General features: G+C 31.7%; 2 protein-coding genes across 3 annotated transcripts; one reads left to right on the top strand and one right to left on the bottom strand.

Annotated features, from left to right (window-relative positions):
* Positions 1–281: 281 nt before the first annotated feature.
* LOC139517579 (cyclin-dependent kinase-like 1) lies at positions 282–25915 on the top strand. 2 transcript variants are annotated; one of them, XM_071308797.1, is made up of 9 exons: positions 282–860; positions 6487–6608; positions 7164–7236; positions 11552–11642; positions 14469–14669; positions 15165–15247; positions 15757–15813; positions 18236–18388; positions 19894–25915. In XM_071308797.1, the coding sequence occupies exons 1-9, from the start codon at positions 693–695 to the stop codon at positions 20056–20058; spliced, it is 1113 nt and encodes a 370-aa protein (XP_071164898.1). In that variant the 5' UTR covers positions 282–692; the 3' UTR covers positions 20059–25915. The 2 variants fall into 2 exon arrangements, with proteins under 2 accessions (XP_071164898.1, XP_071164899.1); XM_071308798.1 differs by having other exon boundaries at positions 293–860; positions 18236–18376.
* A 4477-nt stretch (positions 25916–30392) lies between these two features.
* Positions 30393–50936, bottom strand: LOC139514507 (BRO1 domain-containing protein BROX-like). Its single transcript, XM_071303859.1, has 11 exons — positions 50771–50936; positions 44637–44834; positions 43836–43931; positions 43189–43261; positions 42690–42798; positions 41846–41935; positions 38615–38700; positions 37351–37432; positions 33534–33684; positions 32717–32879; positions 30393–32446 (listed from the first exon to the last, which is right to left on the bottom strand). Exons 1-11 carry the CDS (start codon positions 50869–50871, stop codon positions 32336–32338), a joined length of 1260 nt encoding a protein of 419 aa, XP_071159960.1. The 5' UTR covers positions 50872–50936; the 3' UTR covers positions 30393–32335.
* Positions 50937–58466: the final 7530 nt, after the last annotated feature.

Below are 58466 nucleotides of genomic sequence, written 5' to 3'. Positions count from 1 at the left end.
CTAATTTAGCGGATATTTCTAAGGGAATTGTAAATGTACTAGCAGGTGCTTTTAGCATGTTTGATCACGTGGTTTAGTTACTATGGTCATAACCTCTGCTCCAAAACAATGACTGTTTACATCAGGGATACACAAAATGTAGTTCTAATGAACATGCTGTAAAATGTCATCAATGGAGAAAATACTGAAAGTATTAAGTTTTTTTTAACTCTTTAACACTGCATTCTATCCGTTTTAGTTAATATTTAAATTTCTAGCAATATTAATCGCTAAACTTGTGCATTCGGCGGAAGAATTTTACATAAAAAAGAAAACCATCATGGCGACGTCTTTTTCTACACTTCATAATGGATAATGAAAAACGAAGAAAAAAGTCAAAGAGAAAATTATTACAATGTTATAACCATATGTAGAATAAGATGGCAGACAAGGAACAATTCAGTGAACTAATTTGTTTGGTAACATAGCAAATTGTATTGAAGTAAGACGTAAAAAACTTGACGTGCCAGTGCGATTTTGCAGTGTTGTTAGTTTATTTCATTCACCCGATCGCACATGCATTTACCTCCATCGCACATTATTGTTTTATACTATTAAGCATAACAGCCGTATGCTAAAAAGTGTCCCCTCTTATCTAGTCACACCAAAAAAGCCAGTGATAACAGCTTGCATTAACTATTCTCTATGACAATATGGAGAAATACGAGAAAATTAGCAAAATTGGAGAAGGATCCTACGGTGTTGTGTTCAAATGTCGGAACAGAGAAACAGGAGCACTTGTTGCTATCAAAAAGTTCATGGAATCAGAGGACGATATGCTTATCAAAAAGATAGCAATGAGGGAAATAAGAATGCTAAAGGTTTGTATCATGGAAATAAAATTATCTTGGTGTCGATTCAAAAGGGAAAATTGAACGACTATTACTAATATTATATACACACATACGCTTGATTCTTCTACTTCAGTTTCTAATATTTCAATTGTTATCTTACTGTCAAAGTGTTTGTGTTTTTGGTGACCTCATTTGTGCACTTGTTTGGAACAACTTTCCTTTCCCAACTTAATTTTCGTCAGAACATTGAACAAAGGGATGAATATATTAAGTGTAACGGGAGTGGAAGATTCCACTGGCTTCGTTTTCCCGTTGTCTACCCAAGTTCTGGGATATTGGACAAACTACTCAGTAAAATCATGTAAACATAAAGATGTTGATTTTAAAGACATATATATGGTTGAACATAAGTTTACATAAATAAATATACGGTGGTGGCTAGTCTACTTGTATAAATAAAGGTTCCATATTTGCAAGCCAAAGTATGAGCGTCTGCTCGTTTCAACTCCTTAGTGTAGACTGCCCCGAACCCGGTGAGTGACGTCATACTTATAGTTCCTATGGACAACGAGCCCGGCCGGGCACGTGCCAGAACAGGAAGTCCAGACAAGGATAATTTCATGGCCGGTCTCTGAAGAAAGAGTTACGGAACTACAAGTAATACTAAAGTTAACCAATTTCCCAAAATAGATAGCATAAACAAATAAACAAAGTGACCACCATTACATAAGTTTAAACATATTTATGTATATATAGGCAGGGTGTCGCCTTTATTTTTTACTGTATAAAGCTTAAAGTGATCCTGTCCACTTCTTATTTGTTTTTTATTTACTTTTATTTTCCAATCCGTAAACTTTGGATTTCTGAGCCTTCCATTGTATAAAGCACCCTATATTTTTTAGATTTTAGTTGTGTACAGTAAATCTTAAAAAAATAAATATTGTTCAGGCCTAGATACTTTTACCTTTTAATTGCGTAAATTATTTTATCAGTCCTTAAATAGTTTAAATTTTATCCGTGTACAGTGAATCTAAATTCTAAATTTTTTTTTTGATTTTGATTTTATTTGTTGAAAACTTTTAGTGCATACAATATAAGTTTTAATTAACTCCCGTCTGGAAAATTCTGTTGCGGAGGTGTTCCATAATTGGAAGTATATACGTACATGTACAGAAGAAGAAGAATAGTGGATTGGGAAACAAGTTATGACAACAAATATAAATCCTTTTCCAGCATTAGCTTGCTCTTTTTCGGACATCTACAAGGGTGTCATTTACATGCTACAGATATTGCTCTCTCTTAACCAAGGTCAGCCATTTATCGTCCCCTCCCGACAGACTCCTGGTTTCTTAAGACCATACGTACTCGCAAATGGTGTCAAGGAAGAGCTAAAAAATTAATCCCTGAATTTTTCTCAGGGGAAGGGGTCTGAACTAGAAAACCATTGTGTAAGTTATTCCGATGCACTAACCATTTCACCATGGCTCTTCATGAACATATCAATGAACAGTGGCGGATCCAGCAATTTTAAAAAGGGGGGGTTTCCAACCAAGAGTAAAGGGTTCCAACTATATGCTCCCATTTAAATGCATTGATCGTCCAAACAAAAGGGGGGTTCCAACCCCAGACCCCCCCTTGGATCCGCCACTGATGAACATGACTCTCTGATGACTGCTTTAATATACATTGTAAGTTATAAACACTTCAAATAATAGAATTTTGATAAATTTCTAAAGGGAGGGTTGGATTTTGTACATAAGAATGAATATGAATGTTTCTTCTTCTTCCAAGTAAAGAACCAAATTCATATTGCTTGTGTAGGATCTCGCAAAAACTTTGAATTGTGCAGTGTTGCAACACACCAATTCTTCTCATTTATTTATATTTAAAACAGTTTCTAATTTACATTTCAAACTATACAGGCTGTGCTGTCAAGCAGTCATTATGGCTGTAAATTTGTCAACTCAAAGATGCAGGAATCTAATTATCACATGAAACATTTAAATGAAGAAAGAATTCAGAATATACATGGTAAAAGAGTTCTTCTGGTAATGTAAATGAATCCTATATATTGTCCATCACAAAAAAGCCTTTCGTTAAATATTTTGATGTCTCAAAGAAAAAGAGATTATTGATTTACAACATTAGCTGAAGTGGTGTTTAATAGTGATAATTCTATTATGATAATATCATAGTGTTCTTTTTTTGGGTCTTGGAGGCTAAGTGGTCTTAATCCATCTTCTTAGCCTGTAAACACAGAGATCTTGAGTTCAAACTGTAAATGTGACAGGTGCACTGTGACACCTCATTAATCCTGCTAATCTCAATTAATTAGGTTTGTCAGTTTTTCTACCAAAGGTCAGTGGTTCTCTCAGGGCACTCCAGCTTCTTTCACCAATAAAAACTTGCTGCTACAAAATAAAACAAAAGTGCTGAAAGTTACATTTGACACCAATTTATAATTAGAATTAATCATACTAGGGGCAGGACATCAGAATTAATTAGAATCAATCATACTAGGGCAGGACATCAGAATTAATTAGAATCAATCATACTAGGGCAGGACATCAGAATTAATTTGAATCAATCATACTAGGGCAGGACATCACAATTAATTAGAATCAATCATACTAGGGCAGGACATCAGAATTAATTAGAATCAATCATACTAGGGCAGGACATCAGAATTAATTTGAATCAATCATACTAGGGCAGGACATCAGAATTTTTTTATAAAACTGTTGTTTTGTCGTTACCAACATATTTATTAACATCTCTTCCAGTTTCCAGTCTTGGAATACATGGTGACGTGTATTACCTCAATGGAGCATGCATGAAAACCCTTTTTCAAAGTTGACATTTCTACAAAATCTTTCAACAAGACTCCCATGTGCATGTCTAATTAACTATTTATTCTATTACTCACTACAAACTGTTCAATCTCATGGGAGCAGGTCATGGTTCACACTTAGGATTTTTCCTTTTGATGAGTCCAAGGAGTTCTTTGTTGCCTGCCATTATGAGTACAAAAAAGACACAAAGCACAAATCTGAGACTACTTGAAGGATTTGACAGCGAGCTAGTTCAAAGCCAATATCAACTTATATAAAAAAATCTGTTTCTAAGACTAGAATATCAATAAGTACATTACACATCCAACATACATGTACAATGCAGGGTTCTCGCTAAGGCAAGTCCATGAGTCCTAGACTCATCAAAATCTGTCTGGACTCACCATTTTCAAAACTGGTGAGTCCACAGATGCATCAATATTGAAATATTTTGTATAAAGTGAACACAGTAAAACACAAATATCATCATTTTATAGCAAAAGTTTAAAAAGTAATCTGAATTTAATGTTATTTCATTGCTCTGTTATATAGGCCATGGAGGATAAAATATTACATTATATTGCAATAAAATATATTCTTCTTGCTGTTGCTGTTGCCACTTGGACTCTCCATGGCCAAAAATGACGAGTCCCTGGACTCGCCTTCAAAAATCCTTAGCAAGAACCCTGCAATAGATTTAGTGTAAAGGCGTCATGAATCTCAAAGTGAAGCAATTTTATAATCTATATAGAGACTTATAAAAAAATACTCTGTTTTAATAAAGGTCACAATTATATCTTATTTTAAAATACATTTCATGAAAGAAAACAATTTAGTTTTCAGTAAATTTGAATAACTGTACAGTTAAAAGACTGGTCTATTCTTTAAAAAAAAATTAAGTGAAACATTCTTTGAATTATAATTTATTAAAAACAGTCACACTTGTTATTCTTATGAAATATATGAAAACAGATAATTTGAATAGAATTATTTTCTGGATGTCATGAATTTAATAGAAAAAGTTCACAAAGTAGACACATTATAAAATATTGTTTTTCTTTCCAATAATACATTGATAAAAGATTTAAACTCAGTAGACATTTGATCAATGAAAAAAATAAGTTCATGTAAATCACAGCCTGATAAATTTCCATATAGACCTTGTATGATTTGACTGAACTGAAATTTGTGATGAGCAAGACAGTAGTACTGTACCTAAACATTTGATACATGAAGATGTTGGTTATGTGTCTATTGTAAGCTTTTGCACAATGAATACAAAAGAAGTTACAGAACAGAGTTATAAGGGAAAAAAATGAATATTTGGGTATAGATGCGCATTAGTTTTAGTTTAAACATATTTTATTTGCGTAAATGTGCAAAAGGGATGAGACACAAGTTAATCAAACTTATAAAGTTTCTCCATAGGCGGTAATGGTAACGTTTTCTTCTGTTGCTCAGTCCATATCGTTAACTTGGATATGTGTGATGGCTCGTTTCGAAGCTGAGACATTTTGACATATGTGGTTAAATTTTCGGGGTACGAAGTGAGATTACTTTTTCTGTAAATTAGCAAACCCCGAGTATCCTTTTGTGATGCGGCTTCTCATGGTAAATAATCCCATTTTTAACACAATTAGTTCTTTGAAAATTTAATACTTTGAACACATTTAATAGCTCCATAGATTTAACACATTTATTCTGTGTTCCCCTACTTTCTAAATTAACTCAAATGGTTAAGCTCAGTCACTTGTTTATCATAGAAAAGTGTCAAATATCACTACACAGAGAATTTTTGTTTAAACGTGACTTTTGAGTTCCTCATTTCAAGGCGCATTAGGGATGTTGTCCCAATTATTATTTCTATTATGTACGTCTGTCTTTGATGGAATGCTGTTATTATTAACCTTTCTTCTATTAATAATTTTTCAAATTTGAAAAAAAAGTACTTTCTTTATTGTCGATGAATCTTATTATATATATATATATCCTATAAGCTGTACTTGCTTTTGGAATAAAGTATTATTATTATATAACCTCCTTCTGTAATCTCTTGGAAAATTTCTTACCATGATATAACCATCTAACATATACATGTAAAAGATCAGGGGAATTTCTCGCTACATTGAAGACCTGTTGGTGACCTCGCTACATTGAAGACCTGTTGGTGACCTTCTGCTGTTGTTTTTTTCTATGGTCGGGTTGTTGTCTCTGTGGCACATTCCCCATTTCCATTCTCAATTTTAATTTTACATGTACCGGTAATTTTATTTATTTTACGAAGCTCATATTTTTCAAACTTTCTAAAGCCAGCCATGAAGATAACTACATGTACTTGTCAAAGTTGTCAAACACCATCCTATTGGTGCTGATGTCAAATTTCTTCCGCACACATTACCAAATTGTAATTTTGAGAGTTTTATGTACCGGTATGATAGATATATTTATATACACTAAGCTGTTTTAATTTTTGTGGAATTTTAGATTTCTATTTTGTTTGAAATTTGTCTTATGAAGTTATAGTTCTGTAATTATTTGTCATCTTTTTAGTATAAAAATGGTCATCTAAAAAAATCCCTGTTTCTAGCCAATTGTTGTGGACTGATTCTTCAACATGACCTTTAACCCTCTGTATCCTCCAGTCCAATGTATCATAAAAGATCAGGGAAATATAGTGTATCAAGCTTACAGATTTGATTTGATTTTACCTTTTTAATTCCTGTGAATTTATGAACCAGGCTTGCCAGTTTGATTTATTTGGGGATGTACATGTACAGTTCCTTTGATTTAAGGAAAACTGAAATGTTTCTTCTTTTTTTCAGCAATTGAAGCATCAGAATTTGGTAAATTTAATAGAAGTATTCCGACGGAAGAAAAAGCTTCATTTAGTGTTTGAATATGTAGATCATACGGTGCTAACAGAGCTTGATAGAAATCCACGAGGGTAAGTTGGAAAGAAAATAATTTCATTCCATAAAAATAGATACTCATGAAAAATAAATAAATCAACAGTATTTTACAAAAGCATTGCAAATTAAAGAGAAAAGGAAATTGTGTCCAAGCATTAATCATTTTAAAAAAGAGTTATTACTTATTACAAAATGACATAAATGATAAACCACAGTAAGAAATTAAAAGGTACAAATGTATCATAAAATTTTAATTTGAATTGTTAAAACATGTCTGGTACCTATTATATGCTTTAATTTGACTGGCAATTGGGGAACACAGTTTCCCCATAGATGTTTAAAACAATGGATGCAAGATTTTTTCACTGTGTTGAACACCCATTGGTGTGCTTGGGCTGTTTCTGCTCTTTGGTCATGTGGTTTTCTTTTTGACACATTCCCCATTTCCATTCTCAATTTTATTTTTCGGACCACTGAATTGTTTTGCACTAAATGGTTGTCAGTGTACTGCATAGATAACTTGTTAGAGTAACACACTCTTTACACCCTCTTGAGATAATTCATAATTCATATGATGATTTATTTTTCAGAGTTCCGGAACATTTTACCAAAAAGATAATATACCAAACAATACAAGCTATAAAGTTTTGTCATCAACATAATGTAAGTATGACATTTGAATGTTGAGATATAATGTTTTATGGTGATTAAGAAAAAAAGGATTGTAACCAAGGAAAATTAGTGAAAGTAAAGTAGTTTGTAGACATATGTAATTTATAAATTAATTTATAGGCTAAAACTCAAATCATCACTGTATAGTCATAAAACTGTTAAAATTGTAAAAAATATCAATTGGAATCCATGGGCAATATATCTCTGCATTCTTCAGGAACAATTGCCCCTTCATAACTAGTTCTGTCTTTCATACTTGACAAAGAAATGTGACTTTTTATGACTACAAACCATAATTTATGGAATAAAGCTTTTGTAAGCTCTTTTGTGGTTGTTAAGTTTCTCAACACTAAATGTAAATTGTAATGAAATAACAGAAATTGATTGTGAAGAGGTGTAATTGGTTGTCTCCAGGAAATGTGTGACTCTTAATGACACAGATTAGACTTGGTAATGCTGTACTTATGGTGTTATAGCTACAATGTTTACTCAAATCTTATCACCACAAATGTTCTCTTTAAAAGTTCTCATTTTATTGGATGATTTATCAACAACTTGTGAAATCATTTCATTGATAATATATATGTTGAAAAATTAAAGAATCCATGATATTCTATTAGTATGTAATATCTAGACAGGTTGACACAAGTCTAGTATACTGAAAATTCTGAAATTTTTGCTGCATTTATTATTTAAAATTACTCATTTTAGACTGAAATGTGGTTTTAATTTTTACGATATTGAGAAAAACCCTGTTTTATTCATATAAAATATTTCAAATCAAATTACAAGTATTGCTATTTTAACCCTGTCACAATTTTTGCAATAATAAAAACATCGCAATAATAAAACATCATCGCAATTATAAAAACATCGCAATTATTTCCAAATTTTCAGTATTCTGATTCTTACTGAGAAATGCATCTTGATCTACACAGAAATGGGTCCATGACGTTTGTAATACAGATAGAAAGACCAGTCATTCTATTACCATAAATGATCTCCTAAAATCAAGTCAAAATGAAACATACACAATTTGTATTAATATATACATTTCAAATCAGTTATTTATTATGGCTACACAGATTTTGAAGAGATGTGTTTTATGATTAAATAAACATCAATCTGAATAATAAATTTTAATATTATTAAATAGAGTTTTTACACACAAGTATTGTTAAAAAATGATTTTTTCTAAATCTCCATTTAATTATTTCATCTGTTTACTGTGTAATGTTATCTGTTGTGTACAAGTTATCATTTTGGACAAATTATAATTTGTACAAAAATATTGTACAAATTATAATTTGTATTTTGACTTTGTACAAATTGTAATTTGTACAAAAAGTGCTTGTACAAATTACAATTTGTACAAAAATTGACAAAAATTCACTTATAACTTGTACAATAATTTATCATATGGATTTTGGTGAAAAAATAATTGATACACATTATTGAACTGCTATTAAATGACCACACAGTACAAACAAGTTACAACGAAAAGTTAGACTTTTAGACAAATAAATATCTCAGAAAGAAAGGGAGATTAAACACCACATTTGGTTAGGAATATGACTATGCCAAAGTCAGGAATATGTCAGTTGTTTTTCTGCCGCTTTTTTTTTTTTTTTTTTTTTATCAATGTCTTTTTTCAACAAGGATCTTTGTTTTATAAATATCTATGACTGTGCATAAAACTCAACGGAAATCGGTTGAGAAAATCTAAACTTTAAAAACAACATAAAACTTATGCAGAACAGACAGACGGACTTTTATTTTATAAGAAAACTAGTTGGTGTAGTATTAAAACATCATCAGACCCAATGGCATTGAACCATCAATCTTTTCACAAACAAAAGTGAAGCGGAATAAGTTATGTAAGTCCAATCTTTTGATGTACCAATTACAAATATAAATTATCACTTGTTTAAAGAAAGATTTGACCATTCATGGACTTTTTAAAATAACGAATAAGTGGAAACAAATCTTTTGAGATCCTTTTCACGATCATCAAAATGCTGTACACGATCTTTTACGATACAAAATATCAAATTTTTGAAAATTAATCGTTTTTGCAAAGTTTCTGAATTAAAAAAAATCCTCAAATAACGATAAGAACTAGTGAAGCAGTACTATTGAATGATATTTTGTTAAGAAAAAGTAGTCAATGTATTTACGATGGAAGATCAATCTGCCTTTTGTAGTTGTGTAAAAACGGTGTATTTTGTTAATAAGGTTTAGTGTGTGGTCAGTTAATTACAATTCTATCATGTGAATCAATGCAATTTTCACCAAAATTCACATCTAAAACTGTTGTACAAGTTATAAGTGAATTTTGGTCAAGTTTTGTACAAATTGTAATTTGTACAGGCACGTTTTGTACAAATTATTATTTGTACAAAGTCAAAATACAAATTATAATTTGTACAATATTTTTGTACAAATTATAATTTGTACAAAATGATAACTTGTACACAACATATAGATTGATAGCAAACAGAATAACAATTTTATTGTGTGTTAAACAGGACCTTACTTGTTATAGGACTGAATTAGAAATATCATGTCATAGCCATATTAAGTGTATAATTTGATTATGATAGTGGATATAATTTGAAATTGATAGTAATTTATTTGTTGTTCAACATTTCTTTGATATTATCAAATATAGTGAACAAATTTCAACCCAATTTTAACTTCAAATTACCAAGAAGTTGATAGGTGGTTTAACAATACGAAAATATGATGTTGCTAAAATATGATACATGTGCATTTTATCATTAAAGATAAAATGCTTTGACGTTTTTTTTAAAAACCTTGTTTTTATGAATTTTCTCGTGAGAAATTCAAATTTAAAGGTGTGTTACATAATAACATTCATTAAAAATATATGAAACCTCTTTAACAGTCATAAACGAATACAAATTAAATTAAAAGTAGTTCATCAGACTATAAAAGTTACCAGAGCAAACTTTAAATTTTGTGCATAGCTAACTAACAAGCATACTCAAATGATACTCACAAAAGGATAAACATCATGTAATATTTATTGATATTGACACAATGGAATATATTGTAGTTTACATATCATAGCGTTAAAAGTTTTGTGGTTTAATTAGAAAAAATAAAACCATTATTTAAGTTGTTATAATAATCTTTATGTAATGATGGCTCTTTTAGAACTATTAAGTTATATACTTTAATATTGCACTGGAGTCTCAACAATTATCAACTCACTATTGTAGGTTAGGGTCCTGTCAACACTGAGGTTGTGAGCTCGCCTCCAATCTTTCTTGACTAGGATTGTCAGTTTTCCTTGCCGAAGCCTGTTTGTTCTTGCCTGATACTTAGGCTACATTTGTCAATTAAAACTCAACACCATGATATATATGTGCCTAATTGTACTGAAAATGGCATTAGACCAATAATCAAGCATCAACTCACAAATTGCAATACTAAGCGACTTTTTCAATTGATTAAACTCAACAAAAATTTCAAAAATGGTTATTGGAGGTACCTTGTTAATGATGACTGCAAATACAGGTTATAAAGTTGATTGTTTGGCATCTGTTGTATAGTGGTTTAAGTAGTAGAACTTCTGTATCTGTTGTATAGTGGTTTAAGTAGTAGAACTTCTATATCTGTTGTACAGTGGTTTAAGTAGTAGAACTTCTGTATCTGTTGTATAGTGGTTTAAGTAGTAGAATTTCTGTATCTGTTGTACAGTGGTTTAAGTAGTAGAACTTCTGTATCTGTTGTACAGTGGTTTAAGTAGTAGAACTTCTGTATCTGTTGTACAGTGGTTTAAGTAGTAGAACTTCTGTATCTGTTGTACAGTGGTTTAAGTAGTAGAACTTCTATATCTGTTGTACAGTGGTTTAAGTAGTAGAACTTCTGTATCTGTTGTATAGTGGTTTAAGTAATAGAACTTCTGTATCTGTTGTATAGTGGTTTAAGTAGTAGAACTTCTGTATCTGTTGTATAGTGGTTTAAGTAGTAGAACTTCTGTATCACTAGCCTGTTAACATTGAAGTTTGTCAGTTGGAATCCAGCATGTAACAGGTGCGCTCCATTTTTTAATTGACTATGATCACAGTTTTAAGGTGAATGGTTCTCTCTGACATCCATCAGTACAAACTGAACACCTATCACAAAAGTTGCAGATTAGACAAAAATGAAACAAAACAAAATAAAACAGAACACAATGACCATTTTTTTCCATCAAAGAAACCAAAGGGAAAGCAATAAAAGTTGTTTACTAATCAATAATGTTCTATGTTACTATGGTATAATTTCTTTATTTCAGTGTATCCATAGAGATGTGAAGCCAGAAAATATACTGATATCTAGACAAGGCACAGTTAAATTATGTGATTTTGGATTTGCAAGAGTCTTGAGTATGTATATATTTATTGACTAGGAAGAGTATAGGACTGACAATCTCTTTTCTGGATATATTCATCAAACAAATTTGAGTAATCTTGATCTCAAAAGACTAGTGTATCCTTGTCATATTTTCATGTTCCAGGTTAGAATCTAGTTTATGGTTTGTTTTTTCTTTGAAAAAATGTTTGCTTAGGATATAATGTGTCAAAGGCAGATATTGCTATGCCCCACTTAGGTGCATTATGTTTTAAGTTCGTCCATCTGTTGGTTAGTTAGTCACTTCGTTCGTGAGTCTGTTCCACTTCTGTTTTAAGTTTTTGGTCAAGGTAGTTTTTGATGAAGTTGAAGTCCAATTAACTTGAAACTTAGTACACATGTTTCTTACGATATCATCTATCAAATTTGCTAAATTAGAATTTTGACTGGACATAGGAAACGATAGTGTGAGTGGGGCATCCGTGTACTATGGACACATCTTGTTATAGTTTTATTTACAACTTATTTAGACTAGCTTAACAAGGTGCATTGACATCTGTCTAAGTTGATATCTTAATGTCTTTTAGTAGGGTTGCTGTCTACAAAGTATACTTTACATTTTAAAGTTATATAGATATGATATTACAATGCAATGAGAATCTTAGTCTGTTTTACAGGGGTCCTGACCCAACTGATTTAGGAGATAAGTTTAGAACTGAGACTGATTTAGATGTTGAAACTTGCATAATCAAGAATATCAAGTCCTTACATAAAACATTTTTTTCTTTATTTTTTTTTTTTCTAATTAAATATTTATTTTAATATTTACTGGTGATCATTACTCAGATATTTTTCATTTCAAATTTGTTCTCCCTCTTATCTTCCTCTTAATAAAATGACTTAAAAATGCAGGAATTTAGAAGGTGAGATAGGATCAAAGAGATACTTTTCCTTTTGATCTTGATTACAAATAAATTGTGTAAAAGGACCATAAAATGTGTTTAGATAAAAAAAAAAAAGGAGACGACTTTCATTGTAGAGACATTATTTCATAATTATATATTGATTGAGTGGCTTATCAGAAATTAAAACCTGTATGTATAGTTGTTAATTGTGCATAAAATGCTTTGGTGAGCAAGGTCTAATACAGAAATAAACAAAAATGTGTCCTTGATATTTTTTCTTTGATAAAAAATAACATACATCACTGGAGGTGCACTGAGTCAACAAAGAAAGACTGTCATTTTTAAACTTCTCCTCTTTGATGTTATTGTTTTCTCTCTATTGTGTGAAAGAACAGAATTTTATAACAACGTCCATTTAAAAAAACTTGTTTTATCTGTCATGTCTATGATATTTATTTAAACTTGGGTAAACAAAACGACAGATTGTTATAGATCTTATTTTATCTTATGACAACAATCTTTGTTCAAAGAATTTTGTACGAAATTGTTTAGAATTTTTTTGGACAACATAATGTACATTGAAGTGACCTTTAAAAGTTGGTTTATATATATATTGTGTAATGAGAAAGAAGGAAAGACTATATTAGTTACACACAAAATTCCTACAGGCATTTGACAAATGGTGCGTTTATTTATGCTCTACGTCTTGAAAATACAAGCAAGCCTTTAACATTTCGAAGTGGCATCAACAATGTAAAAGTTTTGATAAGATCAGTTTTAGGGGAACCACTTATGACAGGTCAAGGATATTTGGTATGCAGTTGTTATAGCATTGACACATCTTATTACCATATTTGGTCTCCTCCCCCCCTCCCCTCTCAGTCATGGTCTGTTATTTAAAGATTTTCCATTTTTAAATTCAAAGTTTGCTGTATACTATCAAAACTGCATACATATCTCTGTGTCAAGAGTTTATGTGTGTGAGATATGCAATAAGAATTTTTGGTAGACCATTAAAACAATTTTTGCATATTTTTTTTCATGATAATAATTATTATAATTTATTATTTTTTTTTGTGAGTCTTAAAAAACAATAAGTTGAATAAGTTTAAAATAGTTGTAAACTTCAGTAGATAATTATTTTTTTTAAAGTGCTGTAGATGAATGTACATGTAGAAGGAAAAGGAGGGGTTTGGATCTTATTTATGTTTTAGAAGAACAGGGGTCATTTGAACATCAAGTTGGATTAAAAGTCTTCTATTAATCATATAATTTAAGAGAAACTTTTCATCTGTGATTTACAGACATGTCAAAATTACAAATTACTCAAACACTTGTAACAGTAAAAAGTGAAGTATGCCAAAATAAATAAAGTTTGAAATTGATTTTTGAACCATCATATATAATAAAATTATAAAGATAAAGTTCTTTAAAAAGTGCACTTCCAAAGGATATAAATTCTACCACTGTACTGAGTTTTTTTCTCACTGAAAACAGTACAAATTTCTAAATTGGCCAAGCAGTGAAAATATTCAAAATTAGACTCATATATATATATCCATATATTCTCACAGGAAAACATTCAATCTGAATGAAAGAAAGATGTCCCACTCTGTTTTATGTTAATTGTGCTGTTATATGTTTGTTGGGGTGAAAATCTGAACTCTATATATTGTGGCCGAGTATATCATCTGACTTTTTTATTTGGACAATTTAAAAAAATATACAGTGAAACCTGTTTAAACCGATCGTCTTAGGGACTAAAAATTTTGTTCAGTATTGACTGATGTTCGGTTTTATCGGGTTCACAATGCATACAAATTGATATGACGGTGCTTATGTTCATGTTTGGTTTATACAGGTTTTCGGTTTATACAGGATTCGGTTTAGCCAGGTTTCACTGTATTATATTATCCTATAGAATTTGTGTATACAACAGTCTGATATTTTTTGCAGCTGGTCCTGGTGATGAATACACAGATTATGTAGCTACGAGATGGTACAGGGCACCAGAACTATTAGTAGGAGACACACAGTATGGACCTCCTGTAGATATTTGGGCCATTGGCTGTGTTTTTGCCGAATGTCTAACAGGCCAGGCGTTATGGCCTGGTAAATCAGATGTTGATCAGTTGTATCTGATCAGGAAAACCTTAGGTAATGCTTTATAATTTATATGCAGTTTGATCAAGTGATTTATAATATAATCTTTTCATAAGAATTTGAAGAGCCATCCAAAAAAAAAAATGATTTGTCATTTAGTATTGCAAATATTTAAAACTAAAACGATCAAAATCAAAGAAATAGTTTCCACTGCTAAAGGTGCTTCAAGAAGTCATTTATTTCCCTTACCTTTCTTATCATAGAGTAAGTATCCTTCTTCTATTCATTTGGATATCGATTTGCTTCTAGACCATTTTTTTTTTTTTTAATTTAACAGAAATACATATAATTATGTATAAGTGTAATCCTCATTTATAATTCTTTAAGTTAGATATTCTGGTAATAATACTGTCTTTATGTATTCAATTTGTCCATGAAAAGGACCCGATAAATTTTAGCGGTGTTTGATAAGTATCTGCATTAATATAGTGACGGTGACCACCAGTGCTATGAGAGAGACAGGTTTTCAATACAATGTTTATTTTTTAGGTGACCTGTTACCTCGACACCAAGAGATTTTCTCAAGTAATAGTTTCTTCAGAGGTCTAACCATACCTGAACCAGACAGAGTGGTATGTATAGGTGGCTTAGTTATAATGCTTGTGCCTATGTTATTGTTCTACGAAATTTCTATTATCAATATATTACATGGCAGGCAGGCTATATGCATTCATTCCTATATAAGTGTAAAGTTTGGGCACACATTGGATTTTTGTTGTTGTCTGAGTTGAAAATTTTACAATATTTTAATTCCTTGATAACTTGTTCTTTATACTATATTAAATTCAAAATAAAGTACATACAGTGGTAGTAAATGTGATGAATTATAATTTCCTATCCTGTTTACAATGTTTTGGTATAAAGTTGTAGATAATGTCTTGGAAAATTATTGTTGTATGACATCAGAGAAATGAAATTACAGGATTTTTATATCAAGTCAGATTATTGGATTTTATTTCACTAATATCAGTTTTTTAATGTAATCAATGTGTTAATTTATAAGCCAGATCTTTTTAGAGGAAACTCTTATGTGTACAAATCTTGCCACTTTCATATATATATATATATCTATATTTTATAGGTTCCTCTGGAAGAACGATTCCCTAACATATCATCAAATGCCTTGCATTTTATGAAGGTAATTTACATTCACAATGATTTTATCACAGGAATGTTTGAATGAACTGTATACTGTACATGTGAAGCAACTTTTAATAAAGTCCATGTTGGAAAAATCTTGAAATAATTGAAATAAATAGAATTTTTAACCATTTATATTTTTGATTGGATGATGAGAAAAAATACATCTGTGTAAGTGATTATTTGAATGTTTACCAGGTTGTGTAAATTTATTGATTAATGCATAAGATTATCAGTTCATATATCATTTCATTATTTTGATATTTTACTTCAGATTTTTAGTGACATATTACTCGATTTAATTCACTTGACTGGGTGGAGTTTAACCGGTTCGCTCATAATAAACCAGTCCATCTATTGATAGGTGTTTTAGGACAAACTCATCAATGAAATGTACAGTCATTCTTTTGTCAATTCATTTGATGACACTGATGGGTTATTAGAAATCAGTAATAATCATAACAGCAATCCTCCTTATCACACACATCTTCAAATAGACTGTCCTTAGCAAATTAAAACGTTAGCTCCGCCCGATCAGTTGAAATAACATTGGTAATACCACGGGTTCATAAATATGAAAAATGAACCAAATTGTTTTTTTTAAGTATTTTACATCAAGTTCCAACTTCATGTAATTTATATATCCTGAATTGTACATATATCACCTTTCTTTGTGCAAATTTTCAATCCATGTTTAAAACCTAGTATTGACAGACAACTCTTATGGAGTAACCTACTTCTCATAAAACACAGGTTGAAAACCTCTAATAGATTAACTAAGGAGCACATCTCCCCATCAATTTAAATTCAAAATAATGGTCATGTAAATTTGTGCTAAAAATATTTCAAAAGTTCTATTAATGTAAAGGAGTAGGTCCGGTAAGGGCCGATTTTGGCCTCAATTTTCAAGTTCATTCAACGAAATATTTTAGACACTTTTTAAACACTTTATTGTCTATTTCAATTGATTTAATTAGTTTTTGTGAAAGATTTTAACTGATTAAGTTATCAAAAAACGCTCCGATTCAAGCTTAAATATGAAAAATCTATCAAATTTGCCAACAATCGTCACTTTTCAGATGGTTTTTGTCAAAAATGAAAGTGGCCCCATCCGTGTTCATCCTCAACCTTTATAGTTGTGCCAGACCGTATGAGTATTTGGACCGTATGCGTACGGTCTGGACCGTATGCGTATATTTTCAAAATATGCATACGGTCGGACCGTACGTGACGGTCTGACTAATATTAAGAAGTTGGTCACGTTTATCAGATACAAATGTATATAACAGATCAACATAGCTTACATTTCAAATTAATGTAAAAAGTTCAAAAGTAATTGAAATAAAACAAAATAATGTTATAACTATTTTTAAAAATCATGTTTATTTAATCTGTTAATCTCCTGTATTTAGCATGTCAGTAATTCATATATTGAAGCCAAGTATGCTAATTAAAATTGAAGTTATCGGAAGTAAACTTAGAGTCGGAGGACAATCGTTTTAGAATATTAAGGAACTTTACAAAAAAAATGCAAAGCAACGTGCATGAACAAATCATGTTACTGTAATAAAAATATGACGTTCTTTGTGGAAGTCAGTGTCACCTTGAGTACCAAAATAGGAATCACGGATATAAAAATAAACACATATTTAATTTCAAATGTTCGCTTAATCATTTCATCCATATACATGTAATAAAATCAATTTGTATAACTAGAAATAATGATTTTGATAAATATTTGTTTAAATTTAACAAATATGATCCCTAAACATCAGCTGGACCGTACGCGTATACTCATACGGTCCGACCGTACGCTTATGGTCAGACCGTACATGTATACGGTCCAAATATTCATATGGTCTGGAACATATATATTATGTATTATCGTTAAATACAAATTGCATTTCAATATTATGAATGAACACGAATGCGGCCACTTTCATTTTAGACAGAAACCGTCTAAAATTTTATTAAAATGCTAATTTTGTGAAGATTTCAGTAATTTAGCATGACTTTATGATGCTAGTACCCGATATATGTGCATTGTATTGTCAAAAACAGCCCATATTTATGTAGTAGAATCATTTTACTTTCAAATAAATAGCTTCATGATTACATTATCACAATTTTGTAAAACGGCTATATTTTGGGCCCAAAAAGGGGTCTTACTGAACCTACTCCTTTATTTGTTAGTTTTATCAAACAATATCACATTCACTTTGTTTTCTCAGTGTAGGGATATTATTCTAAATGTAGATCAGTTGAAATGGTGTTTTGACACCTGAATTTTTATGATATCTAAAATGAAAATTTTATTTTATGCTACTATTGCATATCATCATATATATCATATTATCATATAGATACAAGACTTGAAATATTTGTTTGTGCTATTTAAAATACATTTATTTTTATCTTAGTGCTGTTTACAAATGGATCCAAATCAACGTTGGAATTGTCAACAGTTACTGGAACATCCATATATGGATGCCAACAGGGATGCCCTTGATCCACCCAATAGACCAAATCGTAAGAAGAACCCATCACGCACGAGTACACACGTAAGTGAAACGGTAAGATGCCACGCCCATGCGGTAAGATTGTGTGCTGATGCTTGGTTTTAACAGCATTGCACTGAGTGGCATTACCATTATTTTATATTTTTCACATACAATTTTGCATTATATATTCTCTATATATATCACACTTTACTTTTAAATAGACAACGGAACCTACTTACCATTTATAAGCTAATGAAAAAATGATGATGAAATTATTTTGTACTTTAAATTTCTCTGCCATTGATTTCAACTGCATGGAAATATGACAACATGTATCAGTTAAATTCTTTCATGAAGATTATTGATACATTTTTGGGGATATTTTAATGTAGTAGAATAGGATCTCTGAATAAGATCTACTTTTCTACCCATTGTGCACAGATGTAATGTTGTCTAGATAAAAGATTGCCATATTTGATGATGTATGACACTGTGTTTATTTGGTTTTGGTTTTTTTCTGTACAACAACACAGTATTCTGTGAGAAAAATCTGCTCTTCTTTTAAAACTGTATCTTGGCAAGAATGAAACATGTCCATTGGAAAGTAGGCAAATAATTCGAAAATAAATGAACAATTTTTTTACTTCAACTGACAATGAATCTGGAATTTCGTAGTCAATTAATTAACTTCTATGAAATGGAAGGCTAGTTATTAATCTTGAAATAAAAAAAAGAAATAGAAGAGGATCTACCATTAAGAAAAACATAGACCTCAGCAATAAGCCATTGTTTAATTATAATTCAGTGAGATGATAAGTTTGTCTAAGCTTTGCAAAAAAAAATAACTTTCATGAAATCTCTGTTGTAATAAAATAGAGATGGAAATATTATTGAAATAGTACAATGATTTCTTACTTTATTCTGACCATAAATATAAAAAAGAAGATGCGGTTTGATTGACTATGAGACAACTCTTCACAAGAGACCAAATGACACAGAAAGTAACAACTATAGTTCACTGTATGGCCTTCAACAATGAGCAAAACCAATACTACATTGCCAAGATTTTGCTTTGTTTTGTCACATATGGAACACTTCACTTTTCACAACTAAGTGTGCAGTGTGTTTATACTATATTGATATATATTTTGTGCTCAATTAATTATTTTCGCTGAATCTGAAATTAAACTATTGATTTCTGTAGAAAATATATATTTGCAATAAGTGTTAATGTAAGAAAAATTAAACTGATTTATATGTTCATATTTTTCAACTTGGAGAGAATAAGGATCAAAAATGCAGAAATCATGCAAGTTCATGAAGAGAAACATGTTAAAGAGAGAGGAAAAACATATTCAACGTGTTTAACTCATATTAACAGCTTACAAATGCTAAAAATAAAGTATATTTGTATCTTTACAGAAAAGAATCTTAACTGATATTATGTAACATTGATCATGGTTTAGTTTACAAGATGAAACAAAATTGTTACAAAAAATTTAGAAAGTCCAATTATGCCTTTATAACCAGTTTAGATATTGTATGTTTACATGTATTTTTCTTCTTCTATTTTTCAGACAAACTATCATCATTTATATCAACAACTGCCTCAGCTGCACCATAACACAATGAACTCTACCTCATCACCCACACCTACATTGAACCCTCCCAATAAGTCGTACTTTCAGGGGTCAAAGAAACCAAAGCCACATTATAATGACCATCACCTCCCGAACATCTGACTCCTCGGTCAAGGGGTTAGGAGGTTTGATGGTAATTGACCACTATCATCACTTGACTGACCCTGGAGGCCATTTTCTACATGGGAGCATCAGACGACTGGTGTGCTGCACGCCAGTTTGTTACTGCTTGGTTTTATGACTGTCCTGGAGCGTTACATTGTGACAAAACATTTATTGACATTATGTTGTAATTAAATGGGAGATTTTGTTGTGATTTGGTGGTTTCTCATGGTTTCTTTATTATAAGGAAAAAAAGTGTTGATTTAAATTTTAGAAATAAGAAAAAATTCAAAAATGTCTTTTAATCAAAGGAATTTGTTAGGTAAAAAAGTTATTATTTTTTTTAAGAATGAGAGTTTAATTTGAATTTTTTCAATTTTCAATTTTAATTATACATTAAATGTAGAGATATTATTCAGTATCTGATAATATTGACTTTTTATTAAAATGGATTTATTTCTAAGAAGAAAGAAACATAAAAGCATGAGATTCCACCAAAAATATGGTAATGTAAAATTTCAGGACTAGTCCTTATTGCTAGGCAACCACCATATATGTCAACAATTAATTGTAGTAATTAGGTATGTAATAATTGGTTTAGATGGTAGTTATTTTAGAGCAGAAATTGTAATAGATTGTGTAAAAGGGAAGGTGTATATGATATCTTATGTTGTGAAAGGTCTTAACACTCTAACTACTACTATTATCAAACAAAAAAGAAGAAATGGAATATCCCATGTAAAATTTGGAACTAGGTTATTTGTCAAGTCATTTACCTTATTAAGAGGATCATTAAGGGGTTTGTCTGGAGACATGTCATACCAAAAAAATACTACTTACATATAAGATGTGTGTATAGTTATTACTTTCATTTGGATTCATGAATCATGTGAAGATGTAAAAATATTTACTTAGAAACAAATGAAAATATATATGATGTGCTTAAGTGACCAGAAAACCCTTAAATCATTCTCTTTTTCCCTCATTGAAATTATATCAGAAATGTGTTTTGTAAAATATAAACGTGTGATAAAAAAGCATTCATCCCCCACCCCCACCCCAATTCACACAATTGTTACTTGGGCACACAAATATATTCAGGAATTTGAAAATACAATGTATTTCTTTTTAAGGTTTTATTTTGGAATTTGTAATAAAGAAGTTTTTAATGAAATCAGTGCTAGGCTTACCTTTTTTCATTGTCAGTACTAATTATGTATGTTTGTGATTGTGAAATTGTTTGTTTGTTGTTCTGTTTTGTTGATGTACCATGAAAGACAAGAGATTTGGGTAAGATTTTTCATTTGGGCAAGTAAATTGGACGAAACCATTTACATTTTCAAAACTTAACAAGATTGATAAAACTGCAATGACAGAGAAACAAAACCGAAATGCATGGGTTTTGGACTTAGACAATACAATCTGTTTACACTTATAAGGTAAACTCGCACATAACATGGTGGTACATATGATCTTTCCTGTGGACCAAATTTGTTTTCTTAGTAAAATTATGTACAACATTCCTGAACATTTAATTATTTTTTAAAACTTTGATCTTTTGTATTTCATGATGCTGTATTTTGTTATTTTTTTTAATCCCTGTGTGTTTCAAGGTATCTTTGGGGATTATCTCACCTAAAATTTTGTGTTTCATGATACTTTTGTGAGTTATCTCCCATGATCTTTTGTGTTTCATGATACCATTGTGAGTTATCTCCCATTATCTTTTGTATTTCATGGTACCTTTGTATTTCCCTTATAGTCCTATGACATATATGTTAACATGTGGTTGCCTATAGTGTGTTATCTTTACCTTATAATTTAGTTCTAGTTATGCACCATAGCCAAAATTTAGAAATTTTAGATTTTTAATATTTTCCAAAATATGCTAGATTTAGGAAATAAACTTTACAACTTGGTATGAATGAGGATAATATAAAAGTTATTTAAAGAGATATGACAATATATTAACTTATAGTATTTTGCCATTACTTCTATTACTTACCCATCAGTTTAGATATTTTTTAGATATAGGGACTCATTTCCCAAGTTGATCTTTTGTTAATAGATACAAGTAGATGTACAAATTGTATAATTGATGAAAGTGATCTGAAGATCAAATATGATTTGTTATAAATGAGACTTTTCGAACATTTCAGAACAAATTTTACTAGAAAATTATGCTTGTACATTTCAGAACAACTTGAATAAGAAAATATAGTTTTATACTTGTAACTACTTATACAAAAATAACATATACTTGTAACTACCTAAACATAGTCAGCTTTTATCAGTCTCTGATCATCTTATAGCTGTAATTACAGTCAAAATAGTTGTGGTATAAAATATCCAATTTAATATATTAGTCATTTGATTAAATTAACAATGTGCCATCTTCAGTAATAGTTATAAATATATTTATCTTGTCATTGTAAAATTAATATTATTTAGTTTATAAGTGATGTGCAGAAATCAAATTTTAAAGACAAAATAGTAGGACCTGTTTCTTGGTATTCCTTCATTTCCTATTTTTGGAAGGTTTTAAATAATTTAAACTTTAATTTCTAATTAAAGTTAATTATATCAATTAATTGTAACATATTTTTTTAGTGTTTTTGGAGATCATACAGTCTAGGGTTTTAAAGATTTTAAAGCTTCAATCCTTCTTGAAATTTCAGGAAACTTTTACAGAAGTTCCTTCAAAATAAAGAGTTACCTGCTCGATTCTAGAGTTAAATTTTTGTTAATTTCCCCATTTTTCTGTAATTTACAACTGGACTTATTTTATTTTTGCCGTCTTCATTCAGGAACAGTCCATGGTTTAATGTTTTAATGTATGGATTACTATGTCAAACCCTTCAAGGAATATTATAAACCTATCATAGAAGCTTTTTCACGAACAAAAATGGCACCTTGAGCAAAATGATTTTTCTCTTTTTTATTTTGCTGAAGGATGTTTAATTATCAACATTACACTTTACACAGACTACAGCAGTCACGTTTAGAAGCAGAAATCTTTTTTGAATTATTTTTATATATTGAAACCAAAAACTGTTCAGGGGAAAATCTGTTAAACCTCAATTAAATTGGTTTCAATAAGAAGTTTTTTCGATTGGCTCTTGCTAATTTTTATAGTCAGAAATAATCAACACTTTTATTGCTTATGCTGTTGATATGCTGAATTTTGGAAAAACTTTATACTTTTTACTTTTAATGTGTCTTGATTCACACATTATTGTAGATCAAATTTACAGTATTTTGGACATTTTATTAAAATTGATGCAAGAGAAAAACTGATTGTATCTGAAAGGGTAGCAGAACCTTCCATGGCTTCAAATATCAATTCAGAATTTTTTGTTTCAAATGATTTTTTTTGTCTTCATTTTTGTTTGCCTTTAATAACCAATCCAAATTAAGGATGTAAATTTATCTAAAAACGTTAAATGAAATTCAGATTTATTTGAAACCGGTGAAAATGGACACGTTTAGAAATTTTCACAGGCAATTTGTCTAACTACATGTTTGTTTATTTTCTTGCATTTTTTTTTTCACAAGTGTGTTTTTCTTAATTTTCTGAGCACAATTCTAAAACCAACTAATTTCTGTTGGCACTAATTGTTTTGCTTTCTGTTGCTTCCAGTATTTGCCTCCCATGAAATATGGCCTGCTTGCTTCTAGTTTGAATAGTATATTTTAGTATATACTTCCAACTATGAGTACGTTGAGAGTGGTATATTCATCTGTTTATAAATTCATTTTGTCATTGCCATCCTGACACTGATTTTTTGTCTATATAAAATTCATATACATATCACTTATTTGGCACCAAATGCTCTCTGTACAGTTTCAGTTTTAAAAGAGTTAATAAATAATTCTGTAATTGCACATTCAGAAACCTCAGGAAATTAATTTCAAAGACATTACCCTAGATGTACATTTCTTGAATTTTCTGTCAGTGAAAAAGTTGTAATTTTGAATCAACATTACGCTAGCAACCATTTCAAGTTGCATATATTGGTTTTTGATGTTTTATTACAGAATCAAACATTTTATAACTCATAAACTGGAATTGGGTCTCATAGTTTGTTTATTTAAACATATATATTTATAGATCGTTTTACTATACCATTTGTGTATTTTGCAAGGTCTTTGTTTAGTGACAAAATATATTAATTGTAGTGAATGAATGTGTTGTTTTTTTTATTTAATTGATAATGGTAAACTTCATATTGTACAAATATGATGTATGTTGAAATGTATGTAGTTATTGTATATTTTATCAATGTTATCAGGAAAAATCTTTTATGGAGTTTTGCATAGGCTTTAATGAATTTCTGAGATTTATAATAGATAAAAAAAATTGAACATTGAATTATACAAGAAGCATTTTGAATAATTTTTTTTATAGAAAAGTTGGCTTTAATAATTTTTGAAAAGTACATAGCCAAGTATTTATGTAGTCCCTTGTTCTATATTCCAAACAACCCCTCAAAACTTGTCAACATTATACAATGCTGACTTTTTGCCCGTCTCATAATTCCAACTTAGGCACCAAAACAGTGTTTATCAGTTGGAACAAAATAAAGATGATGATTGTTTGTAAAAAATAGCTGGGGCATTTCAAAATAACCACTTAATATTATTGCACATATCTACTGCGTAAATATGGAGCAATAACATTTTTAAGCTGAAATTGCCTTTTGAAGAAAAACTTTTTAAAAGATTTTTTTTATAATTCATGCAATTGCTTTAATGATTGTCAAAATATTTTGTTTTTAGTTTTAGTGAGCAATAAGTCTAACATAGAAGAATATTAAGATATAATTGCTGGATTGGTGAATCATGTATATGTTATTCCTTCTTCACCAGATATTGTATCAGATGTTTCAAGTCTGTTTGACTTGTTTGTGTCTTGTATTTGTTTATAAATCATACAATTTGATTACAGTGATATTTAATTTTTGATTTGTTGTTATTAACATAAATTTTTCATAATATAATTACATAATGTGTCTCTCTGTTTTTTGGAAAAATAAATGTTTTTATAGAAAAAAAAACATTGAAAAATGCAGTTGTCCAACAATCATGTAATTGATTCAACTGACAGTGTTATTTTATAAAAAGTACAACTATGACATTGTGAAAATGAAAATTGTAATTTCACAGATAAAAAATTAAATTTTATATTCTCTAAATAATCATTTGAAATCATGTTATGTAGCAGTTTCAACATTTTCAAATAAAAGTCATGGATAGAAATAATTAACATGTTTCAATTCCTTTTCTCTTCTAAATAATTCAAAATTCTAAACTCATCTTCAATTATAATTTTTATGAAATTAATTTCCAATTATCTTGCTAGACTTTATATCCTAGAAACTTTGTATCATTTTCATGTCACATGAAGCTAGAATAGTTCATTTAGTTAATAAGATCATTCATTATATTTTATATGAATGTGGAGTCTTATATTAATTACAAAACAAGGTTAAGATATGTACAATGAAATAGAATTAAATAAAAAAAACAAAGACACAAGGAAATATTTTTAATTCTTCTAAAAAAATGGATTTAATTGTTAAGGGTTATTTGACAAACTGTTAACTTCCTTTTCTGATAAACTATGGGTAAAGGCTTTTTAGAAGAGACAACCATGTTCACACATAACATGTGCATCATTTTTTTATGTTTTTTCCTCCATTTTTTGTAGCATCCGTCCTGTTGTTTTGGTTGTCTGGTTGTAGACTAGAGTATACAATTTTTTGCCAAAGGTAGATCGGGTTTTTGTCAGAATAATCTCAACAGTCTTAAACTTGTTACCTGTATCTAGATACAATAAATGTTATCAAATCATGAACATCCTGTGTTTTCTTTCTTTTTTCAGTATTAGACATTAGCATTCAGGAATAATCACTTTGTTGTCTGATCCAGCCAAAAATATCATACTTATACATGTACAAGCAAAACAGTGATGTACATATATTTTTAACCTATAACATGAAATCAATCACTAAGGTGCACATGATATGGTTTGTGATATGATTGTCCTAATTCAAATACTAAGTAAAATTGATGATGGAAATGGGGAATATGTCAAAGATACAACAACCAGACCAAAGAACAATAAACAGTCAAAGACCACCAATTGGTCTTCAACAAAGCGATAAAATCCCTCACCTGGCCCCTAAATATAATTGTGTACTAGTTGAGTGAAAATGGACATTGCACTTAACTCCAAAACATATAAATGAACTAAAATTAAAAACATACAAGACTAATTAAGGCCACAGGCTCCTGACTTGCGACAGGCGCAAAAATGTAGCGGTGTTAAACTTGTTTTGTGAGATCTCAACCCTCCACCTATAGCTCGAGCCAATGTAGAATAAAGAAACACATAGCAATATACACAGTAAAACTCATTTAAAAGAAGTCGGATTCCAATGTCATAATAGGTAACAAAATTAACCAAGCAAATTGACAATGAAACATAAAAGAGGGATGAAAGATACCAGAGGGACAGTCAAACTCATAAATCAAAAATAAATTGACAACACCATGGCTAAAAAAGACAATCAGACAAATGACACAACATAGAAAACTAAAGAATAAGCAACACGAACCCCACCAAAAACTGCGGGTGATGTCAGGTGCTCCAGAAGGGTAAGCAGACCCTGCTCAACATGTGGCACCCATCTTGTTATGCTTTAACAAATCTGGTAAATAAAGGACTGCTAGCAGTTACTGACATGCCAGCTCCAGACATCAATTAAATTGATTGAAAGTAAGGTTAACGTCATATGCTATTTAATAGAATTTTGAGTATGTCTGAAGGCTACTTGTGAATCTTGGGCAAACTTCATAGGCTATTTGTAATATGACAGTTTGTGGTGAATCTGATAGAAGGTGCATTTGATATGAAACTTGATAGTAATGTCTCAATACAGATACAAATGTTTCTCTTGGTATGGTATGTGTTAGCATTGTACATGAAGGTCTGAATTTTGTGGTTACCTCAGGTGCAATGATTCACTCAATATGGAATGTGATATAGTTGATTGTATCCGAAGATGGATGATTTCCGGATAATAACTTTAGTATTAGTTAATAGAAATCAATCAAATTTAAACACAAGGTTTATAACCACTAAAGGAAGGTTGGGATTGATCTTGGGAGTTTTGGTCCCAATAGTTTAGAAATAAGAGGCCAAAAAGGGGCACAAATAAGCATTTTTCTTGGTTTTCCCAAAATAACTTTAGTATAAGTAAATAGAAATCTATGAAATTTAAACACAAGATTTATGACCACAAAAAGAAGGTTTGGATTGATTTTGAGAGTTTTGGTCCGAACAGTTCAGGAATTTCGGGTCAAAAAGGTGAAAACTTTGTTTAAATTATTGGGGTTGTTTGATATGCCAAATCTAACCGTGTGTTTAGATTCTCAATTTTTGGTCCCGATTTCAAATTGGTCTACATTATAGTCCAAAGGGTCCAATATTAAAGTTAGTTTGATTTAAAAAAAAAATTTAACTCTATTGGTTCTTTGATATGCTGAATCTAAAAATGTACTTAGATTTTTGACTATGGGCCCAGTATTCAAGTTGGTCCAAATCGCGGTCCAAAATTAAACTTTTGTTTGATTTCAACAAAAATTGAATATGGGGGTCTTTGATATGCTGAATCTAACCATGTATTTAGATTTTTTGATATTTGGGCCCCTTTATCAAATTGGTGCACATTGAGTTCTTAAGGGTCCAAAATTTAACTTTATTTGATTTCATCAAAAATCAAATTCTTGGGTTTTTTTTTATATGCTGAATCTAAATATGTACTTAGATTTTTGATAATGGGCCTAGTTTTCAAGTTGGTCCAAAATTAAATTTTGTTTGATTTCAACAAAAATTGAATATATGGGGTTCTTTTGTATGCTGAATGTAACAATGTATTTAGATCTTTAATATTAGGGCTGCGTTATCAAATAGGTCTACATTGAGTTCTAAAGGGTCAAAAATTGAACTTTATTTGATTTCATCAAAAATTGAGTTCTTTGGGTTCTTTGATATGGTGAATCTAACCATGTATTTAGATTTTGGATATTGGACCATAATAGGTAATTGTCCAATTTTTTTAAAAAGTTCTTAGACCACATTCAATCTGTGTCAGAAACCTATTCTGTGTCAACTATTTAATCACAATCCAAATTCAGAGCTGTATCAAGCTTGAATGTTGCATCCATGCTTGCCCCAACTGTTCAGGGTTTGACCTCTGCGGTTGTATCAAGCTGCACCCTGAGGAGCATCTGGTATCAAATGCTTAGTTGCACTGACATAATTAACTTCTTAAAGAATGTGATCGAAGGTCAATAAAGTCTGAAGATTTTTTTCACCTCAGATACTTAGGTGCACTAATGTTTATATGGTATCTGTTATAATTGTTATCTGAAGATTTGTTGTTTACCCAAGGCTCAGAGGAACAGCTGGTATGGTATTTGGTAGGATTGTAATGTGAAGGTTTGTGTTTATTGGAGGCTCAGAGGAATATGAATTATGGCATTCATTAGAATTGTAAGCTGAAGGTTTCTGGTTTTACCCGAGGCACTGAACAGCACTTGGTACGTGGTAGGTTTATGTTTCCATCACTCCATCCATAATAAGTGCCAAAATAATATCCAGGATTATAGAAAAGGACATTTCATCTCAAACAGTATCATAAATCACAAGATGTGAACAAGGGTTGCTTCAGACAGGAGTAGAAAAAAATAGTTTCTATTCAAAATTTGGACACAGAGCTAGGTCTTCTACAAATGATTTTACACCTCTGACTCTCACAGGGTTGATTTTGGTTTGCCCACCACAGCAAATGTTAGCCATGGCCTATGGCCTGACAACCGGGAATGCCTAGGAAGGCTGAGATGCATAGGTAATACCTATTAGGTATCAAACAAAATTAACCAGACATCATTTAGTTGACCTTATTCCTCAAATAAACAACTGTAAATGCTGATAGAAAACATTTCATGTCGCCACATGTGTTGTAGAAAAAAATATTTGAATAATTCATCTGTAATTGCCTATGTTAAAATATACGTACCCGTTTAATGCATAAAAACAAAAAAGCTAACTTAAGGTAGATCATAAGTAAATATTTTTTTAGACAGAATTTTCTTATACTTAGCCAGAATGAAGATTGTACTATACTCTTTTCAAAAATAGTATAAAAAGTAGGGGTCACCGTGCTATTTTTCAAGCTATGAGTCGTTGAAAATTGCCTAAATTTGGTTAGATTGTTCATGGGAAAACTCATTTGAGTGCATAAAAAAAAATCTATGAGATAGAATTTTGAAATAAATTGTGAAACGATAGGTTTTGTAATATGTTTTAAGAAAATAAAAATAAAAAATGGTGTCACCGAACTAGTTTTCTTGCTACAAGTAAAAAGAGAAAAATTCCCTATGTGTCCAGTATAATTTTTTTTACTAAAAGAGTAAATGCTGTATTTGGTAAAGTTCTAAATTTCCACTATACAAACATTGAGCAACATAATTGTGTTTAAACTTACTTTATTAATATAAAAAAATAAATATTTAAGCATGTAATTGACAGTAATCGAAAAGTAATGTAATTACTTTTAATAAAGTAATCGATTGCAATCAATTACATACAAAAATCAGAGTAATCGATTACACAAAAATCCTTCATGTAATCGATTATATTTGTCAGTAATCGTGCCCATCCCTCATAGGTATCAAACAAAATTAGCCAGACATCATTTAGTTGACCTTATTCCTCAAATAAACAACTGTAAATGCTGATAGAAAACATTTCATGTCGCCACATGTGTTGTAGAAAAAAATATTTGAATAATTCATCTGGAGACTGATTCTCGTTTAGGAGGACATAGCCTGAATTTTCATATAATATTTGCCACCAGACAAGCAAACATTATAAATATGAAGTACCACTTGCTATCTTCAACCATGGAAAGTAACAGCTGATAGATTTATGCACTTTCTATTTAGCTGCATTCAGGTGGAATTCAATTTTAATTTTTTTTTTTATCAATTTATTACCGCTAATGCCCCTTTAAATTGTCCAGAGTCTGATAAAAGTTTCTTGTAAGATATTTAATCACATTGTGCACTACAACTCCTAATTTCTGAAACAATATGAACAACTACAAATATAAAATTTCCTAAAAATATTTTATTTGTTCCAGGGAAAATGAAAGCTACATTAAATTATCAGCGTACATTGTCTATGTGTTTTTTACAATGCAGTATACATGAACGGACACCCTGAATATGTATATTGGCAGCTAAACATAAATAACACAAAACAGTTCTATCTGAAGTGTTTATTTGGTTATTGTTATCATCTGGTATGAACATACATAATACTTTTTTTTTACAATTTTGGGTTTTAATATATAGCCAATTTTCAGGACAAAAATAAAACTGTTAATATCATCATTAGAGAACACTTCTAAATCAAATTTAATCAACAATTAACCAGTGACAATTCAGCTGATATTGATACTAAAGTCATTAAAATCTAGCCATAAACAACGTTGTAATACCACTTAGTTTAATTTATAGGAAATATATACCAACAAATTGAAACCAAAAAGTACTTATTGCATAACAGTGTAATTTAATTTAAAAGAAAATGAAAGTTTTGTAGACAAAACTTGATTTCTAATAGGTCAACTGGTGCATAGAATGATATTTTGTCAAATACTTATTATGAAATGAAAGCTACTAACAACAACTTGTGCCAATGAAAAGTTGACTGTCTTTTAAACATTTAAAAGACATCACATAGCTATTTTGAATTTGCTATACATATATTTGTTGCAGACATAATAAATAACACATACCAAATATATTTGAACTTTTATCTCAGGAATACAAATTACACAGTAATACTTATATACATAAAAATATTTACATATGTTCTAAAAGTCCTCCAACAATAAGACAGTAACAAACAGAAGTAACAATGTATATTAAAAAGTTATACTCACAAAAATGATTTCAGTAATGAGCTCCATTTCTCATATTTTATTTAAGGTGCTAATATAAATAACGAACATTATACTAAAGTAAGGTTTATTTTCTCTTGAAACACTTATTAGAAAAATAATGTGTTTCTACGACTCTAGATTACAAAACTTCATTCAGTAGCAAGAGATACAAACTATTGTGAAAGGGGAATAATAAAATAAACAACTGACAGTTAGACATATGACTAAGATAGACAAATGAAAGGTATAATCATCTTATTCCTTTATGTCAAACAATAGCCATATATTCATGGTTTAAAGTCAAATTCACTAACCATATAATAATTATGCTAATATATAGTATACAGAAAAAGTTTTAGGCCAGCTAAAGATTACCCTTTTCTTTATATAATTTAAATTTCAGAATATTTTTACATATAAAATATTACTGAATGCCCCAAAACAAGCACAACACTCACTGCTAATTTATAAACAATTCAGTATAATTTAATTTTGGATGTAATGCGTCTTCTGATTGGCTGACCTTATTTTGTTATCAGCCCATAGACATAATTTAGTCATGTAACCAAGACGTCATCAACGTTTTTTCATGGTTTTCTACGGTTTAAAATGGAATTTAGAATTAAATTATACGAAATTTCTGTAAAATTTTTTCTGTCTATTTAAAATAACATAAAAAATGTGGTGCACTACGCGCGTTATTCAGTGTGCACCAAATTTTTTATGTTATTTTTTCATAGACAGAAAAATATTAGTCATTCCTTAAATAATACTGAACTTGAATCAAAAGATTTTTTTGTGAAAATAGTTGCTTGCCAATTTCTCCTTTGCACTTATTATTAACACTTGTTCATAGATTTTACATTAATAATTTTGCTTTCTTCTACTAAAGATAATTATAACTTTAATATATTTCCTTCTTTAGTGAAGCAGAGGTCTTGGCCCTTTCTTCTGCATACAATATCTCCCAGCCAAATCTTATCAACCTTCATTATAATTAATTTTTGAGATAGATAATACTTGATCAGTATTAAGGCCAATTGAAGGGTACTTCAGTTAATGCAATAGGATAGCCACACCTTTAATACCATAACATTAACTCTTATGAGAATTATTAATTTAAAGATAGATATATTTGTTTAATATTAAATAATCTACACTAGATTGTAAATTCTAGGGCATACCAACATATGAAATTATGCTTATTTAGCGTGTAGATTTTCATAAGACTATAACAACTGATTGAACAATAACATGTTTTATGATATCGAACATCCACTAAATGTTCCAGGATCTTTGTCAGACATTGGGGTTTCTTTCTCCTTCACTGGTGGTAATTCCTTTTTGTCCTTTTCTTTATCTGCCTTTTTCTGAAAAAAAAGAGAAAAATGCATCTTATAATCATTTGATCGAAGTGTAGAAAGGTGCATTCTAATGCCACTTGTTCAAAATATAGAAAGAAGCAACCTTTCAGCACTTTTTTGCAATATCGATAGGTGCAACCTAACAGCACTTGTTCACAGTATAGAAAGGTGCAACCTAACATTACTTGTTCACAGTATAGAAAGGTTCATACTAAAATCATTTGTTCATCTCAGAAACTATTATACTTATAAAAGTTCTGTGATTCATGTACTAACCTCATTTTCTTCCTTGGGAGCCATCTTAGCATCCATTTTTTCATATACATCTTTCGTCCATAGAGGACTGAGGGCAATGCTTTTAAATGCCTCAGGGGACACTAAACCGTAGGTGGCTTTCAATTCTAACTGTGGTGGATCATATGGTACTTTGTGATGGTATCTGAAATATATATATATCCTGAATTCAGTCTCATGAATAAATTCTACAAAGACAGGAATATCCAAGTTTACTATTTAACAGAAACTTAATAGTAAAATTAATCAAAGTGCTTGTAAGCACTAAAAGGTAAAGATTGTATTCATTTTGCAGCAGTCACTCAGAATCAAACATTGCAATGTGGCAATACTATAATTGTAGTTGTTTCCACACAATTATGTATAAAGGAAGACAACTCCAATTTTAAATATTACTTAACAATGACATCATTGATATTTTTAGAACAGATAGTAGATTCATATACCCTGCAGAATTTATGTATTTTCTTTTTACTAGTATGGTTATAAACATACAAATCATTTTCATTGATTTTTTTGTAGGGAGGATGTATAAAATGTTGTACTTGATGCACTATGTTTAGTAATATCATGAAAATTGAAAATTATCAAGTCAGCATCATACATGTTTTGAATGCATGAATGTCATGTTTACCACATCTTTTTAAATTTCATTTTATACACTTGTAAGTTATGAAGTACTGAAGAAGTAGTCGGCTAACACACAACACAGTCAACTTAAACACTAATTATGACTAAAAACCATATCAAAGTTATTTTATTGGATACTTGATGAACAAAAAGCTTAGTTAAAACTTACATCATGCCGTTTTCTCTATCACATTTTTCTAAGGTTCGCTTCAGGATTGGTCCAAACTTTCTAAAGAATATATGATTCAAGGGCCTTGCAAATGTTCCTAGACCTTTTGCTGATGCGTACTCTTTACATAATTGTTCTGCTTTCTCATATACTGAAATGTAATAAAAATAAAAATAATGATCGACAATTAAATTTTGAATATTTGCAAGCCTCACAGTTAAAATTTGAAAATTCAACTGTCTCAAGTGGATAAATATCGTATCACAATCATAAAGTGGTAGAACCTAACAGTCTCGAGTGGATAAATATTGTATCAAACTCATACAGTGGTAAAATCTATCTATATACAGAAAATGCAATTAGAAATTCAACCACTTTTTTCATATCAAGTTGATCTGTACAGTCTCATCCCCAATAACATGTTTTCAAATATTTCTCATTCTTCTTCTTTTGATAAGTGGTTTGTATTTTTCACTTCACCTCCACTTCTACTGTTCACTGTTAATATTTTGAACCAGATGCTCCGCAGGGCGCAGCTTTATACGACCACAGAGGTTGAACCCTGAACGGTTGGGGCAAGTATGGACACAACATTCAAGCTGGATTCAGCTCTAAATTTGGATTGTGATTAAATAGTTGACACAGCATAGGTTTCTGACACAGAATGAATGTGGTCTAATGAACTTAAATTTTTTGTTTTGCCTTTGAGCAATACACTATGCTGTTGAATATTAATCCTCTCAAATAAATGTTTGAATTTTTTTTAAATTTATTTATGAAATCTGAAATGAGAAAAATTTACCCCCCTCCCCCCCAATTTTTTTTCTCACATCCCCCTTTCTCTTATTCCAAAACTGATCTCAATTCAAATTTCTAATGGAATTTGCAACAATAACTATTCATTTAAATACATCATAAAATATTAAAATGTAAAAAAGGTGCTTGTTATCACTGAACTTGGTAAAGATTGTTTTAATTTATCAGTTGGTAGTAAAAGTTAATATACATTGTATATTGTATAAAACAATGATTTAAGTTGATTCAACTACTATTCTGGACAAAGAAAGATAACTCTAATTTTCGAAAATTTCTTGCTATTGCACAATATTGTGCAATTAGATATTTCTTGCTATTGCGCAATACTGTGCCATTGAAAATACTTTCTAATTGAAGATTTCTTGCTATTGCGCAATACTGTGCAATTGAAAATTTCTTGCTATTGCACAATACTGTGCAATTGAAAATTTCTTGCTATTGCTGAATACTGTGCAATTGAAAATGTCTTGCTATTGCACAATACTTCATATAATAATTTTGGATCCTGATTTGGACCAACTTTAAAACTGGGCTCATAATCAAAATTCTAAGTACATGTTTAGATTCAGCATATCAAAGAACCCCAAGAATTCAATTTTTGTTAAACTTAGTTTAATTTTGGACCCTTTGGACTTTAATGTAGACCAATTTAAAAACAGGACCAAAAATTAAGAATCTACATACACAGTTAGTTTTGGCATATAACAGAACCCCAATTAATCAATTTTTGATGAAATCAAACAAAGTTTAATTTGGACCCCGATTTGGACCAACTTCAAAACTGGGCCAATAATCAAAAATCTAAGTACATTTTAAGATTCAGCATATCAAAGAAAATCAAGGTTTCATTTTTTGTTAAAATCAAACTAAGTTTAATCTTGGACCCTTTGGACCTTAGTGTAGACCAATTTGAAAACAGGACCAAAAATTAGGAATCTTCATACACAGTTAGATTCGGCATGTCAAATAACCCCAATTATTCAATTTTTGATGAAATCAAACAAAGTTTAATTTTGGACCCTTTGGGCCCCTTATTCCTAAACTGTTGGGACCAAAACTCCCAAAATCAATCCCAACCTTCCTTTTATGGTCATAAACCTTGTGTTAAAATTTCATAGATTTCTATTTACTTATTCTTAAGTTATGGTGCAAAAACCAAGAAAAATGCTTATTTGGACCCCTTTTTGGCCCCTAATTCCTAAACTGTTGGGACCTCAACTCCCAAAATCAATCTCAATCTTCCTTTTGTGTTCATAAACCTTGTGTTTAAATTTCATTGATTTCTATTAACTTATACTAAAGTTATTGTTTGAAAACCAAGAATAATGCTTATTTGGGCCCTTTTTTGGCCCCTTATTCCTAAACTGTTGAAACCAAAACTCCCAAAATCAATCACGACCTTCCTTTTGTGGTCATAAACCTTGTGTCAAAATTTTATAGATTTCTATTTACTTAAACTAAAGTTGTAGTGCGAAAACCAAGAAAAATGCTTATTTGGGCCCTTTTTGGCCCCTAATTCCTAAAAGTTTGGGACCAAAACTCCCAAAATCGATCCCAACCTTCCTTTTGTGGTCATATACCTTGTGTTAAAATTTCATAGATTTCTATTCTCTTTTACTTAAGTTAAAGTGCGAAAACTAAAAGTAATCGGACGACGACGACGACGACGCAAACGATGACGCCAACGTCATACCAATATACGACCAAAACATTTTCAATTTTTGCGGTCCTATAAAAATCTAAGTACATGTTTAGATTCAGCATATCAAAGCACCCCAAGAATTCAATTTTTGTTAAAATCAAACTTAGTTTAATTTTAGACCCTTTGGACTTTAATGTAGACCAATTTGAAAACAGGCCCAAAAATTAAGAATCTACATACACAGTTAGATTTGGCATATAACAGAACCCCAATTAATCAATTTTTGATGAAATCAAACAAAGTTTAATATGGACCCCAATTTGGACCAATTTGAAAACGGGACCAAAAATTAGGAATCTTCATACACAGTTAGATTCGGCATGTCAAATAACCCCAATTATTCAATTTTTGATGAAATCAAACAAAGTTTAATTTTGGACCCTTTGGGCCCCTTTTTCCTAAACTGTTGGGACCAAAACTCCCAAAATCAATCCCAACCTTCCTTTTATGGTCATAAACCTTGTGTTTAAATTTCATAGATTTCTATTTACTTATTCTTAAGTTATGGTGCAAAAACCAAGAAAAATGCTTATTTGGACCCCTTTTTGGCCCCTAATTCCTAAACTGTTGGGACCTCAACTCTCAAAATCAATCCCAACCTTCCTTTTGAGGTCATAAACCTTGTGTTTAAATTTCATTGATTTCTGTTAACTTATACTAAAGTTATGGTGCGAAAACCAAGAATAATGCTTATTTAACCACATTTTGGGCCATTAATTCCTACCTAAACTGTTGGAACCAAAACTCCCAAAATCAATCCCAACCTTCCTTTTGTGGTCATAAACCTTGTGTAAAAATTTTATAGATTTCTATTTACTTAAACTCAAGTTATAGTGCGAAAACCAAGAAAATGCTTATTGTGTTAAAATTTCATAGATTTCTATTCACTTTTACTAAAGTTAGAGTGCGAAAACTAAAAGTATTCGGACGACGACACAGACGACGACGCCAACGTCATACTAATATACGACCAAAATATTTTCAATTTTTGCGGTCGTATAAAAACTGTACATATACAATTGACATTAGCAGTCAACACAAAATATAATTTTTAATATAATTTTGATTTAAATCTGGCAAAAATTGTGCACACAACAGCGCTTACAAGACTGGACACCTGTATTTTTACAGCGCTGTGCAGGGGACAATCAAACTTTCACATAATCTTGGGTATCTAATAGTATGTACGCTTCATTTTCATTTCGTTTATCCGACTTATTTTTTAGGTAAATACCATAACATGCATTTTGTCATATATGCAGTGTGAGAAAGGGATATGAATTTGTGAGCTATACCTACATTTCACTCCCTCTTGTAGACCTCTTATTGCCTCCCCACATTTATCTTCAGCTAATAGTGCTTCACCATTATAACTGTAAGCCTGAAATATTTGAAAAATCATTTTTATATATATAAAGCAGTAAGACATGTCATTTTAACATTTTTGAGCTGTTTCTATTTTAGCAAATAACCAGTAAACTTTTCACATAACTAACACAAGATTTCTAACTAGTTATAACACATTTAACTTTCAATGACACTTATTAACAAAAAATATCTTATAAACAGGCTTTCTGTTACTCTAAGAGCCATGACTTTAACCGATTTTATGAGAATATTTTTAAATATTCAATTTTAAGTTATTATCAACTGTTCTATTCTTACTACCGGTATCCGACAGGATCCACCTTTGCCACACTAGCCTTGTACCTAACAACCACCCAGCATGGACGAATAACCGGACTATTTAAAAAGTTCTCGATCCGTTCCCGAAAATTACCAGATACGAGGAAAAAAGAAGGAGAGATTTGGAAACAGAAGCAACCACAGAAATATACAAATAAGAAGCAGTCCATCACTGAAGATTAACATACCATCCATAAGTAAAAGAAGTCAAAATAATTCGGAATACCAAGCATTTTACTTAGAGAAAAAAGGAAGGAATCAGAAACAAAATGAACCACATAATCCACAAAACATATTTATAAAGAAAAGCTTGATCCATGGACACTTTATTAGCAAAGTAAATTTTTATAAAGGAATCTACCAAGATTTACAGTTCCCAAAATTGCGGCAATCATACACTTCACACTATTACCAATGCAATTGGAAGCAGTGCCTCCCTCGGAGCGAAGCCAGTTTAATTGGTACGGGATGGCCAGTGGGGTGTTGTCCAATTTGGAAATGAACTGACATTTTATGATCTACTTTCATCATTTCTACAATATTACCAATAGAAACCTCCAACTATACAGATGTGCAAGAATAGCAGCTAACTACATCGTTAATAACTTTACTAACTTTCACTTTTAACTATACTATATTCTTATTTTACTTTCACTTTCTATTTATATCTATAACGTCGTCATAACAACCTCTATTGTTCAGCAAACCACACAACCGCAAAACTTGTACTTCACTGTTTGATTTCATGTGTAATATTGTCCTGAAGATGTCACCCTTGTTGGCGAAACATGTTGACCAGAATAAACTCTTACCATGCGGTAATTTATGGGTGTTGTTGTCTTTATTGTTTTATTTTAAATTCTTACTGTAAACTTACTGTAGATGTATAAAAGGCTGATTTTAGTTGAAAATATTTTCTCCACTTTCCCACAATTTTATCGTCTAAACTGTTCAGAGCATCATCTGAAATATATAATTCAGCACAAGTAAAATTATAAGCATGAACTTTCTAATTGAACATCATCCAAATCTTTTTTAAATGATATCATCATCATTATTTACCCATCTGGTATAATTGCACATTTCAACCCGATTCACTTGTCAAAACTTTCTATTTGTATGTCAATGGCTAAATGCATAGTATGCTTATTATACCAATGACTTGTTTGACCTTATTTTTCTTCAATTCAGTATTAAATGAGGATCATTGGAAGAAGCCATAGTGTACATAAATTATGCCAAGTTTCTCAACATTTGACAGAGAAAAACAAGAACTTGTATATGTTTTCATTTTAAGAATATCCCACAAAGCATCGAAAGCCGGAAGAAGGTTTTTAACAGATCTGAACCAGGTGCTCCGCAGGGCGCAGCTTTATACGACCGCAGAGGTCGAACCCTGAACAGTTGGGGCAAGTATGGACAAAACATTCAAGCGTGATACAGCTCTGAATTTGGATTGTGATCAAATTTTTGACATTACATGGTTTTTTTTACACAAAACAAATGTCAAGATTTTACAAATCAATTAAAGATTTCTTCTTATTTAAATCTAAAATTAAATAGTTGACACAGCATAGGTTTCTGACACATAATGAATGTGGTCAAATGAACTTAAAAGTTTTTTTTTGCCTTTGAGCAATTCACTATGCTGTTGAATATTAATCCTCTCAAAAAAATGTTTGAAGAAATTTTCTTTTTATTTATGAAATCTGAAATGAGAAAAATTTAAACCCCCCCCCCCCTTTTTCACATCCCTGTTTCCCTTTTTCCAAAACTGATATCAATTCAAATTTCTAATGGAGTTTCCAACAATAACTACTCTTTTAAATACATCATAAAATATTAAAATGTAAAATAAAGTGCTTGTTATCACTGAATGGTAAAGATTGGTTGGTAGTAAAAGTGAATATACATTGTTTATTGTATAAAACAATAAAAAAAACTTCATCAGCAACATTTTATATTGGCAAATAAAAATAGAAAATGACATCATAGTCATGTCTGGCAAATTTCCAACATACATTATCTAAAACATTTTAGATAAGATAAGGAAAAAAAGCTTCATCAGCAACATTTTATATTGGCAATTTTCCAATGAAGTTATTTACATAAAGTTATTGGCAAATAAAAATAGAAAATGACATCATAGTCATGTCTGGCAAATTTCCAACATATATTATCAACTACTATTCTATACAAAGAAAGATAACTCCAATTGAAAATTAATTGCTATTGCACAATATTGTGCAATTAGATATTTCTTGCTATTGTGCAATACTGTGCAATTGAAAATTTCTTGCTATTGCACAATACTTGATATGGAATCCTGATTTGGATCAACTTGAAAACTGGGCCCATAATCAAAAATCAAAGTACATATTTAGATAAAGCATATCAAATAAGCCCAAGAATTTAATTTTTGTTAAAATCAAACTTAGTTTAATTTTGGACCCTTTGGACCTTAATGTAGACCAATTTGAAAACTGGACCAAAAATTAAGAATCTACATACACAGTTAGATTTGGCATATCAAAGAACCCATTTATTCAATTTTTGATGAAATCAAACAAAGTTTAATTTTGGACCCCCATTTGGACCAACTTGAAAACTAGGCCAATAATTAAAAATCTAAGTACATTTTTAAATTCAGCATATCAAAGAACCCCAAGGATTCAATTTTTGTTAAAATCAAACTAAGTTTAATTTTGGACCCTTTGGACCTTAATGTAGACCAATTTGAAAACGGGACCAAAAATTAAGAATCTACATACATAGTTAGATTCGGCATATCAAAGAACCCCAATTATTCAATTTTTGATGAAATCACACAAAGTTCAATTTTGGACCCTTTGGGCCCCTTATTCCTAAACTGTTAGGACCAAAACTCCCAAAATCAAACCCAACCTTCCTTTTATGGTCATAAACCTTGTGTTTAAATTTCATAGATTTCTATTTACTTATACTAAAGTTATGGTGCAAAAACCAAAAATAATGCTTATTTGGGCCCCTTTTTGGTCCCTAATTCATAAACTGTTGTGACCTCAACTCCAAAAATCAATCCCAACCTTCCTTTTGTGGTCATAAACCTTGTGCTAAAATTTCATTGATTACTATTTACTTATACTAAAGTTATTGTGCGAAAACCAAGAATAATGCTTATTTGGGCCCTTTTTTGGCCCTTAATTCCTAAACTGTTGGAACCAAAACCCCCAAAATCAATCCCAACCTTCCTTTTGTGGTCATAAACCTTGTGTCAAAATTTCATAGATTTCTATTAACTTAAACTAAAGTTATAGTGCGAAAACCAAGAAAATGCTTATTTGGGCCCTTTTTGGCCCCTAATTCCTAAAATGTTGGGACCAAAACTCCCAAAATCAATACCAACCTTCCTTTTATGGTCATAAACCTTGTGTTTAAATTTCATAGATTTCTATTTACTTATACTAACGTTATGGTGCGAAAACCAAGAAAAATGCTTATTTGGGTCCCTTTTTGGCCCCTAATTCCTAAACTGTTGGGACCTAAACTCCCAAAATCAATACCAACCTTCCTTTTGTAGTCATTAACATTGTGTTTAAATTTCATTGATTTCTATTTACTTAAACTAAAGTTATTGTGCGAAAACCAAGAATAATGCTTATTTTGGCCCTTTTTTGGCCCCTAATTCCTAAACTGTTGAAACCTAAACTCCCAAAATCAATCCCAACCGTTTTTTTGTGGTCATAAACCTTGTGTCAAAATTTCATAGATTTCTATTAACTTAAACTAAAGTTATAGTGCGAAAACCAAGAAAATGCTTATTTGGGCCCTTTTTGGCCCCTAATTCCTAAAATGTTGGGACCAAAACTCCCAAAATCAATACCAACCTTCCTTTTGTGGTCATAAACCTTGTGTTAAAATTTCATAGATTTCCATTCACTTTTACTAAAGTTAGAGTGCGAAAACTAAAAGTATTCGGACGCCGGACGACGACGACGACGACGACGACGCAGACGCCAACGTGATAGCAATATACGACGAAAAATTTTTCAAATTTTGCGGTCGTATAAAAATGCTTATAATTTAGAATAAGTTTTGCACATAATCTCATAATAAACTTCTACTCTACCTGCTCTTTGGTACAGCTGTGATGTCTCAAATGCAAGAGCAGCTACTAAACTTGCCTGGTGTTTTAGTTCTATAGCCCTTGCTATTGTTACTGAAATAAAAAAATTAAAAAAAATATACACTTCATTCAAGTTGCATTTGCATCACTTTAGTTCACCATTAGATTTCAGTTTGTTTTATACCCTTACATTATGCCCTTTTATACATATGTGATGTAAAATCAAGATTTTTTATACTTTTGTAGTTTTCAGTTATTCTGTTCTGCATGTGGATTTATTATTATTCGTGAGATACAAATGTTTATGGTTTTCAGTTAAATCAAGAACTTGAGTATCCAAGAAAGCAAACATTTTCTAAAGGTTTTCTTTCTATATATACGAAAATCCAAGAAATCAAATATTGATGAAAATACCACTTTTTCTCAATCCATGAAAATTGGTGTCCACCAAAAATGAATGAATCCAGTATCATATGGTAGTCCAAAACATGCTATTATATTGGATTGCTTGAAATATTTCTATTTTCAGTCATACTTTTGAGTACTGATAGAGAGTTGCATCTTTAAATATGAAAAACAAAACTTCAATGTTTGGCATATTGTCTGCAGATTACTTGATTAGATGTAACAAGAAAAGTACAGTGAAACCAAAATGAAGAAAGAAAATAACAACTAAAAATCTGTGAGCAGAGATCACAAATCCACCATTTGTATAAATGGTTATAATACAATATATGAACTTCTATAATGATCTTTTTACCCGCATTACTTCCTTTATCACAAGCTCACATAAGTAACCCCTGGAATAGTAAATGGAAAATTCTGCATAATAACAATATGCCCTTACCTTCTTGTGCTTCAGCAGTACACTGGTTTATATAGGCTTCCATAACACGACCTTCCGTGTCCACAGCATTATCAGTACTGTTCCCAGCAAGCTTACCAACTAACTCATCCTGAAAACGATTTACCATACATAATAGTTTTACAAACAGACATCAGTGTTCCTTTCTATATAATTTAACTGACAATGTACCATGTCCTGAATTTGAACCGAAATAACTTGGTGCACAAATGCCATCAAATATATTTTCATTCAAAATAAATGGCTTTAAATTAAATCATAAAAATCTATCTTAGATTATTATAGATCAAACAGCCTACTGTTCATGCTTATTAGCAAAGACAACTCTAATTGATGTAAACCTTAAACAAAAGTTAACACAAACGATACAATTTGTAATTTGTAATTTGTAATCAGAAATTGATTTTTAATTTGGGACCTGTACACATTTAGTATACTAATATTTAAAACTGTTTGATATAAAAACAATCCCAAATTGTACCTTGGCATATGTAAATATACCAGCAGCTACACGTAGACAGGTGTGCACTTCTTTAGCTTCTTCCATGTCTGGTCTGAAAAAGAAAATAGGAAAATAGATAATCAGGAAACTATACAAAATCATTACACAGAACTTAGACACAGGATGGACTTTTTATGCCAAGGTTGAAGTTGGTCAATACATTAATTTGTATAGTAGAGTTATAAATTTTCATCAATATTCATATGTGTGTTCAGTTGTTAAGTTGCTCTTACAAGCTACATAGCAAGACAGAATTCAGCTGAAAGGTTTAACCCAGAAAACTGTACAGAAGGTGAGTGAAAAATCATATTATACTTGTGACAGGGGCCAACATGGTAAACTATATCCACTCTAACTTATTACTGAAATCTGTTATAGTACCATATGCAATCTACACAGTACTTATTCATTGTTTTTAGCTGTTCTGTTTCGTTGTAATTGCAATGGGTGTAAAATGTTTTCAATTTTAAAGTTATGTACGTCCCAAGCCAAAAGGTATTCTGACATAGTTTTGCATATAAATCTTTCATTAAATTTGTATGTTACTACAATGTGGCTGAAAAAGCATTTTGAACTTTAAAGATTACATAATCAATTAACCATATTAACATTGTAAAAATACTTACGTTTCTTTTGCAGCTAATTTTGCAGCATGTTTTGTGTACCATAAAGCAACATTTACGGCCATATGTGCAGCCTCAAATGCTGTGTCCCACTGTTCTCTGAAAAAATGTTATAAAACTAGGGTTATAACTTGCTGGGGCATTCTAAAACTATTATGTGTATAAACAAATGATAGAATGCAATTGACATCTGGAACTTCCGACATTGTTCTGATACCAAACTAACAAAGTTTATAATGGACATCTTGGACCTCTAACAAACTAGTAAAATAAGACAATTTTTTAAAATTCAATATACAGGACCAATTCCAAATATCAATATTTTTCAGCAAAAAAATGTTTCAGTAAATACATAACAGTTAGAAATTTCGTTTAGTTTGTTTTAAGTTCCTAAGTTGACATGGTTTTTCAATCATTTTGAATGTTTACCAAAGTAACTGTAAAAGTTTGTCAAATTTTAGTAACTTTTGGCTGTCAGACTAAAATGATCATTTATCATAAGAAAAGAGAACAAATTTAACTGCTTTTCTAAAGATTTCCTAATACCAAATATCACACATGCATAATACAAAATGTTTACTTCAAATTAGATCTTAATGTATTCATAAAAACTTGTTGGCTTAATTGAGTCTTCAGTGATTCCTTCTGCAATTTACAATTTTCACAGATTCTTCTTGCAGTAACATTGCATACAAAATATTACTAATAATATAAATATTGACATAAAATGTAGATACATTGTACTATAAGTTTATGTTAATGTAATATTCTGTATAAAAATATAAAAAAAAAAATTTCACTTACTGAGTAACATTTCCAAGAAGACTGTTAGTCCATTTGAACTTCAAAGCTTTTCTTAGTTTATTTTCTCCCTCATCGAAGGGTTGTATAAGTCCTAACAGTAGAGAAAAGTAATCTGTTGTTGCTTTCTCAATAGTACTTTTATCATGGTTTGGATCAGGAAGAAGCTCTAGTAATTTGTTCCTTGTTTGTCTTAATTCACTACAAAAGTCAAAATACATTTATTGTATATTAATACATTAATACAATGCATTTTAATTCGACTAATTTTCTATATGAAAAAATAATATTCTAGTAGGAAAAAAAATCACATGTTATACTCACAACACAAATTATTCATAGTGTACATTCTACTTTTTAGTTTTTCCTTATATAATGGAACTAACTCATAATGCCTACCTTATCCTGTTTTAAACACCAGCAGATTTGAGTTTTTAGAAACTCAGGGATTCTAACTTATTAATACATATTAAATTCTCTCTTTTTCTTCAAGGGAACTGGTAAGCTTTAACATATCACTCTCTAATTTAGAAAGTTACTTTCAGAAGACTAGATAAAAAGGACTTAAATGATTGTTAATTTGAAAAATGAAAAAAAAAAACTGACCAGGTTCATACCATAATTTAAATAAAATACATAAGATTCTTATAACAGATTCTGAAAGACTGATATGTCTTCTATTTAATTCTTACTTGTTTTGGTGTATGGAATGGTAGGTGTAAAAGGCAAAAGTTTGAAGTGAGGGAGTTGCTACAGATTTTCACAAATAAACTTTAAATGGCTTAAGAAATTATGAGGCAGTCCAATCAGAAAATTGCTCGGGACACAGTATCCCAAAAGCCCCAAAAGGGATTAGGCCAAAAAAATATCCATGTCCAATTAACCATATTTTTTTTTTTTAAATAGGGAAGGTAGATTGGTATTTTAAAATTTGTTTTTAAATGATTTAGAGTCTGCAGTCTAACTGTCTTGTTGTGGTTTGGGTTTGTCTGTATTATTTAATGATCGAATTATTTCCCTATATGATTTTGATTTGTATATTATATCTATTTACTACATGCAATCTGTAACTGATTTGTATGTTCTAATTATGGTACATGTAAATTGAACTACATGTATCATGACTATACGATTGTGCTAATATGGTGTATGTTTGTAACTGTGTTTACCTTACCCTCTTTAAATAAAGAATTTATTATTATTACATGTATTTGATATTGGTTGGGGAAAAAATGGTGACAAAGTGTTTATTTCATCACAAAACTCAAGAATTCCTTAAAAAAAAGCTTTCATCTTCCTATTAGTGAACATTGGGATGTATCAGGCAATTGATTTATTTTGATTGGCAACACTGTCACTTCATCTATCCATAGCTACATAATACTTCTTAAATTCAGTATGTTGAAGATTACAAAAAGAAAAAATCTAAATCTGAACAGATTTGCAATACTTTCAAAACATTTTATTTAATCACTTTTTGTGATTTTACACCAGACTTAAATGCTTCTAAGTCTGGACTACAGACAACTTGATACAATGGGGTATGGTAAGAAATTCCACAACCTTATTGTTCTGGGAAAAAATGAATTTAAATAGTAATTTGTGGGAGAGAATGGCTGTACAAATTTATGTTCTTTTGAAGTTTTTTTAAAAGAATTGTATGATTGAGATGGATACTAATAGGTATCCAATTTTGTTTAGCACGGTGAATGATGCAAGATTTCTTCTTCTTTGTGTGGCCAGCTTAAATGTTCAAGCATGGCTGTTACACTACTTTGGTAGCTGTATTGATTAAGTGTATACCTGGCAGCTCATTCTCTGGATCATTTCAATTTAATTTATTTATTGTTTTTGGGTCCCAGACAACACTAGTACTACAATATTCTATGTTTGGTCTGACAGATGTTTTGTAAGAAAGTTCTTTTGTTTTTATGCTGTTGGTTTTTACATTTCTTTTAATAAATCTCAGTGATTCATTTGCTTTATTTGTGATGTTATCTATATGTGAATTACAGGTCAGATTGTTAGTGATGGTAACGCCAACATATTTAGCTTTGTCTGTTAATTCTAATATATGATCATGTAGTGTGTATTTAAAGATGATTGGCTAATGCTTTTTTGTTATGTGGATGATTTCACATTTATCTGGTTTAAATGACATTAGCTATTCTTGCTCCCAACTTATATAAGTCTGATTAAAGCCTGAAGAGTGCAACAGGCAGTAATTGATGATATTGTTAAATACACAATGGTGTCATCTGTAATAAAATGCTTCGCCAAGCACAGCCTGATACGACCAGAGGTTGAACCCTGAACAGTTGGGTCAAATTTGAACACAATATTCAAGCTTGATACTGTCTGAATTTGGATTGTGATCAAATTTTTGACAAAATATAGGTTTCTGACACAAAACAAATGTCCAGTTCTTACAAATCTATTGTGCAATTAAATATTTCTTGAAACTTTTCAAAAACTTTGAAATAAAAAAAAATTGGACCCCCCCCCAATCCCCCCTAGAAGCAATTACCCCATCCCCACTCCCAGTCTTTCTTGTGTAGTATGGAACCTTGTAGTATAGTTTCAGAGAAATCCATTCCCTTAAACACAAGTTATTGTCTGGAAAGTACATGTAGAAACATGATTGTTTTAGGCCCTTTTTTGGTTCCTAATTTTGCATGAATGGGAAAATTACCCCTAAACTCAATGTCAGCCTTCCTTTTGTGATATGAAACCTTGTGGTACAATGTCAGAGAGATCCATGCACTTACACACAAGTTATTGTCCAGAAACTAAAAAAAAGCTTGTTTTTGGCCCCTTTTAGGCCCTTAATTCCTAAACTGTTGGCACCATAACCCCCAAAATAAATACAAACCTTCTACTTGTGAAGTTGTGGTATTAAACATTGTGGTACAATGTCAGAGCAATTGAAATACTTATACACAAGTTAATATCCAGAAAATAGAAAAAATGCTTGTTTTGGGCCCCTTATTCCTAAATGGTTGGGACCATCATCCCCAAAATCAATCCCTACCTTTCTTTTGAGGTATTGAACATTTTTATTAAATTTCATAGAGATCCATTCACTCAAACTAAAGTTATTGCCTGGAAACCAAATGCGTCTTCGGACGACGATGCAGACGACATTATACCATTACACTGTATATATATATTATATATAAGTACGTCTGAGTCAGTGACAACTCTACAACAGATGTATCCATCGGATCGCCATCAATGATGGTGATACATGGCTGTGTACATAATGTATATACAACTCGTCTAAACATCAACCCAACAATGTTAGATCTGTAAATTTTTGGTTCTTCCCTCGCAGGGATTCGAACCCATGCTACTGTGATATCGTGACACCAAATCGCCTGCACTGCAGGTGGTCGTGTGGTCTAGCGGGACGGCTGCAGTGCAGTGTCACGATATCACAGTAGCATGGGTTCGAATCGTGGCGAGGGAAGAACCAAAAATTTGCGAAAGCAAATTTACAGATCTAACATTGTTGGGTTGATGTTTAGACGAGTTGTATATATATATATATATATATATATATACGATCCCCAAATTTTTTTTGCAGTTGTATAAAACGGTGATCATTACTTTTGAGGTTGTCTGGCATGTCATTTATGAAAATTAAGAGACCATAGGCCAAAACAGAGCCTTGAGGAATGCCTAACAGTACAGGACAGCCTTTTGATGTGTGACTATCAACTACCCCTTTTTGAGATCTGTGAGATAACCATGTCTCTATCCAGTCTGATGTTTTAGGCCCTGGGGCGAACACTGGATGATACAATAATGTGTTCTTATAATGATTTACTAAGAATACAGGTTAGGGAGATGGGCCTATAATTTTAAGGTTTAGATTTTAAGAATACTGGTGTAACCATGCCTTTCTCCAGTTGTTTGGTACTGTGCCTGTATTTATTGGTGAGTTTTTATATGTGAAATTTTATGATGCGCCGCCGCTTCTTTTAAAATATAAGGTGATAATTTGTCTTGACCAATTGCTTTAGATAGGTTTAGGTTTTTAGTTGTTGATTTTAATGATTTTAGTTCACAAATGTGTGATAGTTTTAGAGGTTTAGGTCTGGTAAATGCTGAGTGAAACTGATTGTTTAGTGTCTCAGTCTGATCTTGAGGGTTTGTTTTTCTCATACCATGTACCTTTTTCTATGTTTTCAATTTTCTGATTTATTATGAAGACCAAAATTTGCTGGGTTTACTATCTTTCAGCTAACTGTCTTCATTTATAATACATTTAGTTCCAATATGATGTTCTTAGCCTTTGTTGCACTTGGGTGTTTTAAGGATCTGTGCTTTTTAATAATATCTGATTTATTTTCTGTTTTTGTTGACTTTATTTTCTTACATATTCTGTCTCTATTAGTTTTTCTTAGTAGTCAATAAGTCTCTTTATTTCTAGAGTTAGCCATGAAATATTTCGTTTCCATATTTTAGATGGAATATTTTGTCTGTTATTTCTTGTATTTTAATCAATAGCCACTTTTCTGCTGTGGTATTGTTTTTTAGGTTACAAGAGCGTAATTATTTGTTTACATTTTACTGGCAAGTTTTTTACCCCAAGATGGTACTCAGGATAGAATCCTTTACGGCTTCTGATTGGATGATACAGGATTGGAATTACAATTTATTGAAAGCTTATCCAATTAAAAATGTAGGTTTAAAATTGCAGAAAACAATATTCACATTTTACGAGGTATAGAAAATATCTTCCACTTCTGCACGTCAGAGCCATTAAAAATATGCCTTTTTCATTAAGCGAAAAAATAGACAATCTTTTTCAACTGCATTTTAAGTCAATTTTTGCCTCATGACCCTATATATTTTTGAGGTTGTAATGCAACACTGGCATTTCTAGTAACCCTTTCCTCCATAGTGACGCCTTTTGATGCCACCCCCTTTACTCCATAATGACGCCTTTTGACACCTGTGTTGTACCTCAGTTGAAACGCTTTGACTACAAAGTGTCTGCAGTAGACTTAATAAAATTTGTATCCAATATGAAAAGGAATATCGTAGGAATATCCAACTTTAATTTTTTTGATGAAATATTTGTTTTTCACAGTGCATTTATACTTTTAAGCATATTTTTAGCATTTTATTGAAAAATCCTTATGCGAATCAAGTATGCAAAAAAAAAAATTCAATGGAGGAAAGGGTTAACAGGATCTGCTACCTGTTTTTCCCTAGTTTGTGTAATCTTCGAGAAAAAAAATACGGAACACCAGTGGTACCCTATGGAAAATGCATACCGAATAATTGCGCCCTTGTAGCCAGTTAAGTTTCAGAGAAAAGTTTTCAACTTGGAAGTTTTTCACTTCTGTGTGTATTTTGTCCCATTCTACTTTAATGTATCTGATCAATTCATTTTTATGACGCAAATAAAATAACTTAGGGTCGCGGCTCAAAAGTAGGATCGGATGGGTACCTGAACCTGATGTATATTTTTCTGGGGCCTAAGTGTGCTCAGAACTTGACAGAAGTCGAGAAGAGGAGTATCAAAAATTAAGCCAATTAATCAAGGATATCCTGGAATTTAAAAACATTTCTTTTGTCGATTTTGTTATCAGAGTATAAGGGATAATAATTGGAATAGGTATCCTTCTGGAGTGTCCCTACTATGAAAAAGAACGAGAAGATATGCTACACCAAATATCCAAAGACTAAAGGTCGGGGTCAGAAACTTGAATTTAGCTACTATGCTAACGAGACTGGACGGCGAGAACACAGAAGAGACAAAAGCCAAATTACAAACAGTGGCACATTACATTGACAGAACGGGCAGATTTAATACTGCTGTTCCTCAATCCCAATCTTAACCAGCGCATACCAAATTTAAAGCACAGAGAAGAAAATACATTGAGGAGGAAAACACACCAGAGAGGAAAACCGTACATTGGGACAATTCGTGCCAACTGGCCTTAAGATTGAGGATGAGCATTTGTATCAGAAATTCCCTGTCCAACCGCTCGACATTCATAAAGTGATTTACATTGTTTACATGAAAACAAATGATTATGAGTCACTGTCACTGTCAGTGGTTCCAACTTATTTATAATAAATGTTATGACACTCGATGATATTTGTAAGAACAGTCGCCTTACTTAAATATTCTTCTTGTTTTTTCATCAGTCGACACACCCCTTAACTCAAACGTAAGGTTTGAAGTTGCTTTTAAAGGATTTCGATGAAACCAATACGACATAATTTCTCTGTTGACAGTTGTGAGCTATTGTGGCTCCCTCTGTAAGCAGGAAGTGTTGAATACCATATATGACCCATTGACCGATACAACCACCACGGACTTCAATTACAAATTTTTAAGCCCTTCTAAATTTCGTTCGTTTAATTAATATCCTCATCCAGTTCAGGCAAATTATTACTTCAGGAGAAATGTCAATATTCGTTTTGATTTTTTCAATCTGTATTTGGACTAGATAGCACGTGAAAGCCGCTCCAGTAATTCAAAGTTATTCACTCTACACTGAGACTACTATAACACATGTGTTATAGTAGTCTCAGCTCTACAGTTGTATATATATATTATTTCTCCAAATGAATATATTTCATCTAACTCATAAAGCACATATTGTAAATATAAAATTATTGCCTAACAGATTGTTACCGCTTTTTCAATAATTACCCCCCCCCCCCCCCCAAAAAAAAATTAATTATGAATTTAATTATTTGACCATATGTCATCTTCCCTGGCTTGCAATATAACTGGATTTTTTATACATATATCATTAGTATATTAGTGCTGGGACTATTATACCTACGTTAGTATAATAGTCCCAGATTAGTGTTAGGTTACCATCCTAAATCATCTGGGAAGGTCCATATATGACATATCTGCTTATTAGGTTCAAAAGGTACTATACATAATATAAGTAGTAATAATAACAACAAAAAAGTACATTTCGTTTATAGTAGTAGAAAATGAGGTTTTATAACCCCACCAAAACCCGTGGTACTGTGATTGTCCCAAATATGGACATGCCCCGGTCTAACTGCCAAATATGAGAATGTCCCGCCCCCTAATATTATATATGTTTGGTCATCGAGAGACCGATGACTCACATCTAATGCGTAGGAACCTGAATCTTTTTGGTTATACAGTGTCTACCTGACGTCAAATGATGCATTGTAACTGGGACTATAATACTAACTAATAGTATAATAGCCCCAGATTGTAATACGTGTCAGCATTGTGGATACGTTCCTTAAAAAAGAGTATGTCTTCCAATTAAAAAAATCAATACAAAAACTTGTAACTAAACGTTGGACAAATTTCATCACTACGTCTAGAGTGAGGAGTCTCTTTTCGTTTTTTGAAAGTAACAACGGTGGCGCATTTAGGGTTCAACTTCACATCAATACAACGGACCGTGATGATACAGACGTGTTATTCAACAAGGCTTTCAACATATGTTTCAATATCATTATCTGTATATATATATATTTATTAAATATAAGTTCAAACCCCATTTATATCTTAATTTTGTCATTTTGAAAACGTAAAACACCCTTTTTGTTCGCTTGGTTAAATCTGATAGTGAAAAAAAGGCCAGGAAAAGTGTTTTGTATGGGTTTTTTTTATTGATGTTAATTTATTCTCTTATCTTATTGAAGGTTGCAGGGTAAAATAACGCTCAGTAGCTGACACTCCCGACATATTTCCACATGATCTATACACACAAAACAAATGGGAAAAAAGATGATATTGGCAACTTTTAATTATCAATACTACATCAGAGCTGATTGATTGTGTTCCAAAATATCAGTTTGAAAATAACGCAATGAGTTTTCCGAAGTTGACATCCAGGTTCGACCGATGAAAAGTCACTCACTACATCTTCCATCTAGATCCTCTGACATCTTTTTTCACGTAATAGACACAGTATAGTACATATGTTTCCGAAAAGTCAGGTTGAATTTGACATCCTTGGGTCCGTTACCGATGAGAACATTTCTAAGTTGTTGCTGGTGTGTCTCTGCATGGTGTTTCTTTATGGTTACAATTGTCCGGTACTTGGGTCCGTTACCGATGAGAACATTTCTAAATTGTTGCTGGTGTGTCTCTGCATGGTGTTTCTTTATGGTTACAATTGTCCTGTACTTGGGTCCGTTATCGATGAGAACATTTCTAAATTGTTGCTGGTGTGTCTCTGCATGGTGTTTCTTCATGGTCACAATTGTCCGTGTTGACCACGTAGGTTTTATGTCTGTCAATCACATAGGCTAGTATGTCGTCTGCACAGAAAACGCTGACCGACGATCCGCTCAAAATTCCCTCTAGTGCCTAAGCAGACATTGGTAAGCAAGCATTATCCTTTAAACCATGATAAGTGTGCACAGACCAGTTCGCAATATATACAAGATATTAGATCCTCTCTGTCACTTTTGAATTCTTGAAATACTAGTACTAAGGTTTTTCTACCTCAGGAATAGATTACCTTAGCTGTATTTTGCAAAACTTTTAGGAATTTTGGTCCTCAATGCTCTTCAACTTCTTTTTAACTTTTTTGGATTCGAGCGTCACTAATGAGTCTTTTGTAGAAGAAACGCGCGTCTTGCGTAAATACAAAATTAATCCTGCTATCTACTATCTGACGTTGTACTTTCAGTGTCGGAACTATCGTGGCTCAACATTTATTCAGAGGTGTCGACATCAGTTCATAGTCTTGACGGGCATGAACTATCGTTGCCCTTCATTTCGTCAGAGGTGTCAATTCCATTGCCCGTCTGCAAGACATCAGTTCGCAGTCTTGACGATTGTGTCGTACCGGGTTTCAGATCAACCAGGAGGAATCCGTAGTGTCTGTTCGTCGTCTCTTCAAATTTCCGACGATAAAAGTCCGACACAGACGGATACATTTGTCGTGCTAGTGTCACGACGGATTGTCGACCACGAGGTAATGAAAGTTTCGTTTCAGGGTTGGTTCTTTCCAAAGTACAAGTTTTGATTTAAAACCACTAACGACAAATTCATGTGATGGCTGCCTTCCGTAAATAGATCGTTGATTCTAGAATCTTGAGGCGATGTTGACATATTCCTCTTCTTGGGGAAGAAAAAGCCGTCACTTTTTAAATCGACCAGGATTCCAAGAAAAAATTCACTCACGGTGGATTTCTGTATTTCTCCATAGAGTGGCTGCCATATCTTGTACAACAAACGATTCTTTCTGGGCAGGGCTTGCATATCCTCCTTACTGGTTGTAGCATTTTTTCCATTGTCTTTCCGCACGAGGTCGGTCCAGATACAAAAATCGTAAATGGGTAATTAAAAACAAAATATCGGTGCTGAGAAAATTCTTGCTCCTCTTTCAGAGGAATTACCTGCTGCTTAGGTTGCTTAGGCTGCTTCTGTTGCCGCTGCTGCTGTTTTTAGTGCTGCTGCTGTGGTGACTGCTGCTCCCACCAAGAACATTCGCACACTCCTCCTTCCGAGATAGGAACTGCTGCTGCTGCTATTGATATTGCTGTTGCTGATGCTGCGCATGTTTGTTTTTCATTTGTCTTCGAACATCATGTGCCAAGTATAAACATTTCGATATGCTAGTAGGATGCACTGAAACATCTTCACTTTTCTGCATGTGTATACAATCTCCTGTCCCGAAGTAGAGACCCTTTTGACAAATCGGACAATCTCCAATAGATCCAATAGATCCAGGTGGCTTTTCCCCTTCTCTTCTTTGTCCGATTTCAAAGAAGATCGGAGAAATGAGACCAGTAATCAGCTTGTTGTCAATGCTCAATTTATGCGGACCACATCGGATTCCCTGGATATGTCGGACGCCCATTTGGATGTTCCCTTTTGTTATTCATTCGTTTGATTTGGCCATTTGTTTAGTTCATTTCCGTTTGAAATTTTCCTCGGAGTTCAGTTTTTTTGTGATTTTACTTTTCGCTAATCATTGCGCATATTCCTTCGGTATGATCGGATCAACATGGTTTACCAATTCAGGGCTCGTTCTTTGGCCTGCAGGTAGCCGTAGTTAATCTTCATTTACAGGCTATTCAGATAAATTCATACCTGGACGACTCACTGATCAAGGAGCCCTCCTCGAGAAACTCAATCTCAACACCGATGTAGTCATCAAACGGTTTCTCTCCCTGAGGTTTCTTACCTCTCGACAACAATCAGACCTGATTTCTTCTCAAGACTTTATTTTTCTAAGCGAAAAAACGTTTCTCTTCATGGCTTGGTTCTACTTTCAGGATTTTTTTTTATATTCTTTGTTCAAAAGTTCACCTGATTCTATCTTATAAACATTTACTGGTCTCAAATTTGACAACTCCTAGGTCTTTTGAATTCTCAAGTGGACGTTGTGCTAATTGGACCTCTTCAATTTTATCTACATCAGCATTGGCACCCAGCTACGCAGAATTTGGAATTTCCAGTTTCAATCATTCTTCAGGACTCTTCTCGTCTGGTTTGGTGAACTTTCTGAAGGACCAACTCCTGTTCTCCCCAGTTCTAAATAAGAATTTGTTCACAGATACCTCTAACTTCGGTTGAGGAGCCTATCTTGAATGTCTTTAAGTCTCAGGAGTGTGGATTCTAGATCTTTTGAAGGAACATACCATCATCCATTCTTTGCAATCATCTTCATCTAGAGATTGTAGTTCTTCATGTCTCAGGGAAACGCAACGTGTTAGCAGATGATCTGTCCTTAAAATTTAATCCAGTTGAAACAGGATGAGATTTTTTAATTTTTTTTCAGGCAATAACCCATCAGTAAGGGGGAGGGGTTTCCTCATGTAGACCTGTTTGCAACATGACTAAATTACGAACTTGGAGTGTTTGTGTCTCCTGTTTTAAATCATAAAGCCTACAGTAGACGCCGCGAGTGTTCTATAAGAGAGAATATTTGCCTACCCCTTTCATCCATTCAGATTCCTGTCGAAAGTTCTTCTAAAGATTTCAGCAGAGCAAACGTCTGATCTTTCTTTATGCCCCGGCTTTCCCAAACAAGCTTGGTATCTGGATCTTCACCTGTATTGTGCTCGTCCACTGGTTCCAATAGAAATGCAGAATATTTTTCCCAGTTAAAGGGCAAGTTTCTTCATACCGACCCAGAGAAGTTACATCTGTTCGCATGTCTTCTCTAATGATAGCTTCAAGGAGAGAGATTTTCTGAAGATTCGAATACCAAGAAGTCTCCCGAACAGTTAGAGATTTCACTAAAATCATCCATTATGCCAAGAAGACAATCTTTGGAAGTTAGTCCATTCCAAATTTCTCTACAGCAACTAGTAGACTTTCTGATCCATTTTTTGAAGAGATATCACTTAATCTACCATTCAAGGTTATCGACTAGCTATTTCTAAGACTTTTTTCTTGTCTGGAGGTGCAGATTTGGTAATGATGAGTTCATTTCTCTTTTAGTTAAGAATTCCACTCATTAACGCTCAAGACACAGGGTTTTAATCTGATCTCTGAATTTGCTTTAGTGTGGTTTTGTTTGCTTTAAAAACGCAAATGGATTGTCTTCGTTTTGCAAGGGACAAGGCTTCGGTTTCTCTCTTAACCGATCAGGTCTTTTTTGCCAAAAATCAAATTCCTGGTCGAGGTTCAAAACCGATTGTGATTACAGTTCAAAAGTGCTGTTATATCCAAGCATCATTTTATATCTAAAGAGAACTCGTAGTCTTCGACACTACAGACACAGATAAATCTGCTTCATATTTATAACTTTTTCTCAAAATGACTACTGATGGTAGGTTGAATACCAAAATTTATGACAAACGCGATGATTTTAATTTGCCTATAGTCAACTTTCCATTTCTGTGTAGCAACATCCCAGCGGCACCATCATATGGAGTTTATGTGTCTCAATTGATACGTTACTCTAGAGCTAGCTCAAAGTACGTTGATTTTGTTGAACGAGGAATACTGTTTTCTCAAAAGTTGCTAAGACAGGGCTATGAATCAATCAAATTAAGGTCATCACTCTAGAAATTTTACGGTCGCCATCATGAGCTGATTGACCATTATGACAAAAGTGTGTCAGAAGTCATATCTGATATTCTTCCTCAGTCATAATAAACTTCCATCATTACCGAACTATACGGTGCCGTATACGGTGCAGGAAATGCTTACCCTTCCGGAGCACCTGATTTCACTCCCGGTTTTTAGTGGAGTTCGTGTTGTTTCTTAATTATTATTTATAACTGTTGACGTTAATGTCCTTTGGTTTTGTGAGTCTTTGTTTACTCCTTGGTTTTGATTGTTATTGTCTTCGCATATCCTCAAATTCCTGGTTATTTAGTTCTATTAATAAAGATAGACAAGATTTTTCGGCTAAAACTATTTCAACTTGAATCAGTAGAACTATTCAATTAGCTTGCAACTCTTTTAATGATGAACTCTGAATAGAATGCACGTCAAGGCTAATGACGTAAGAACTATTTCTACCTCTTGAGCATTGTTTAATAATTCTTCTTTGAAGGAAGTTCACCTAAAATTGAGAATGGAAATCAGGAATGTGTCAAAGATACAACTATCAAACCAAAAAGTAGAAAACAGCCCAAGGCGACTAATTATCTACAAATTTCTGGAGAATTAAAGTCTTTCATTTTTCACTATCTGCTTTCTTTATCTTCGCAAGCCCATAGTTTGTATTTTTTTGTACCTTTAGTTTCTGCACAAGGATTTGTTTTTTCTTGCATCTTCTGGTTTACAACTTCAGGGACTTTAGCTTTGCGATAGATTCTGTATTATACTCAGATTTTGTTTATGGTAACGTAATAATTGATATAGAACTGTACATTTTAAAGTAAAATGAGTTGTTATGAAATGAATTCTTTATAAAACGTAACTTCTAATACAATCGTAATTAACATACTTGTAAATGCTATGTACCTCATAATCATCCCTATTTATCAGTTACCAAAATGATTTTAAATAAAACTATTAAACATACGCCTCTTTTACCGGTTCCAAATAGTAACAGAAAATTGCATTCGATCTAATTTCAAAGTAAGAAAATATACATAAAGGTGGTTTATTATTTTTTGGTGATGTCGAGGGTTGATTTAGTGTCATTTACCATATCATATTGTATAACTTATCACATGTTGTTCAGGATCTTGCAGCAGTATATTTAGGCCAATATTTTAGCCTCAAACGGGCATAATTCCTAGAGTTCCTGTCCATGGGCACATCTACTTAGTATGTTCTTTTATCTCATAATTTTCGTGAAATTCTATTGTGTGGTTTCAGAGTAGATGAGAAGAGAAGTAGGACTGACACACTGACGGGTCAAACACAGTATACAATACGGAACATTGTTCCATGGGGTATAATCATTCTCTGGAACATTGATGATTCATTACACTGTTCTAGCTAGCATTGAAATATACTGGTAGTCCACTGTTGGGTGTTTATAATGTAATCTTTTCTTTATCACTAGGTTTCATTGGGATTTGATAAGCAATGAGAGATTCCACGATGAGAGCCACACAAAGCAACAAACATGACAAAATGGTCTTAAATTGTTCGTTATCGGATACACATCTTATATGGCCTTTTTATTTAATTAACGGAAATCCACACAAAACCGCCAAGACGAGTATCTTAATATTTTTACCATTTAATGCTGGCCATAGACTAAATGATCTTCCTATGATACTTTTCTTCTGCAAATACTTTTCTTTCATTTTCCAAATTTGCCTCACGAATAACAGTATACTTTGTGGGATTCATTATTGATGATTCGTGTAAACCATCAGTTTCTTATTTCCAATCATGTTGACAAGTGCTTCCCACCTTTATACATAACCTTATGTGTATTA

This window comes from Mytilus edulis, chromosome 3 (assembly GCF_963676685.1).
Source record: "Mytilus edulis chromosome 3, xbMytEdul2.2, whole genome shotgun sequence".
Taxonomy (NCBI): Eukaryota; Metazoa; Mollusca; class Bivalvia; order Mytilida; family Mytilidae; genus Mytilus; species Mytilus edulis.
This window is presented reverse-complemented; position numbering and strand designations above follow the sequence as displayed.

Excerpts from the sequence above, each read along its gene's own strand:
- LOC139514507 (XM_071303859.1), bottom strand. The coding sequence starts at position 50,871 with ATGTCGTATTGGTTTCATCGAAATCCTTTAAAAGCAACTTCAAACCTT. Across the intron at positions 41,936-42,689 it reads TACTGCTGAAGCACAAGAAG|TAACAATAGCAAGGGCTATA; the intron begins GTAAGGGCATAT and ends TTTTTATTTCAG. Across the intron at positions 32,880-33,533 it reads GATAGAGAAAACGGCATGAT|ATACCATCACAAAGTACCAT; the intron begins GTAAGTTTTAAC and ends TATATATTTCAG.
- LOC139517579 (XM_071308797.1), top strand. The coding sequence starts at position 693 with ATGGAGAAATACGAGAAAATTAGCAAAATTGGAGAAGGATCCTACGGT. Across the intron at positions 15,248-15,756 it reads TACCTGAACCAGACAGAGTG|GTTCCTCTGGAAGAACGATT; the intron begins GTATGTATAGGT and ends TATATTTTATAG. Across the intron at positions 18,389-19,893 it reads GTACACACGTAAGTGAAACG|ACAAACTATCATCATTTATA; the intron begins GTAAGATGCCAC and ends TCTATTTTTCAG.